The sequence below is a fragment of the Molossus molossus genome, unplaced genomic scaffold, assembly GCF_014108415.1.
Source record: "Molossus molossus isolate mMolMol1 unplaced genomic scaffold, mMolMol1.p scaffold_m16_p_16, whole genome shotgun sequence".
In the NCBI taxonomy this organism is placed as follows: Eukaryota; Metazoa; Chordata; class Mammalia; order Chiroptera; family Molossidae; genus Molossus; species Molossus molossus.
In genome coordinates, this window is record NW_023425351.1 from 10,667,517 (window position 1) to 10,739,605 (window position 72,089).

At 36.2% G+C, this 72,089-nt stretch overlaps 1 non-coding gene across 1 annotated transcript; it reads left to right on the forward strand.

Moving 5' to 3' along the window:
- The first annotated feature begins 28,317 nt into the window (after positions 1 to 28,317).
- Positions 28,318 to 28,424, forward strand: LOC118631958. Its single transcript, XR_004959943.1, has one exon. It is a non-coding gene; the product is annotated as a U6 spliceosomal RNA (small nuclear RNA).
- Positions 28,425 to 72,089: the final 43,665 nt, after the last annotated feature.

Consider the following 72,089-nt stretch of genomic DNA (forward strand, 5'->3'; position numbering starts at 1 on the left):
AGCAGTGGACTGTCCTGGATGTTCTCTGTCTGGCCTTACTCTATTTACTGACCACCACTCTTCGTCCTTCTCTGTTCTTCAAGAGGCTATCTGAGCTACATCACATGGGATCCATGCCTTCTGGCTTGTGCTTGGGTTTCATCAATAGGAGTCACTGTAGTTTGGAGGACAGAAATGGAGAAATGTCAGGGAATTTTTTTTTCTCTCCAGCTCCTTCTGGTGGATCTTTTGGTTTGGCAGTGGCTGCCTCCTCTGCTGAAGGCCAGAGCTCCCCTCAGTGGGACCAGTGCTGCAGCTCTCTCTTCATGCCCGGCTTGCTCCACCTCACTGATGAAGATTTCCCACTGACGACAACCTTGAATGCTTCAGGTTGTCTGTGTGCTTTCCTCAAGCCTGCTCACACCTCTTCAAAAAGCCCCGTCAATAATCATGTTTGTCTACTATTTATTTCCAACTAACACATTCCCATTTCTATAGATTCCTTTTGTGGGAAAGCAAACATTCAAGAGTAAAATAAACCTAATTCATAGGTCTGTCAATGGACTTTATCCAATATAAAAGAAAAAATTTAACTAGATTTATAATGAGAGAGATACTTGTGAACTCTCTATAAAAATTTCAAACTCCTATTCCCAAAATATGATGTTTCCCACCCACAAACTCCTCATGTTTGGACTTCCTCCATGTGCCATGGAATCATATTACAGAAATCAATCTGTGTTTCAAGAGCTCACATATACAAGTAAGTGTAGAATATAATAGTAATTTTCATCTAAATGAGTGGTGACCAAGATTGAGGTCCCTGAAATTCATCATAGATCAATTAGAAATTTTGTAAAGTTTTATATAAACCATTCATTTGCCACAATGTCTGTGCGAATATAATGTGGCAACACACAGAGAACATTTTAAAACACAAATTTAACTTCTAAATTTTTAAATGATGTGATTTATAATACTTTAGGAATAAATAAAATTATGAAAACACTTCAGTACATATTATTATAATACCTTATGACTACTATCTTGCATTCATTTCTGCTTTACATTCCTTTCAAAATAAGCAATTCTGATAAAATTTACTTTTAAGTAGATTGTTATTATCAAGACAAAAGCTTATGAAATCTTATTGTTAGGTATAGACATTGTCTGTACAGCATAGAATAAAGCAATTTGATGAAATTATTCAGAAAATTAAGGCTGGGTTGACCAGAACACCTGTTTTTCTTAGGTTTCTAAAATATTGTAATGAAATGTAAATTAGATGCTTTAATCAAAGTGGTTAACTCATTTTTACAACCAAGACTACACCTTTTCCAACTTCTAAGAAAAATTAGCCTTACCCTAGAATCTCACCCATCCCAGCAGCTTTTCCCACCTGCTTGCATTCTCAACACCTGTTTGGCATATCAGAGCTCACTTCCTCTAAGACAGTCTATCCTTCTTGGGGTCTTCCTGCACATTCATAACCCCTCTTATTACTCTTCCTGTTTGACACTTAGCATGAGTCACTAATTTTCTTAGAGATCTTGTATGGTGGACTTTTTTTTTTAACTTTTTACCAGCCTAAAGAACAAATTCTTTAGAAGCAGAAGGCCTCTTATGATTCAAATGTAGGATCTGATATGCACTCACACACAGAGAATGCTCAATAAATGTTTGTGGTGATCTTAATTGAGTAAATGGCTTTGTTTCCTAGTCTTCTGCTTCATTTTGTTCTCTAAGCCAACCCAAGAACATGCTGCACTGGGCTGTTATAGCACTTGTAGTGAGTGTATCTTTAATATTGATATGTGGAAAGAAACCTAAGCCAAAATGGAAGGGCCCTAAAATCTAGTCCTGGCGTAATTGCTAGTCTAAGGTGAAAGTTAGCTATTTTCTATCTCAGTTTTCCTTGTCTATGTCATAGGAATTGAGACAACTTCCCAACCACAGAAAATTGTATTGAGATTTAAATTATATGATAACTAACCTGGAAAAACAAAACAAATAACTATCATTAATCAGAGTTGGATACAGGCCTCTCCTCAGCATAGCTACACTTCCAAGCTATTGTGCTACTGTAACTACATTCAGAAAGATGAATTTTTTTATACAGCAACCTGTTTCCAAAACAACTGCTCTTCCCTTACTTCCAAATGTGAATCTAAAACTTTCTTCAAATGCTGTTCACCGATTAGATGTACTGATTGCAGTACGTCAAATTCAACCTGGCTTTCGTGTGAAATAGAATGATTGGTAATTAATCAAGAGGCTAAAGATTCATGGAGGTTGTGTTTTCTTTTCATCTGAGGCTAATAAGGTATTTTGCTACAGCAGCAGTGAGGTGTTTAAGCCTTCATCGTCAGACAGCTTGTGTCTTGTCATTAGAAAAGAACGGATGTCAGTCTTCTCTAATCACACACTGACTAACACTCACAACAATAAGAAATCATTTGCTTTTGGTTTTATTTTTTTCTGTAAGGGCTGGGATGCAGTTCATACACCAACTACTTAACGCAGTGAACTTTATACAAAAAGCGCAGAAAGAAAAGGAACTAGGGCTGTGTTCCTTACCAGCTCTGGTGTCTGAATTTAGCTTGGCTTTAGCCTGTGCTGTATAAACATGTCCATGCCTCTGTACTCCTGAAATGTTATTCATTTGCCTTTGCTTACATTACAAAGGTTCCTTCTGGAAGAATGCTAATCTCATGGGAACAATGGTGCTAGAGAAATGTAAGAAACCGGGGAACACACAGAGATAAACAGAGGAGTGGCTCCCAAGAGGGTAAAGATATTCTCCCTGCTCGCCCCTCCCCCACCCCCAGGCTGCTCTCTAAACCAGAGAGAAAGAATTTCTGAGAGATGCATGGTCTGGGCAGCCCTGGCTATAGCCTGTGTGATTTCACAGTCTAATCTTCTCAGCAAAAGCAGCTGAGCAATACCTAAGTATCTGCTTTCATGTTTATGTCTCCATAGATGTTTCTAAACACATTGAGAAAAAATTATTTTGTCATATCATATCTCCAAAAATTTTGTGATCTTTAATCTCCTCACCCTCTCACTGTGAACTAGGCTGCATCCCTGCAACAAGGCTTTTTGAAATAATGATGTTGATGTTGATGGGGATGGTGATGATGATGTCACAATGCAAGAACGTGATGACAACTTACTCTGAAGGAAATTTAAAGTCCTAGGTATGAACTGGAGTCTGTTTTGATATGACGTTATAGTCTCCTGATGCCAACCTTGATTTCTACTCTGAAAGATATTCACAAAGTTACTGTATTGCTTCATTTTACTTTTTCTTTAGCAATTTATTTTCAGAAGCATTGGTCAGAAAGATTATTTTGCTGTTATGATGATATGAGCAAAAGAAGGCCAGAGCCCGAAGAAAAGTTGGAAGACAGACCTGAGTTTCTATTCCTCTGAGGCTAAGCCTTGAGTGTGTTTGTCGTGGTAAGCTTTTGTCTCTGGTTTTGTTTTGTGTTTACATTTGCACATGTTCCGTGCTCAATAATTGGCTTCGTTACTTAGGATACATGAAAAGAGACCTTGGCCACTGGTTCTATCCCTGTTACAGCTGCAATAGTAAACTGCATGGACTGTGACTCATGCTCACACTATGCGTCGCTTGCCTCCTGCCTGGGATCTCTCTCACATGAAGTTTTTATTGTTCTAGGACCTGTTTGGTGCCCACACATATGCAACCTCGAAGTCTAAGTAGGTTAACATTCCTTAGAGTAAACATTTGACTAATGAGAGGTGAAGGTTTGCAGAGAATTTCTTTTCCCCCTTCCCGAATGGACTATGTGAATATAGTCGTTAATGTGGCTTTACGGAAGGAGATTCTGTGAGTTCCAGCTCAGGTGCACTTGAGACCGAGCGATGCTAGCTCAGTCCCTTAACTTCTTGTGTTTGCTCTCTCCTTTTCCTGCCTCACTTTTGTCCTCACTCCTACTTTTCTGGATTTGCATACCCTACTTACATGTTAGCATATATGGCTTTTTTGTTTTTTAAGAACTTTGAGCTAAGACAACAATGGGAGTGAAAATAAATATAAAATGAAATGCAAGAAGTTAATAAGACAGAAAAACTTTGAGGTCAGGGTCATGGAGAGGTCTCCATATCATCACTGAAATTGATTATGAAGATGAAAAGATTGTGATAAATAGGACAGTTTTAAATCATATTTTTAATTAGTCTTTGAGGATATGTTGCTGTAACCTCAAAATTGGCAATGAAAGCAGTGGAAAGGATGGCTTTACTTAATAGTAAAGGGAGGCAGTAATGAGCCAGAGTGGCAATGAGCTCTGAGAGAGCTCAGGTGCACTGGCGTCGCCTGTGGTGGGTGAGAAAACACTTCCGCCAGGGAGGGATGTTATCATCTATGGGGGCATACACATAATATAAAGTTTAATTTGAATTTTATGAACAAGTTCAAGTTTTTCTTCTTTGTCTTTATATCTGGGAATCCCATCAAGAATGGTCTAGAAAAGACACATAAAAGCAGCATATTTGTATCTTTTGTGAGTACAGTGAACTGAAATGATATTGCCAGATATGTAAGTAAAAGGAAGGAGGTAGGGTTTGGTTGGAGCCATTTCTCACCATGGAAAGCCAAAATCATTCGAATTAGTGCCACTATCCTTCCGTGGTCCTAGGATGAGCAGTGGTTATTTGCAGCAGCAGCAGCAATACTGTGAACAGTCGCTGAATGTAACAGCGATGGGCCTGCTTTGTGTCCAGGCACAGAGGGAGCTGAGCAGGGATGGGGCAAACAGAGAGATCTGCTGTGGCCACAGTAACGTGTTAGGCTCAGTGCTCCAAGGGGCTCAGTGGATTGCGGTGACTGTAGTGATGTCCAGTGTTGATGACTGGCATGTCCGTTTCCCTCAGCAGCCCATACAACACACAGCAATCTGGCATTCCATGTAGCGGGCTCATGGAATACAAGCCACTAAGCTCGCGAGGGCTTACAATAGAGACTTTCTTACTATTTCTGTGTTAGTCTCTATCTCAATTGCTTGTGGTCTAGCAAACTGTCACAACCATGGCTTCTGTTCTGTCATAGTACATTGATTTGGAAATATTTGACCCCAGTCCCATGAACTAGAATTTTATTATATTGCTGTTCCCTAATATTAACTGAATTTATCTTGTTCTCCACCCCTCCTTCGCCTAGCTTCTAAGCTATACCTTATTGTGTTTGGCAGCTATAAAATTATTCTTATTACATAGGCCCAAAATATGCGGCCATTATCTTTATCTCCTATATCCAGGTAGTCAGAAAGTTCTCCCCATAGCTGTTCAGTCTTATCCATTTCCAGTATTGTCACTTACAATAAAATAAATTCTTGATTGAATAAGTAAACAATGAATAACCATAATTTAAAAATTAAAATAATTACATTATAACCTTATATTGAAAATATCACTTATTCTAATCTGACCACACATCAAGCATCTCTTTTGTCATGGAATTCACCCATTTGGAAACCTTTTTGGGTCTCTGTTTCTCAACTTAGTCTCTTTGCTTAGTCTCTTTAATCTACCTCAATCTTTCTAAGGAGACAGATTCAAATCCTGGCTTTACCACTGGCGATTTGTGTTGCCTTGGACTAGTTTCTTAATCTTTTGTGGTCTCCATATAGCTTTGTCCATAAAGGTGGACAGTCCTTACCCTGTAATATCATAATGATGTGAATACCTAGTATTTATCTTGCTAAATACTTTTCCAAGTACTTTATGAGGTTATCTAGCCTATATAGGCAAGTAGAAATTATTATTCCCACTTTACAGATAAAAAGTAAATTGGGACATGGAAGATTTCTAAAGTTCCTTGATATTCTAACCTTCTGTATATTTAAGACAATTTAAATCATTTTTATAAAAAGAAAGAAAGAAAAAACCTTGAAGAATTTGTGATGCTTAATTTGAGCACTTTTTTTTGTGGAAAAAACTTTTCTTTTTATATATTATCTTATTTAAATCAGTCAGAAAACCTGGCTGGTAGGTGTTTTTTAACAACGCTACAGATTTAAGAATGCTTTATTTTTAACAAAGCTATAGTGAAGCTTGGAAAGTTTAAGTAAGTTTTCCAAAGTCCTGTAGGAGATCTAGAATTCCATTTCAGATTCAATTTAAAGTGCTGTTGTTTTCACTAAGTTAGTTTACTTGCTTCCTAAATCATTTTGTGTATGTACCAGACACACATTGATGATGTCTGAAACTCCAGGAACTTGGAATGTTTGTGGTAGACAGATTAGTAAACAGACAATTAAAAAATAAAATTTTGATTGAGGTATAGACCAAGCAGAGGTGTGGTACCTTGAAGTCAATAAAATTTAAACTTCCAAAGTGCTGAGAAGGGTTCTAATATAGTGTTCAAGATTGTTTGTTTGTTTGTTTGTTTGTTTAATTTGCTAAAATGAGATATTTTAACTGCAGTTGATGACGATAGCTGCGCTTATACTCTGACTTCTCTTTATCACATTTCCCCTTTTGCCAGAGAGTGTTGAAATACCTGCAGGCATTTTGGGGAGTCCAGCAAAGGAGAAGATAAGGTGAGATGGCATTAGCTTGAACTTACTGAGATATATTTATCTGGTTTGCAGTTATTTTCATGCAACATAAAGTAATTTCTGAGAATCTCAGGAAAGGAGAGTGTGGTAGGATAAATAACAATCCCAAAGATCCTAATTCTTGGGACTTGTGAATGTGACCTTACATGGAAAAACAGAATCTGCAAATGTGATGATAAGCATCTTGAGAAAGGGATCTTGGATTATCCAAGTGGGCTTTAATTGCAATAACAAGGAGATTTGACATGAAACATGAAGGCAATATGACCACTGAAGCAAGATGCTGTGCTGCTGGCTTTGAGACTGGAAGGGGGAGCCATAAGCCACAGGATGCAAGGGTGGAATGAAAGTGAGAAACAGACATCCTTAGGACCTCTGGGAAGTAGATGGGTTCGCTGACTCCTTGACATGGCTTAGTGAAACCAATTTCAGATTTATGACTTCCAGAACTGTCAAAGAATAAATGTTTGTTTTTCAAAACATCAAATTTGTGACAGCAGCCATAGGAAACTAATATAGGGTAAGATATTCCAGTAATATTCCCACTGCCCACTGGCTGGCACAGTTTGGTGTAGGAGAAGAGGATGAAGGCTATAGGTCAGTATGACAGTAGAATGCACCCTGCCATGCCCAACACTGGAAGCTGCAATATAAGGGAAGCTACTCTCTGGAAAACTCTTTAAATAATCAAAATTTTTTTTTTGATGCACATCTCCCAGCCTTTAATTTGCTATTTAAAAAGTAAATGATTTCAGAGAAAGACAAATATCATATGTGGAATATAAGGAAGAAAATAAACAAAAAACAAAAGTGAAACACCCTTATAGACACAATAAGCAGACTGGTGGTTACAAGAAAAAAATCAGATTGTAAAATTGTAATCAAAGAAGAGTTGATGTAAATGGATCATGAGTTATTTTTTTATCTGAATTATATGAAATCAGATTGGTCAGGATTCCTGTGTTTGAGGACATAAATCGATGGCAGTACTATATCTGCATGTGATGTTTCACGTTTTATGCAGTCAACTGTCAAACATAAAAACAAGTTTTGATCAAATATATTGGTGGAAGAATGGTACTATCTTTCCGCTCTTTAGATATCATTATTATAAAAATGCTAGGTATTAAAGAGGCAAGCAACAAACTTCAGTTAAAATTGTAGGTAAAATGTATTTTGGCAGAGTATCAGGCAGCCAATAAAATTGTTATGCTATTTTTCTGGATTTTGCGATATTTGTGGTATTGAGATTTATTATCCTGTTCTAAAACTGTATTCATTCTTACACATGATTTTATATTTGTACTTTCAGTTATTTTTAAAAATAAGACCCCCATGATTCATAAGATCTGGGCCCCATAAAACCTGATCTGTCCATGACACCAAGTGATTAGAAATCCTGCAGAGGAACTTAACCCAGCGCTGTAGAAGTCGGGATGATATTCCAGGGTGGGGAACAGTATCTGAGGCTACTTCCTAAGGCTGACAGAGAACATTCAGACATACAGAAAGGGGGTTAGAGAGGAGATAGTAGTCAAATTACCAACTTTTATCCACTTCCCTTTATTAAGAAACAGTAGAATTTATATAAGTGAGAGATTTCACAAGCAGGTAGGTTTTCAATATATGTTGCCTCTTTCAATTTTACAGAATTATCATTCAGATTTATTTTATAAGCAGTCATGTAGCTACATAATAACACTGAAGGCTACAACCCACACTGGGAACAACACAGCCCTCAGGTATTGGTGTGGAAGATCTCTGGTGTTTACGAGCCTTCAGGAAAGAAAGCAATAACCACAACAGGAAAAGCTTTTTATACCAACAAGAAAAAATGAGAGGGAGTTAGAGAGTATGAAGCCTTTCCCATAACCTATTGATTAGCCTTAGAAATGCTTCAGCGAAGTCCTGAACTACACTGTCTGAGAGGTCAGCTTGGTCAATAAAAGGATAAGGTGTGAGGCAGGGCCTGAGTTCATTCAGCAGTGGTCTAGTACAGTTCCCTTCGATCACAGGCATGCACATGAGGCTTTCCCAGAGTATAGTTATCACTCACCGTAGAAAGAATTCTGGGATTTCAGTAGCATTTATTTCCTTTTTTTTTTTTTTTTTTTTTTTAAAGAGGGACAGGGACCGAACCTACCATTAGAGGTAACACTGAGGGACAGAAAGACAAGAGGAGGCTGAAAAGAGGTAGCCATGGTGTCAGGAGAAACAAGGGAGAAGCATCACAGAAGCAAAAGGAACAGGTGAGGTGTGGCCGGTAACATTAAATGTTAAAAGGGTGTGATTCATAAGATTGGAAACGAGTTCCCTGATTTGCTAATTTGTAGTCACTGATGACCTTTGGCAGTTACAATTTTAGAGGTGGTGGTGGTGGTGCACAACCTTGATAGAAGTGGGTTGAAGAGAAGTGGAGGGACGAGACAGATCTAGTTTGTCCAGGTTCTCTAAGACTAGGTGATCCAGTGCACATTAAATTTTTCTTTTTTAAACCTGGATAAGCCAGGATCTTTCTGTCCAGAATGTATAAAATTGACTATTTTTTTGAAAAAACTAATGCAAGTCTTTGACATTTCAATAAACACCTTGTAAGTTTAAGTCAAATTTCCTAAAATCATTCTGAAACCTCATTTCATCACTATTTAATTTATAGTCCTGCCCAGACCCTCCTTTTTGAGTTTCCTGACCTCTCTTAGGAACCAGAAACGGAGGGTTCCTATTATAAACTGTGCACATGAAAGGAAAGGATTGAGCTGAATTTCATTCCAAGGGTGAAAACAACTAAAAATAAAGCAACACTAGCTCTGGCTGGTTTGGTTCAGCAGTTGGAGTGTTGGTCCTTGGACCAAAAAGTCCTGGGTTTGATTTTGGTCAAGGGCATGTACCTCAGTTGCGGTTCATCCCTGGCCCTGTTTGGGGTCGTGCGGGGGGCAGTCAATCAATATATCTCTCTCATATCGATGTTTCTCTCTCTCAGTAGCATTTATTTCTAAATAAATTATTGATATTTGTACATTTAAGAACTTTTCTAAAATTCTATAGGAAAATATGTTATCCATAGCCCACCTTATAGATAACTATCATAAGCAGTTTTCTTCTAGTAAATTTTTATTTAAAAATTTTATAGATTTTTAAAGAGAGAGGTAGGGAGAGAGAGAGAGACAGAGACTCTTAGTTCCACTTATTTATGCATTCATTGGTTGATTACTGTATGTGCCTTGGCTGGGATTCCAACCTGCAACATGGGTGTATCAGGAAGCAGCACAAACAAACTGAGCTACCAGGCCAGGGTCTGTATTAATTTATTTTTTAAAATTAATTTATTTCTGTTACAAATGTTTCTCCTTTTTCCACCCAGACACACTCCTCCCAATCCCAACCCCTCTCCCCCCAAGAATTGTTGCCTATGTTGCATACATGCATATAAATTCTTTGGTTTATCTCATCCCTCCCATCGCCCCACCTCCTCTGAGGTTTGTCAGTCTGAACTGTACCCCTTTGTATGTCTCTGGGTCTATTTTGTTCATCAGCTTATATTGTTCATTATATTCCACAAATAAGTGAGATCATGTGGTATTTGTCTTACTCTTACTGGCTCATTTTGCTTAGCATAATACTCTCCAGGACCCTCCATGTCATCTTAAAGGAAAAGAGATCTTCCTTGCTTACAGCTGCACAGTGTTCCATTTGGTATAGGTACCACAGCTTTTTAAACCACTCACCGATTGATGGACAATTGGGCTGTTTCCAGATCTTAGCAATTGTAAATAGTGCTGCTATGAACATAGGAGTACATGTATTTTTTCTGATTGATGTTTCAGGCGTCTTAGGATATATTCCTAGTAGTAGGATCACTGAGTCAAATGGCAGTTTCATTTTTAATTTTTTGAGGAAACACCGTATTGTTTTCTACAGTGGCGGCTCCAGTCTGCATTCCCACCAGCAGTGTACTAGAGTTCCCTTTCCTCCACACCCTCACCAGCACTTGTTGTTTGAGAATTTGTTGATGGCAGCGATTCTGACAGGTGTGAGGTGATACCTCATTGTTGCTTTAATTTGCATCTCTCTGATGATTAGTGACGTTGAGCATTTCTTCATGTTTCTTGGCCGTTTGTATGTCCCAAATTCCTCTGCCCATTTTTTAACTGGGTTCTTTGTCTTCCTTTTGTGGAGTTGTATGAGTACTCTATACATTTTGGAGATTAACCCCTTAACTAATGTATCAGTGGCAATTGGTAGGTTCTCTTTCCATTTTGATGGTTGTTTCTTTTACTGTGCAGAAGCCTTTTAGTTTGATTTAGTCCCATGTGTTCATTTTTTCCTTTGTTTCTTTTGTGTTAGGTGACATGTCAGTGAACATTCTGCTGCGTATAATGTCTGAAATTTTGTTACCTACATTTTCTTCTAGGATTTTTAAGGATTCATGAGTCACATTTAACTCTTTTATTTATTTTGAGTTTATTCTTGTGTGTGGTGTAAGTTGATGGTCTAGTTTTATTGTTTTGCCTGTAGCTGTCCAATTTTTCCAACATCATTTATTAAAGAAACTGTCTTTACTCCACTATATGCTCTTGCCACCTTTGTCTAATATTAATTGAGCATAATGACTTGGGTCCATTTCTGGGTTCTCTGTTCTGTTCCATTAATCTATCTGCCTGTTCTTGTGCCAGTACCAGGTCGTTTGATTACAGTGGCTATGTAGTATAACCTGATATTTGGTATTGTGGTCCCTCCTACTTTGTTCTTCTTTTTCAAGATGGCTGTGGCTATTCAGGGTCTTTTTTGGTCCCATATAAACTTTTGAAGTATTTGTTCTAGTTCTGTGAAATAGTCATTGGTATTTTGATGCAGATCGCATTTAATCTATTGATTCTATGAGTAGTATGGAGATTTTAATGATATTAATTCTTCCAATCCATGAACAAGGTTGGCTTTTCTATGTACAATATCATGTCATCAGTGAAAAACGACAGTTTCACTTCCTCCTTTCCAATTTGGATCACTTTTATTTTTTTCTTCATATCTAATTGCTGTAGCTAAGACTTCCAGTACTATGTAAAATAAGAGTGGCGAGAGTGGGCATCCCTGTCTTGTTCCCGTTCTTAAGGGAAATGGTTGTAGTTTTTGCCCATTGAGTATGATGTTGGCTATAGGTTTTTCATATATGGCCTTTATTATGTCAAGATAGGATCCCTTTATTCCCATACTGCTGAGGGTTTTTGTCAGAAATGGGTGCTGGATTTTGTCCAATGCTTTTTCAGTATCTAGTGATATGATCATATGGTTTTTATTTGTTTATGAAGTGTATGACATTTATTGATCTGCGAATACTATATCAGCCATGAATTCCTGGATGAATCCCTCTTGGTCATGGTGAATAATTTTTTTGATGTATTGCTAGATTCAATTTGCTGATATTTTGTTAAGGATTTTGGCATCTATGTTTATCAGAAATATTGGCCTGTAGTTTTCTTTCTTTGTAGTGTCTTTTTCTGGTTTTGGAATTAGAATTATGTTGGCCTCATAAAATGAGTTTGGAAGTCTTTCTTCCTCTTAAACTTTTTGAAATAGTTTGAGGAGAAAGGGTATTAGTTCTTCTTTGAATGTTCAGTAAAACTCCCCCCCGTGAAGCCATCCGGGCCTGGGCCTTTGTTTGCTGGGATATTCATGATTACATCTTCAATATCCTTAATTGTTATTAGTCTGTTCAAGTTTTCTGTCTCTTCCAGGTTCAGTTTTGGGAAACTATGTGTTTCTAGTAATTTGTCCATTTTGCTTACATTGTCCAATTGGTTGCCGTATAATTGTTCATAGTATTTGTTAACAATCCTTTGCGTTTCTGTGGTATCAGTTGTTACTTCTCCCCTTTTATTTCATCTGTGTATTTAGTTTCTCTTTTTTTCTGGGTGAGTCTAGCTAAGGGTCTATTCATCTTATTTCTCTATTCAAATAACCAGCTCTTTGTTTCATTGATCTTTTGAATTGTTTTTATTTATTTATTTATTTATTGTCTCTATGTCATTTATTTCTGCTCTAATCTTTACTATTTATTGCCTTCTATTTGCTCTGGGGTTTTCTTTTTGTTTGCTTTCTAGTTCTTTAAGTTGTGAGGTAAGGTAGTCAATTAGATTGTTTCTTGAGGTAGGCCTGTAGTGCTATAAACTTCCCTCTCAGGACTGCTTGACCTTTGTCCCACAGATGTTGTGTTGTATGTTCATTTTCATTGGTTTCTCAGAATTTTTTAATTTCTTCCTTGATCTCCTTGGTAACCCATTCATTGTTCAATAATAAGCTATTTAGCCTCCCTGTGTTCAAATGTCTTTGCATACTTTTGTTGTAACTGATTTCTAGTTTTATGCCATTTTGATCTGAGAAGATGCTTGATATGATTTCAGTCTACTTGAACTTGTAGAGACTTAGTTTGTGTCCTAACATGTGGTCTATCTTTGAGAATGTCCCATGTGAACTTGAGAAGAATGTGACTTCTGCAGTTTTGGTGTGTAATTCTCTGTAGATGTCTATTAAATCCATTTGGTCTAGTGCTTCATTTAGAGTCTTTGTTTCCTTGTTAACTTTTTGCTAGAGGATCTATCCAGTGATGTCAGTAGGGTATTGAAGTCCCCTGCTATGATTGTAGTGCTGTCAATTTCTCCTTTGAAGTCCTCCAGAAGATTTTTAATATATTTGATGCCCCTATATTGAGTGCATATATGTTTACCAAGGTTGTATCTTTCTGTTGGATAGATCCTTTCAATATTGTGTAGTGGCCTTCTTTGTCTCTAGTTATGGCCTTCATTTTGAAATCTATTTTATCAGATATGAGTATTGCTACCACAGCTTTTTTTTTCACTTTTTGTTTGCTTGCAAGAGTTTTTTTTTTCATCCCTTCACTTTCAACCTATGTGAGTCTTTTGTTGTGAGGTGGGTCTCTTGTAAATGACAAAAATATGAGTCATGCTTTCTTATCCAATCATCTACTCTGTATCTTTTGATCAGAGTGTTCAGTTTATTTACATTTAAGGTTATTATTGGTATGTACTTATTTATTGCCATTTTTATTTAGTGTGGTTATATTTTTCTTCCTATTTCTTCTGCTGATTATAGCTGTCCTGTTAAGATTTCTTGCAGTGCTGGTTTGGTGCTAATATATTCCCTTAACCTTTTTTTTTGTCTGGGAAACTTTTTTTTTTTTTTATCCTCACCTGAGGACATTTTTCCTTTTTTTGTTCAGATAGAGTGGGAGGGACAGAGAGGAAGACACAGAGAGAGAAACATCGACGTGAAAGGGAGACATTGAGTGGCTGCCACCTGCACGACCAACCAGGGCCAGGGACAAACTGCAACCGCGGTATGTGCCCTTAGCAGGAACTGAACCTGGGTCTCTCTGGACCACAGGCCGATGCTCTAACCGCTGAGCAAAACTGGCCAGGGCTGGAAAACTATTTATTTCACCTTCTACTTTGAATGATTGCTCTTGCTGGACAGAGTAATCTTGGATTCAGATTCTTGTTTTTCATGGTCTTGATTAGTTCATGCCATTCCCTTCTAGCCGATAGTGTTTCTGTTGAGAAGTCAACAGAAGTTGACTGGGAGTTCCTTTGTTGGTGACCTGTTGCTTTTCTATTGCTGCCTTTAAAATTCTCTCTTTGATTGTAATTTTTGGCATTTCAATTATTATGTGTTTTGTTGTGGGCCTGTCGGGTTTTTATTTGTGGCTCTCTGTGCTTCTTGAACTTGAATGACTTCTTTCTTCACCAACTTGGGAAAGATTTCTGTCACTATTTTGTGAAATATATTCTCGAACCATTGCTCATTTTCTTCTTCTTTTGGAACTCCTATGATGTGGATGTTGTTACATTTTCAGTTGTGTCACAGTTCTCTTAAGCTGTCTTCCTGTTTTTTAATTGTTTTTTTCTTTTTGGTTTTCTGATTGGGTGATTTTTTTATACCTTGTCTTCTAATTCACTGATTGGGTCCTCAGTTTCTTGTACTCTGCTGGTTATTCCTTCCAATGTGTTCTTTATTTCTGTTATGTCATTTTTTATTTCCACTTGATTGTTTTTCAATGTTTCTATTTCTTTATTCATGGTGTTGAGCTCCTTACTCATTCTTTTGAGCTTCCTCAAGATCATTGCTCTGAACTCTACCTCTTATAACTTGCTTAACTGCATTTCATTTATCTCATCTTCAGTAGAGTTCTCTTGTTTTTTCCTTTAGGATTTGTTTATGTGGGAGGACCCACATTAAACACCACTGTTAAGTTTTCTTTCTTGGGTAGATTTGCAAGCCCAGTAAACATTTAGTTGTCCTCTAGCTTTTTTCTTGGAGGCTAATATTCTCAGTTACTTGATCAGCCTTGGGTTTTATCCCTCAACTGAATGAAATAAATTCCTAAGGTGTTTTGGGCAAGAGGATTTTTAGAGGGTGGGTCAGATTCTTGCTGGCTTTTAATGGGCCTCAATTTACATTTCTCTGGCCTTGTTGTGCGGTATTAAATTTCTGAGTTAGGGGCTGTCATTTCTCCCCGGAGCTCTGGGAAGAGGCTCTTTGAGTAACATATCTACTGTCCTGTGTGGGATTGATTCGACACACAACTCCAATTGCTCTCTCAGGTCTCCAAATCCCAAGTCTCTCTACACAGTTTCAGTCCAGTCTGCCCTCCTGTTGCCGTAGCCCAACATGAGTTGCTGTAGCTAATTTAGTGCTCTGTTCCAGTCTTCCACACTGTGGAGCTGGCTTGGTTTTTTAACCCCTTAGGGAGCTGCTCACAGCTCAAACAGCTGCTGTCTGTGGGCTCCCAGCCTACCTTTTTGTGCCTCTGCAGTTCCTACCAGGTGCAATTTAATGTCCTCTTTCTTTCTGTGGTTACACAGGTCCTCTCCAGCTGCCTCTCCATTGTTTTTTTCCTAACAATTTGTCTTTATTTTAGTTGTAATTTTAGTTTGGTGCTGGGAGGTGGTCTGTATAGCTTTCATTCCCTCCCTAGAACACTTAAGTCTTTTCTGTATTAATTTCTTCAGCATCTAACTTTTCAATTTGATTTATGCTATGTAATTTTTTTTGAAAAATTATATTCTATTCTTTATTGAGTTTTTGTATCAAGAAAAATATTTGTTTTCCAATATTTTGTTGAGTATTTTGGTCCATATTTAGAAAGAGTATTGATTGTTAGTTTACTTTCTTGTATTACATTTGTCTGGTTTTATTATTACAATAATCTGATCTCATAGCATAAATTGGGAAGTGTTGTCTTCCCTTTTTTGGAATTGTTTGGAAGTATTGAGATTAATTCTGCTCTAAACATTTGTTAGAGTTCACCAGTGAAGCCATCTATTCCTGGCTTTACTTAGTAAATGTGTTTTGGTTGCTAATTAATTTTCTTTACTTGTTCTGATTTTTTATTTTTCTTAAGTCAGTTTCAATAAATTATATTTTTTCTAGAAATTTATCTATTTCATGTAACTTATCTAATTTCTTGGCATACAATTTTTATAGTATTTCCTTATATTGTATATGATCTGTTTTGTCTCCTCCCTAATTCTAATTTTAACAATTTGAATATTTTCTCTTTCTTCCTGGCCAGTCTAGCTAAGGTTTTGTCAAGATTTACTTTTTAAGAAACTACCTTTTCTCCCCTGTGTTGATTTTCTCTTGCATTGTTTATTGGGTGACCCCACTGTGCAGCCAAAGTTAAAAGGTTGATAAGTGTTAGTGAGGGAAGAGGTCAGAGCATGATTTGAAGTCATTGAGAAAACACAACACACACACCAGGCTCAAGTGGTAGACTGTTTACTTACAGCAAGAGAGGAGAGACAGTGCATAAGATCCTGCCTTTTGCAGTGTGTCAGTCCTTCCATGGCCAGTGGATTCACTTTGCAGTCAATGTGGGCAGTGTAGCTGCACACAGGCTACTTTATAATGGAGTGGAAGGATTCCAACTCTCTCATGTGGGGTTTGAAATGTAGAAAGCAAGAAACATGCTTGAATGGATGCATTAATTTAAACAGAATAAAGGAGTATGTATTAAATCTGAAATGGGAAAATATATTTCTTTTTAAATTTATTTTTACTTTATTTTTTTTCATTGCCATTATCACCTCTATGCCCTCTTTCACATCCACCCACCACCCTTCCTTCCCTGCAATCACCACACTGTCATTCATGTCCATGATCTTTTTTTGCTCAGTCCCTCTATTTGCTCAATAACCACCACCACCAGAGCTGCTTGCCTGTTTTCTCTCTATAAGTCTGTCTCTATTTTTCTTGGTAGTTCAGTTTGTTCATTAAATTCCAAACATGAATGAAATTATATGGTAAATTCCAAATATGAATGAAATTATATGGTACTTGTTTTTCTCTGACTAGCTTTCACTTAGCATAATACTCTCTGGATTCATCCATGCTTTCAAATAAGTAAAAATTTCTTCCTTTTTACAGCTCAGTAGTATTCCAGTGTGTAAATGTACGACAGCTTTTTTATCCACTCTTCTACTGATGGACACATGTGCTGCTTCCAAATCTTGGATATTGCACATAATTCTGCAATAAACATTGTGTTTTGGGTTGCTTCAGATATATTCCCAAAAGTGGAATTGTAAATTTTCTGAGGTAACTCCATACTGCTTTCCATAGTGGCTGCACCAATTTGCATTGCCACCAACAGTGCGTGAGGGTTCCCTTTTTTCCACATCTTCACCAATACTTGTTATTTATTGATTTATTAATGATAGCCATTCTTACAGATGTGATGTGATATCACATTATGGTTTTAACTAACATTTCTCTGATGATTAGTGAAATAAAGCATCTTTTCAAATGTTCATTGGCCATCTGTACATCCTTTTTGGATAAGTGTCTATTCAAGTTCTTTGCCCATTTTAAAATTGTATTGTTTATTTTATTTTTTGTGTGTGTTGAGTTTTGTAAGTTCTTTATAAATTTTGGATATTAACCCCTTATCAGATGTATCATTGACAAATATGTTCTCCCCTTCAGTGGATTTTCTTTTCATTTTATTGATGGTTTTCTTTGCTGTGCAAAAACTGTTTAGTTAGATGTAGTCCCATTTGTTTATTTTTTATTTTTGTTCCCCTTGCTCAAAGAGATATATTAGAGAAAATATTGCTATGAGAAATGTCCGAGATTTTACTGCCAATGTTTTCTTTTAGAAATTTTATGTTTTCAGGTCTAACGTTTAATTCTTTAATCCATTGAGTTTATTTTTTATATGTATCTATCCAATTTTTCCAACACCATTTTTGAGTAGACTATCTTTAGTCCATCATATGTTTTTGTCTCTGTTGTCAAATATAAATTGACTATAAAGGCATGGATTTATTTCTGGGCTCTGTATTCTGTTCCATTGTTCTATATGCCTGTTTTTATGTAAGTGCCATGCTGTTTTGATAACTACGACCTTGTAGTACAGTGTGATTCCTGTGACTTTGTTCTTTCTCAAGATCACTGTTGCTTTTTGGGTTAATTTGTAGTTCCATATAACATTCAAAACATTTGTTGTAGTTCTGTGAAATATGCCATTGGTACCTTGCCAGGAATTACATTGAATCTGTAGATTTTGGGGGGTAGCGTGGACATTTTAATGATGTTTATTCTTTCTATTTATGAACATATTATATGATTCTACTTATTTATATCTTCTTCCTTTTTTTTCTTCAGTGTCTTATAATTTTCTGAGTACAGGTCTTTTACATCCTTGGTTAAATTTATTCCTAGTTGTTTTATCATTTTTTTAATCTCTTGTGAGTAGATTTTTTTTTAAATTTCCCTTTATGATATTTTATTAGTTATGTATAAAAATGCAACTGATTTCTGCATATTTATTTTTTATCCTGTTACTTTACTGAATTCATTGATCAGTTCTTGTAGTTTTTTGGTGGAATCTTTAAGGTTCTGAATATACAATATCATGTCATCTGCAAATAATGACAGGTTTACTTTTTCCTTTCCAATTTGGATGCCTTTATTTATCTTCTTCTTGTCATATTGCTGTGACTAGGACATTCAGTATTATGTTAAATAAGAGTGGTGAATGCAGACATTCCTGTCTTGTTCCCAATCTTAAGAGGGAAACTTGTAGTTTTTGCCTATTGAGAATGATGTTGGCTGTGGGTTTGTCATATGTGGCCTTTATTACCTTGAGGTATGTTTCCTCTATTCCCACTTTTCTGTGAGTTTTTATGGTAAATAGGTGCTGGATTTTATCAAATGTTTTTCTATTGATATGATTATATAGTTTTTATTCTTCATTTTGTTATTGTGGTATGTAACATTTATTTATTTGCAGATATTGTACCAACGTTGCATCCCCAGAATAAATCCCAATTGATTATGGTGTATGATCATTTTAGTGTATTACTGGATCTGGCTTGCTAATATTTTGTTGAGGATTTTAACATTTATGTTCATCAGAGGAATTGACCTATAATTTTATTTCTTTGTCATGTCTTTATCTGGTTTTGGAATTAGGATAATGCTGGCCTTGTAAAATAAATTTGGAAGTCTTCTTGCCTCTTGAATTTTTTGGAATAGTTTGCGAAGGATAGGTGTTAATTCTTTGAATGTTTGGTAGAATTCTCCTATATAGTTATTGGGTCCAGAGCTATTGCTTGTTGGGAGTGTATTGATTACTGCTTCAATTTCACTAGTTATAATCTCTCTATGTTCTGATTTTTTTCTGATTTAATTTTGGAAGATTTTGTGTTTCTAGGAATTTATCCATTTCTTCCAGATTGTCCAATTTGTTGGCATATAGTTGTTACTTATATTTTCTTATACCCCTTTGTATTTCTGTGGTATTAGTTGTTACTTCTCCTTCTTCATTTATGATTTTATTTATTTGGTACTATCTCTGCTTTTCTTGATGACAATAAAGGTTTCTTAATCTTGTGTAACTTTTCAAAGAATTAGCTTTTGGTTTCATTGATCCTTTGTATTTTTTTTTTTTTGGCTTTTTCATTAATTTCTACTCTGATCTTTATTATTTCCTTTCTTGTACTCACTCTGGGCATTGTTTGTTGTTCCTTTTCAAGTCCTTTTAAGTGTAAAGTTAGATTGTTTATTTTAGCTTTTTCTTGTTTCTTGAAACAGGCTTGTATTGCTATAATTTTTTCTTAGGACTGCTCCCCTATTTCTCACAGATTTGGGGTTGTGTTTCTATTTTCATTCATCTCAAGGTATCTTTTGATGTCTACCTTGATCTAACCTATTCATTACTTACTAACATTTCATTTGGTGCCCATGTACTTGTGTGTTTCTCAGTTTTCTTCATTTGATTGATTTCAAGTTTCATAGCATTATGGTTAGAGAAGATACTGGATATGATTTTACTCTTCTTAAACTAATTGAGGCTTGTTTTGGTTTCTAACACGTGGTCTATCCTAGAAAGCATTACATGTGCACTTGAAAATAATGTATATTCTGCTGCTTTGGGGTGGAATGCTCTGAAGATATCTATTTCATAAGGCCACTGTCTCCTTGTTGATTTTCTGTCTGGAAGTTTTATTCATTGGTGTCAATGGGGTGTTAAAATCTTCTACAATAAGGGGTATTCCTGTCAATCTCTCCCTTTATGTCCATTTAGATTTGCATTACATATTTAGGTGCTCCTATGTTGGGTGCATAAATATTTATAAGAGTTATATCCTCTTGTTGAAATGCTCCCTTTATCATTATGTGGTATCTTTCTATGTATCTTACTATAGCCTTGGTTTCAAAGTCTATTTTGTCAGATATAATTATTGCTACCCCAGCTTTTTTGCCCTTTCCATTTGAATTAAATACCTTTTTACACTTCTTTTCTTTTAGTCTGCGTGTGTCTTTCATTTTGAGGTGGGTTTCTTGAAGAAAGCTTATACATGGGTCTTTTTTTCGTATCCATTCAGTTGCCTATGTCTTTTGATTGGAGTATTTAAGTCATTACATTTAAAGTGATTTCTGATAGGTACGTATTTATTGCCATTTTATATTTTTTAACTATCTTCTTCTATTTTTTATTTTTTTTAATTTTTCTATTTAAAGCAAACCCTTTAACATTTGTTGTAATACTTGTTTAGTGGCAACAGACTCCTTTACTTTTTCTGGTCTAGGAAGCTCTTTATTTTTCCTTCAGTTTTAAATGATAACCTTGGTAGGTAAAGTAGTCTTGGTTATTAAGTCTTTGCAATCTCTTTCTCTTTTTATTTTAAATCCTCATCCGAGGATATTTTTTTTACGTTTAACTTCAGACAGGGTGGGAGGGGGAGAGAGAGAGAGACATCGATGTGAGAGAGACACATTGATTGGTTGCCATCCACATGACCCCAACCAGGGCTGGGGATGATCCACAATTGAAGTACATGCCCTTGGCTGGAATTGAACTTTGAACTCCCTGGTCCGTAGGCTGATGCTCTATCCGCTGAGCCAAACTGACCAGGGCCCTTGCAGTCTTTTTTGACCTGAAATGTTTCTGTTGTAAAGTCAGATGACAGTCTTATGGGAACTCCCTTTAGGTAACTAACTGCTTTTCTCTTGTGGTTTTTAAGATTTTTCTTTTTGTCTTTAGCTTTGGGCATTTTTTTTTATTATTATTTACAGATAGAGTGGGAGGGAGAGAGAGGAAGAGACAGAGAGAGAGAAACATCGATGTGAAGGGACACATCGAGTGGCTGCCACCGCACGACCAACCAGGGCCGGGGACAAACTGCAACCGAAGTACATGCCCTTAGTGGGAACCGAACCTGGGTCTCTCCGGACCGCAGGCCAATGCTCTAACCGCTGAGCCAAACCGGCCAGGGCAGCTTTGGGCATTTTAATTATGATGTGTTTTGGTGTGGGCCTCTTTGGGTGACCTTATTTTGGACTCACTTTGCTTCCTAGGCTTGTATGTCTTTTCCTTCACCTGTTTAGGGATGTTTTCAGACATTATTTCTTCAAATAGGTCTTGACCCCTTGCTGTCTCTCTTCTCTTTCTGGTGCCCTAATCACATGGGTGTTGTTACACTTCATGTTGTCCCAAAGGTCCCTTAAATTATCCTAATTATTTTTAAGTATTTTTCTTTTTTCTTTTTGCTGCTCTGATTTGGTGTTTTTCTTACCTTGTCTTCCAGATCACTATTTCAGTCCTAAGCTTCATTGGGCTTGCTGTTTATTCCTTCTAGGGTACTTGTTATTTCAGATATGGCATTCTTTATTTCTGACTGGTCATTTTTTAATGGTTTCTATATAAATTCATGCTGTTGATCATCCTGATAATAATTACTCTGAACTGTATATCTAATAAATTTCTTACCTCCACTTAATTTAGCTCTTCTTTTGGAGAATTATATTGTTCCTTTATTTGGAGCGTGCCTCTTTGTCTCCCCATTTTGACATCCTGTTTGTATTTGTATTTATTGGGTAGATCTTCTCTGACTCCCAGACTTGGTAGTGTGGCCTTTTGTAGTTAGTGACCTGAGGGACCCAGTGGCACAGTCTCCCTGGTCACCAGAACTGGGTGCTCTAAGAATGTCCCTTGTGCATGCTGTGTGGGCTCTCCTATTGTAATTCAGTCTTGATTGGCATTGACCCATTCATGCATAGGCTTGACTTTCAGGCTGGCTGAGAGTGAGACTCAACCTCCAACACAGCATGCAGGCTTCTGTGCAGGTGATGATCATATGAAATGGAATTTACCTCAGTAGGTTTTGGTTTCCAGTAATATCTGCCTATGTGCTGCTTATGAAGCTTCTTAGATCCTGCTATGTTGTTGTCTGAAGCTGGCCACTGGGTATATTGGTTCTGGGCCTCTTTACAGGTACTTCAGTAAAGCCAATGTCAGATGTTGTTTGTGACTCTCCCTGAGAAACCTGTTTGAAGCTATGTGTGATCAACTGCCTGTGGTTCCCTCTGCTGGGCCTGGTTGCATGTGGAAATGACCAAATTGTGTACCAAGGTCTGCTTTTAATAGACCCAGGTCCAGGAGCAGAATAGGCAAAGACTCAAGTCACCCAGAGATCTGCCTTTGCCTGCAGGCTGTCTGTTAGTTTCAGTCACTTCATGAGCTTCCAGCTATAGTTTTCTGTAGGATGTAAGCTCCACTCAGTGGTACAAGGCTGATTCCAATGGTGCAAGGCTGATTCCAATGGGTGGGGCTCTTGCTCCCCCAGACTAATGCTGCATGGATTGGAAAGTTCTGCCTGAGAAAAATGGCTTCTCCAATATGAGGGAATGACTCAGCACAGTGATACTGGAAGCTGTCCTCTCAATTCTCTCCTTAGAGCCACCAACTTCAGGCTTTTCTCATGCAGATCTAGTGCACTCTACCCTCCCAAGGTAAGTGGCTGCAAATAAAATTTTGTGTTTTGGCCCTTTAAGAGGATGCCTGTGTTTCTAGCTATCTCTCCCTGGTGGACAGAAACCTTGTTGTTTTTCACAGCAGATGTTATGTGGGCACCTTTCCTGGTTCCAGTGCTCTGGGCAGGGGAGCCCAGCTTGAGGTTTAGACTTTATATTTCTCAGGAGGAAACCCAACCCCTGCAGGTGAGATATCCCTCTGGAACTTCAGCTGCTACTTGTAGGAGCCCAGACAGCCCTCTTGCACCTCTTCACTTCATACTGATCTTGATGTGGCCTCTTCTTTAAGTCCTTGGTTATAAGGTTTCTCTGCAGCTAGTCTTCAGTTGGTTATTCTGGATGAGTTTTCTATATTTTAGTTGTAATTCCAGTTTGGTCCTGGGAGAAAGTCAGCGTAGCTTCCACCTAATCTGTTGCCGTCTTGGAATCTGGAAAATATATTTCTGTACATAGCCATATGTCCAATACAGGCTGTGAGGAATCTTTCTCTCTTCATAAGGTAATATTCCAAGCCTAAGAATTCTCACATGCCTGAGCAGGGATTTAAAGACTGGGTATACAAGACTGCCTTTTCCAACATTTTCTATCTTGTGTTTTATTTATTTCTTTTCTAATCTTTATTAGTTCCTTATTTTTATATAATCCTCCTTCTTATTGGTCATCTACCAAATGACTTAAGGTGTTTCTTAACTTGGCATAGTTTTGTGTGAAGAAAATAATCATGAATCTTTGAACACAATATCATGTTATCATAGCTCAGTGAATCATCACAAGTAAATAGTAGTTTTAATTTTTGTCTTTGCTGCAAGTTGTTGTTCTTGTATTCTCTATAAGACCTTTGAGGACTTCCTAGGTGCTTTGCACAGAATTTCTCTAATTATAAGAACTTAATTACACTTCTTTATACAGTGCTCTGTAAATCTAGCTTCTTAACTATCTGATTGTTTTACTTTCTTTCTTTCTTTTTAATTTTTTTTTGCTTTTCTTTCTTTCATAGTTATCACTATAACTTGCCTGACTATTGACTTAAAAGCACAGCACTCCAGTGAGTCCTACCATATAATTTACTTAGTAATATTAATATAGTAGTCAAATAGTCAATTATATATATTTTTTATTTTCATAATCTCATTTAGCAAAGATCATTAAAACATTTTACATTGACCACATTTCTGCTATGCCTTTTTTGTATAATAATAATCCTGATTGAGGCTAATGTGGTTTGTTGGATTTTAAAAATTTATTATTATTTATATTACCTGTGATCATTTTACAAAATGCTACATTATTAGTCAGTTTGGAGAGTCTAAATCACATTAATAAGCTGAATTGTAGGTATTGGTTTTCCTGCCCTTTGAGCAGGCAGTCTGAAAACTGAAAAGTCCTTGTAATTGCTCTACTGTGCACTTTGCACTCAGTATTAGTCCAGAACTGGAGGGAAACATACAAAGGACTGCAGGCTGCTATGGTAATGAGAGAGAACCAGCTTTCTACTGGAAAATGCAGGGGAAAATCGGTCTTTATCTGGGTAACATACAGAGAAAAACACACTTTCAAAGTAACATTCTATAGGAACTGAAAGCCAAATCCTGGAGTTAACAGCAGGATTCCAGGCAATGTGGCAAAAGATAAGCTTTAAAACCAACTGCTGACTGATGAAATTGATGAAAGACAGGAATGTTCACCATTTAATCTTTCATACTTTGTATTTTTTGTAGCTCTTAGAAATGAGTAAAAATCTTAAGTGCTCACCATTAGTTATAAATAAATACTTTTTTATTATTTCTCCCACTTATTTCTGAAGAGGGTAAATAACCAGCACGGAAAACTAAGTAATCCTAATTGTAGCTGATTTGACCTCTCCAAATTGGTATGTACACCATCTAAGATTCCTAGCATATTGCCAGTTCTCTCTTTCAGTTTTTGATTATCTTAATGATTAGACATTAATTATAAAAGTTGAGGGTAGATACACACCAGCAAATAAAAACACCAAAAAAGGAGAAACCTGTTTTCCATCAACTATCAAAGTAGTTTGCATAAAATTGGTTTTGTTTTATTATAATTTTTATTTTTATAGAGTTGAGCTTTTCAAAAATGTGATTATAAATACATTTATATTTTATATGTCTACAAATCACTCTCTCTCTCTCTCACACACACACACACACACACACACACACACACACTGAAATTTTGAAAAAGCTGACTACTTTCTGCTAGCAATGACAAGGTGTCCTGGAAAAATTCAGGTGAAGGTATAACCAATGGAGACATCAGTGGGCATCTCTCTAATCCCAATGATACTGGGCAGCTCTGGAGATAAAACTGATTCCTGACTCATTGAGGATATGAAATTAAATTGGATTATTTTAAGGCAATTCTATTTTAAAGAAATAATATTTTGTTTATAGCCTTTCTCAAAGGTTCCAATCTCTCAGTTTTGGAAAAAATGTAAACTCAAATCTGAAAATTTTGCTTTATATTGTATTACTAAATTACCACTGATACTTGCCTTATTTTCTCAAAGTGGATGATGGTTGATTTGTTTATGATGATGGTTGATTTGTTTATGGAAGACAATAGTGTGAGGGCTTCTAAGGGTCTTCTCAGAAGGTCTGTAGGGACCACGTGAAGGAACTCAGGTAATGGCCATGAAGGACCATAGCCATTCAAGAATATCTCAGTAGAAGGATGACTATGTTTTGGGAGTAACTGAGAAACTAGAAATGTGAAGTGAGTTTTATTTGAGGTAGAGATGAGATTGATTTGAGTTAGGTATACATTTATTCATTTAGCATTGATTTTCAAACAAATACAGTGCACTAGACCTGGAATATTCAACAAATAAGAAGAGGAAGAAGCCCTGGCCCGTTTGGCTCAGAGGTTGGAGCGTCGGCCTGTGGTCCTGAGAGACCCGGGTTCAGTTCCCGCTAAGGGCATGTACCTCGGTTGCAGTTTGTCCCCGGCCCTGGTTGGTCGTGCGGGTGGCAGCCACTCGATGTGTCCCTTTCACATCGATGTTTCTCTCTCTCTTCCTCTCTCCCCCTCCCACTCTACCTGAACAACAACAACAAAAAAATAGAAAAATGTCCTCAGGTGAGGATAAAAAAATAAAAAAATAAAAAAAAGAAGAGGAAGAAGAAATAGACATTGACAGCATTTGAGGAGGGAGCAATGTCAGGAAAGAATTGTGAAAAATCTAAATTTGTCATAGAATTAAGGCACACTTTCTTTTCTTTCCATCGTTTTTTCCTACAGAGATGCACCAGAACTTGGATCCAACCCAGAGGAAGACAATCTTAAAAACTATAACTTCTTGGTTCTTCGATGCTACAATTCTCATAAATATCTTCCTTCTATATTCCAACCACAACAAATTTCTATAGATAGAATGCAGAGGGAAATATGAGATCCTAGATGCCTTCTGCTACACCAAGCATTTAAGAGATTTCAACATATGGTAAATAGTGCCATTCTATTTTTTTAAAGAGTAAGTTAATATATATATATATATATATATATATATATATATATATTTGTTATCATGTAATAAATTTATTATTATTTTAAAACAATTAAAAATATTTTAAGAGTCTTGTTTTTTTTCTTCCTAACATAGTAATTATGAATAGGTATAATCCACACACAACAAGATATTTTGGACAAAAATGTTTGAGAACCACTGGTGTAGTCAAAAGAATAGGGTTTGAATCCTTGTACCATCTACTAGGTACAAAGAATGTAGCTTTAAGCCAATTATTTAACATCCCAGAACCTCAATTTGCTCATTTGTAACATGGGAAATTGAACATAGGTACTGCACAGCCTAATTGTGAGGATTACAGAAAATATGTTTGTAATGCTTAATTACCTACAGGCAGAATCCATACCTGGGAAGCATGAAAATGCTGGACATAAATTTATGCTGAGATGAGATAAAGCATAATTCATTGTAATATTTTCATGTCCTTAGTGGACATATCATTAAGAAAATCTCTCTCTTGTTCTGTATTTTTGTTAATTTAGCAACTTTTAGAGAATACATTTAGTTTCCTAGCTATTCAAGAAAAGAAAGTATCTTAGCTACAATCATTAAAATGGAAAGGCAACCCACTGTATGGGAGAGCATCATGGCCAGTGATATATCAGATAAGGGGTTAAATTCTAAAATATATAGAGTGCTCACACAACTCAACAAGAGGAAGACAAAGAACCCAATGAAAAAATGGGCAGAGGAACTAAACAGACACCTCTCCAAACAGGATATACAAATGGCTCAAAGACATATGAAGAAATGCTCAACGTCACTAATCATCAGATAGATGCAAATTAAAACAACAATGAGGTATCACCTCACACCTATCAGAATCACTGCCATCAAGAAATCTTCAAACAACAAGTGTCGGTAAGGGTGTGGAGAAAAGGGGACTCTAGTACACTGCTGGTGGTAATGCAGACTGATGCAGCCACTATGGAAAACAATATGATGTGACCTCAAAAAATTAAAAATTGAACTTCCATTTGATCCAGTGATCCCACTTCTAGAAATATACCCTAAGAATCCTGAAATACTAATCAGAAAGAATATATGTACCCCATGTTCACAGCAGCACTATTTACAATAGCTAAGATCTGGAAGCAGCACCAATGTCCATCAGTAGACAAATGGAAAAAAAGCTTGGTACCGCCCTGGCCAGTTTGGCTCAGCAGTTAGAGCTTCGGCCTGCGGTCCACAGAGGTCCGGGTTCGGTTCCCGCTAAGGGCATGTACTTTGGTTGCAGTTGATCCCTGGCCCTGGTAGGGTCATAGGGGTGGCAGCGACTCCATGTGTCCCTTTCACGTCGATGTTTCTCTCTCTCTCCCTCTCTCTCCCTCCCGCTCTATCTGAATAAAAAAGTGGAAAAATGTCCTCGGATGAGGATAAAAAAAAAAAAAAGCTTGGTACATATACACAATGGAGTACTATGCAGCTGTAAGAAAGAAAGATCTCTTATCCTTTGAGATGACATGGGGGACCTAGAAAGTATTATCCTAAGCCAGAGAAAGACAAGTATCATATGATCTCACTTATTTGTGGAATATAATGAACGTAAAACTTTGAGGAATTGGATACACCGAGAGACGTGGAAGTAGGGTACAGACTGACAACCCTCAGAAGGGGTGGTGAGGTGAGGGAAGAGATAAACCACAGAACTTACACGCATACACACATAACCGATAGACATGGACAACAAAGCCAGGGACAGTGTGTGAGGGATGAGGAAGGTGTCAATGGGGAATAAAAGGAGAATCATCCATAAATAAAATAAATTAATATAAAGTAAATAAATAAATAAATAAAATAAAGAAAGAAAGAAATTGATAGATGGTCCTGGCCAGTTCGGCTCAGCAGTTAGAGCGTTGACCTGTGGACCAAAGAGTGCTCACTTCAGCAGCACATATACTAAAATTGGTATGTTACAGAGAATATTAGCATGGCCCCAGCACAAGGCTGACACACAAATTTGTGAAGTGTTCCATAATTTTAGATATGCTAAAAGGACTGCTGTAATTAGTAGAAGAAATAGGAAGAAAAATATAACCAAACTAAACAAAAATTGCAATAAATAAGTACATATCAATAATCACCTTAAATGTAAATGGACTGAATGCTCCAAAAAAAAGACACAGAGTAGCTGACTGGATATGAAAGCATGACTCACATATACGTTGTTTACAAGAGACCCACCTCACAAACAAAAGACTCATATAGGTTAAAAGTGAAGGGATGGAAAAAAATCTTCCAAGCAAACGGAAAGGAAAAAAAGCTGGGGTAGCAATACTCATATCTGATAAAATAGATTTCAAAATGAAGGCCATAACTAGAGACAAAGAAGATTACTACATAATATTGAAAGGATCTATCCAACAGGAAGATATAACCTTGATAAACATATATGCACCCAATATAGGAGCACCAAAATATATTAAAAATCTTCTGGAGGGCTTCAAAGGAGAAATAAACAGCAATACAATCATAGCAGGGGACTTCAACACCCCTGCTGACATCAATGGATAGATCCTCTAGACAAAAAGTTAGCAAGGAAACAGAGACTCTAAATGAAGCACTGGATCACACGGATTTAATAGATACTTACAGAGAATTACACACCAAAACTGCAGAAGTCACATTGTTCTCAAGTACACATGGGACATTCTCAAAGATAGACCACATTTTAGGACACAAACTAAGTCTCTACAAGTTGAAGAAGACTGTAATCATATAAAGCAGCTTCTCAGGTCACAATGGCATGCAACTAGAAATCAATTCCAACAAAAACATGCAAAAAAAATTTGAACACATGGACACTAAATACCATGTCATCAAATAATCAGTGGATTACCCAGAAGATCAAGGAAGAAATGAAAAACTTCCAGGAAACCAATGAAAATGAACACACAACAACCCCAAATCTATAACATGGAGCAAAAGCAGTTCTGAGAGGAAAGTTCATAGCATTACAGGCCACCTAAAGAAACAAAAAAATTTCTGATTGATTATCTAACCTCACAACGTAAAGAACTAGAGATCAAACAAAAAGAAAACCCCAGAGTAAGTAAAAGGAAGGAAATAGTAAAGATCAGAGCAGAAATAAATGACATAAAGAACAAAAAACAAATTCAAAGGATTAATAAAACAAAGAGCTGGTGTTTCAAAAAGATAAGCAAGATTGATGGACCCTTAGCTAGACTCACCAAGAAACAAAAAGAGAACTCAATACACAAAATCAGAAATGAAAGAGGAGAAGTAACAACAGACACCACAGAAACACAAAGGATCATTAACAAATACTATGAACAATAATATGGCGGCAAATTTGACAATCTTAGTGAAATGAACATATTTCTAGAAACACACAGTCTCCCAAAACTGAACTGGGACAAGATAGAAAACTTGAACAAACCAATAACAACTAAGGAAATTGAAGAAGTAATCAAGACTCTCCCAGCAAACAAAACCCCAGGCCTGGATGGCTTCATGGGGGTATTTTAACAAACAATCAAAGAAGAATTAATACCCATTCTCCTCAAACTGTTTCAAAATTTTTAAGAAGATTGAAGACTTTCAAATTTGTTTAATGAGACCAGCATAATTCTAATTACAAAACCAGAAATAGACACTACAAAAGAAGAAAACCACAGGCCAGTATCTCTGATGAACATAGATGCCAAAATCCTGAACAAATACTAGCAAATGGGATCCAGCTATACATCAAAAAAATTATTCACCATGACCAAGTGGGATTCATCCCTTGGATGCAAGCCTGGTACAATATTCAGAAATCAATAAATATGATACACCACATAAACAAAATGAAAGATAAAAATCACATGATCATATCAATAGATGCTGAAAAAGCATTCAACAAAATCCAGCATCCATTTCTTATACAAACGTTTAGCAATGTGGAAATAGAGGGATCACATCTTGACATAATAAAGGTCATATGTGAAAGACCTACAGCCAACATCATATTCAATGGGCAAAAACTAAAAATATTTTCCTTCACAACAGGAACAAGATGGGGATGCCCACTTTTGCCTCTCTTATATAAATAGTACTGGAAGTCTTAGCCACAGAAATCAGACATGAAGAAAAAGTAAAAGAGATCCAAATTGGAAAGGAGGAAGTAAAATTGTCATTATGCACAGATGGCATGATATTATACATAGAAAACCCTAAAGTCTCCGTCAAATATCCACTAGACTTAATATATGAATTTGGCAAAGTAGCAGGATACAAAATTAACATCAAGATATCGATGCCATTTGTATACACCAATGATGAACTCACAGAAAGAGAAACTGAAAAAACAATTATATTTACCATCATTGCAAAAAAAAATTAAGATACCTAGGAATAAACTTAAACAAAGAAGTAAAAGACTTATCTGCAGAAAACTACAGGACATTGAAAAAAGAAATAGAGGAAGATATAAAAACGTGGAAGTACATACCTTGTTCATGGATTGGAAGAATTAACATAATTAAAATGTCCATACTACCCAAAGCAATCTGCAGATTCAATGCAATCCCCATCAAAATTCCAATAGCATATTGCACAGAACTAGAACAAATACTTCAATAGTTCTTATGGAACCAAAGAAGACCCCAAATAACCACAGCAATAATGAAAAAGAAGAACACAGAAGGTAGGATCACAGTACCAGATATCAGGTTATACTACAAAGCTGCTGTAATCAAAACAGCTTTGTACTGGCACAAGAACAGGCATATAGATCAGTGGAACTGAACAGAGAACCCAGAAATTGACCTAAGACATTATGCTCAATTAATATTCGACAAAGGTGGCAAGAGCATGCAGTGGAGTAAAGACAGCCTTTTTAATAAATGGTGTTGGGAAAATTCGACAGCTATATGCAAAAAAATGAAACTAGATCATCTACTTACACCATACACAAGAATAAACTCAAAATGGATAAAAGATTTAAATATGATTCCTGAATCCATAAAAATCCTAGAAGAAAATGTAGGCAACAAAATTTCATATATCATATGCAACAGAATTTTCACTGATACATCACCTAAGGCAGCAGAAATAAAGGAGAAAATGAACACATGGGACTACATCAAACTCAAAAGCTTCTGCACAGCCAAAGAAACAACCATCAAAATGGAAAGGGAACCCACTGTATGGGAGAGCATAATTGCCAATGATACATCAGATAAGGGGTTAATTTCCAATACATATAGAGTACTCATATGACTCAACAAAACAAAGACAATGAACCCAATTGAAAAATGGTCAGAGGATCTAAATAGACACCTCAACTGGACATACAAATGGCTAAGAAACATATGAAGAAATGCTCAACATCACTAATCACAGAGAGATGCAAATTAAAACAACAATGAGGTATCACCTCACACCTGTCAGAATGGCTACCATCAACAAATCATCAAACAACAAGTGTTGGCGAGGGTGTGGAGAAAAGGGGACTCTAGTGCACTGCTGGTGGGAATGCAGACTGGTGCAACCACTATGGAAAACAATGTGGAGTTACCTCAAAAAATTAAAAATTGAACTTGCATTTGATCCAGTGATCCCACTTCTAGGAATATACCCTAAGAAGCCTGAAACACCAATCAGAAAGAATATATGTACCCCCATGTTTGTAGCAGCACTATTTACAATAGCTAAGATCTGGAAACAGCCCAAGTGTCCACCAGTAGACGAATGGATAAAAAAGCAGTGGTACATATACACAATGGAGTACTACGCAGCTGTAAGAAAGAAAGATCTCGTATCCTTTGAGACTACATGGAGGGACCTGGAAAGTATTATACTAAGTGAAACAAGCAAAGCAGAGAAAGACAAGTTTCATATGATCTCATTTTTTTGTGGAATATAATGAACATAACAGTCTGAGGAATGGGTTAGTCCCAGAGACGTGGAAGTGGGGTACAGACTGACAATCCCCAGAAGAGGGGGTGAGGGGGAGAGATAAACCACAGAACTTATATGCATGTATGCATGAACAGTGGATATGGACAACAAACTGGGGACAGGACAGGAGGGAGGGGGAGGGGAGAATCAGTGGGGGAAAAAGGAGAAACATCTGTAACAAAAATTAATGAATAAAAAGGAAAGAAATCTTCAAACAAGTGTTGGTGAGGATGTGAAGAAAAGTGGACACTGCTGGTGGAAATGCAGACTGGTGCAGCCACTATGGAAAACAATATGGTGTTACCCCAAAAAATTAATAATTGAATTACCATTTGACCCCATGATCCCACTTCTAGGGACATACACTACGAAGCCTGAAACATAAATCAGAAAATATATTTCCTCCCATGTTCGTAGTAGCACTATGTACAATAGCTAAGATCTGGAAATAGCTCAAGTTCAAGTGTCCATCAGTAAACGAATGGATAAAAAAGCTATAGTACATATACACAATGGAGTACTATTCAGCTGTAAGAAAGAAAGATCTCTTGTCCTCAGAGATGACATGGAGGTACCTGGAGAGTGTTATACTAAGCAAAACAAGCCAAGCAGAGAAAGGCAAATATCACATGGTCTCACTTATTTGTGGAATATAATGAACATAACAGTCTGAGGAACAGAGTAGATCCAGAGACGTGAAAGTAGGGTACAGACTGACAACCCTCTGAAGAGGGGGTGTGGGGGAGGGAAGAGATAAAACACAGAACTTGCCCTGGCTGGTTTGGCTCAGCGGTTAGAGTGTCTGCCTGTGGTCCAGAGAGACCCGGGTTCGGTTCCCGCTAAGGGCATGTACCTCGGTTGCAGTTTGTCCCCGACCCTGGATGGTCGTGCGGGTGGCAGCCACTTGATGTGTCCCTTTTGCATCGATGTTTCTCTCTCTCTCTCTCTCTCTCTCTCTCTCTCTCTCTCTCTCTCTCTCTCTCTCTCTCTTCCTCTCTCTCCCTCCCACTCTATCTGTACAAAAAATGGAAAAATGTCCTCGGGTGAGGATAAAAAACAAAACAAAAAAAACCCCACAGAACTTATATGCATGTACACATAACCAATGGACATGGACAACAAAGCTGGGGACGTGTTCAGGGGGGCGAGGAGAAGGGTGTTAATGGTGAAAAAGGAGAAACATCTGTAACAAAAATAAAAAAGAACGATCATGAGAAAAAAAATATATATATATATATAAAAGAAGAACAGATGACTACTGTAAGTTAATAAGAGTCATTCTTATTTATACATCAATCTTTCATAAATTTGAGTACCTTATAGTCATAATACACCTGCAACTGAGCACATATCTCTGGCAGGGCCTTTGTAAGGCTATGGACGTAAGTCCCTAAAGCGTTTTTAAACTGAACAAAATAAATCAGGAGCTGAGAATTTATGCTAAAAATGCATTGACCTCTCCCAAACAATCCTCAGGTGCAGCCACCATATGCAAAAGGACTCTTCCCTCTAGGATATGTCTACCTATTCTTCATTGCCTATTACAGAGACAAGAAATTGTTAAGAATGTTTCAAAAATTATTTTATTTAGCCCTGGCCAGGTGGCTCTGTTAGTTGGAGTGCCATCCCATGCACCAAAATGTTGCAGGTTTGATTCTTGTCAGGGCACATACCTAGGTTGTGGGTTTGATCCCTGGTCAGGGCACATACAAGAAGCAAGTTATGGATGTTTCTGTCTCACATCAATGTTTCTCTCTCTCTCAAATCAATAAACATATTTTCAGGTGAGGGTGAAAAAAATATTTTATTCAGTTAACATTTACTCTTATTAAAATTAAATTAAATGCAAGTCAAAAATTTTGCCTTAGTATTTTCAATATAATCACCATGCAATTCTATTTTTCCCAAACAGTATGCAAAGTAGCAACACAACTTTTTACTGTCAAAGTAATTGAGGCAATCAGTCCAATAAAACTTTAGGATGATTCCTTAATGGAATAAGTATATTTAAGAGGTGAATAATCTACTTTTAAAACAGGAGTAAATTTAAGCTTATCTTACATAAATAATTTAAGTTTTTGTAGCTCACCTGCAATGTATTCCTTGCATTCCTATCCCACTGAAAATTATAACATTTGTACGTACCATCCCATAATCTGCATTTTTTATTTAACATTTTTGGAGATTTATCCACATTGGTATACATAATTTGGGTTTGTTTACTTTTATTTTTATGTAGTATTTCAATTAATAAATATGCTATATATTACTAATTCATTCTTCTGTTCATTGGTGGTGTTTTGAAATATTACAAATAATGTTGCAATGCACACTTTGTACATATCTCCTTTGGACATGTGCCAGTTTCTCCTGAGTTTGTGCCTAGATTTAGAGTGACTGGGTCTTAGACATATAATCCTCTCTGGAACATGTCTAAGATCTGTCCTAAGTTTTGAGAGTTGCCATTCTTTTACACACTCCTCAATATTTTATATTATTGTAGTGTAATAAAATTTTTCAATATGATGTATGTGAATTATTTTATTGTGGCTTTTTAAATTTGTATTTTCCTATTAGATTGGTTGAACATTTTTTACACAAGTTTATTGGCTGTTTTAGTTTCTTCTTATGTTTATTTTTTTAGTTTATTTTTATACTGATTTTCAGAAGTTTGTCAAGATTTTCAAATCTTCTTCAGAAGATTTTCAGAAGTTCTTCAACAGTCAATGCAAAGACCTTTGTGTTTGTTGAAGATTTTCTCTATATGAGCTTTTCTTTTCACTTTTATTATAAAAGTCCTTTTACAGAAACTTAAAATTTTAATAATATAATTTATCAGTCTTCTCTTTTATTGTTTGTTCTTTTTGTGTCTTGCTAAAGAAACCCTTCCTGACTCTAACCTTATAAAGATATTCTCCTATCTTTTCTTCTAAAAATTTTAAAGTTTTATTTTTCACATATAGAACTTTAATACACCTACAATTATCTTACATATATGTGGTACATTGATTTGCAATTCCTCCTTCACTGTATATCAAGATTCTCAATACACATGGATCTCTTTTTGGTTCTGTGGTTTTCAACATTGATTATGTGTGTATCCCTGCACCAATATTGCACTATCCCAACAGCTCTTTACAACAACAATTTTAGTATAACCTCACTATCTGGCAAGTAACTTTACTTTCTGGTAAGGTTATACTAGCCTAGTGTCACTATTATTCTTGTTTTTTGATACTTGTTTGCCATTGCTTGACCCTTTGATCTATTTTGTTTTTCTAGTCAATTGTCACTTTCCACAAAAAATTCTGTTGAAATGTTTATATTATATGCATTTATATGTTAATTTTGGGAAAGACTGACCTCGTGGTTTTTGTGATTTATTTCTATGTTTATGTAGGTGTTTTAGATATATTAATATTGTTTTCCGACTTTCTAGTACATCTTTGTTAGATTTGTTTCTGTATGTTTTGTGATTTATATTACTTTTACGATTAATATTTTTATTTCATATATTCTGTCATTATCGATATATGGAAATAATTTTATATTAAATATCTAGTTAAAACATTTAATAATAATCTGTAGATGTCTCATAAAATGTTAATTCTGGATACCTCTTTCTAGTTCTATTTTTCTTGCCTTTTATATTCACAATATAGCAGCAATGACTCTTAATCTAGTTTTCAACTGTAATGATAATTAATCTAAAGATCCACTTCATTTATATGTTTTTACTATAGGTTGTTTCATAGATACACTACATGGGATTAAGGAAAATTCCCTTAATTTCTGTTTTGTTGTGAGAATTTATCACCAATAATTGTGATTTTATTAAATGCTTTTACTGCTTCCATTGGGCTAGTCATTTTCTCCTCTTTAATTTGTTAATGGGATAAATTATATGTTAAACCATTTTTACATGCCAGGTATAAACCCTACTGTGTCATGATGAGTTATATTTGAGTTTTTATTCAGTACTTTTCATCCATGTGTTCATAAGTGATCTATATTAATATTTTTCTTTTTCTGTAGTCCACTGTTTGAATTGAAGCTATGATCATTTAATTTTATTTAAAAATTGAATACCTTTTCCTATTTTTTAATCCTCTGTAATGCTTTCTCTAAAATAGGGAACAACTATATTTTGAATATAATAACATTTGCCTATAAAACAATCTAGGTTAGCATCTATTTTGTTCACATTTTTCCACCAAAGAACTAGGGTTTAATTTTCTTTTACATTGTTTTTTTTGTTTTCTATCTTAACTTTTTGCTATATTTTGTTCCTCTTAGTTTTGAAACTGTGAAGGTCTGAATTGCTACCTATTGGATGATATCATAAGGCCTCTGAATCAGAAAGATGTTTAATTATTTACAGAATATCTTCCATCCATCCCTCACACCTCAGTTCCCCATTGGGCTATCTAATGGGATATCACCTGAGTATCACCTGTGTATACAATAGAATTGGTGCCACAGGAGAGGAACTCCAAAACTGTGAAACCAAAAGTTTTATAGGATCACTCATATAGGACAATAGGCACAGCCGTTTTTCTTTCTTCTGGAGATAGATTAGATAGGTAATTCAATAGATAGGTACTTTATATTTCACTCAGGAAGATAAATAAATCTTCTCTCAAAAGAGGAAGGGACTGTCCCTACGTTTTTATAACCTACTTTCCAAGTTTTATTATTCTTTAATTGGGAGCAGATGGTGACTCTGAGGAAAGGAGATACTATCTTTCTAACATGTCAACTTTCATTGCTCAAAAAGCCTGGATTGCCAGGCCAGTGTGGCTCAGTGGATTGGGCAGCATCCCATGGACTGAGAGGTCCCGGTTCGATTCCCAGTTGGGGCACATGCCCAGGTTGCAGGCTCAATCCCCAGTTGGGGGCTTGCAGGAGGCAGCCAATTGATGTTTCTCTCTCACATCAATGTTTCTATCTCTCTCTCCCTGAAAAATCAACACACACACACACACATAAAAAGCCTGGATTGTTCAGAAACATGAAAATATTTATAAAGCATTGTTTCCTAAGAGCTGCACTGCTTGATTCTACAGGGTATGAGTTTTGGCAATTTTTTCATATATATATATATATATATATATAATGAAATCTCCATCAGCTATTCTGAATATTCTTATAGAGGCTGGGCTTATACCTGTATAGAATATTTTATGTAGTTTTTACCAGCAGGACTGAGTAGTAGGATGAGAACAACTTATAATATTATTAATCTTGGTCATTGTCTTCCCTCTATCCCCACCTCCCCAGAGTCCTGGATCTAGCCAGCTAAATAAATTCCAGTATACTCTATGCTGGAAAGCCAGGTGGCTTTTTCTTTAGGTTTCTGTATGGACCTTTCCACTTGGCCCAAGGCATTAATCTTGGTTTAACAGAATGTATTTATACTGTGTGCAGATTTTGCCTTGGCCTACCTGGAGAAAGTGTAAGGCAAATTTATCATAACAACCCTGTTCAGTGGGTTGAAGCTGACTTCACTTCCAGGCCAGTTGGTGTCATCGATCACTTCAGATAGAGTCAGGGACAAATTTCTTAAAACTTTTTCTATTTGAATGACTCTAGTAGGTAAAACTGTTCATATAGTGTTTGACTTAAGGCTTCCTGATTTACCAGGGACATTCCTTACACATTTGAAGTTTTCTCATAACCACCATAGCCACTCCAAGCTACAAACCACAGTGTTTCTCCAGGAAGCAAGTAAATACTTGACATTCAAACAAGAAAGCAGATGTGAAACCCTTGGAAATATAATGCTTTTACAATTGTCACCATCTTCCACACCCCCCAGTGAGACATGCAACAGTTATAGGCCACAAGTGGCCTCCCCTGGGCCCTCCTGCCTTACCATCTGGTAAGCCTTAGGTTCCCTAGTCAGTCTTTGAATACTAGACTCCAGACTTTGATTCTAGAGGGACTGCCTGAGTTCAATCTACCTGCATATCTGTTGCATTATCCATAGTTTTTGCATGGCTCATGCAGAAACTTCGGCTGTTCCTTGCTGCCTCATGGCCAGAGAACTCTACTGGGATATGGAAGACCAAGGATTTGTTAAATTCAAAGTACTTACAGCAGTACCAGCAAGGGCATTCTCTATCTGGAAGAAGGCTCCAGGGGCAGTTCAGAAATACTGACAGTATTCATGCATTCTCTCCTGCAACTCCTGAGTCTAAGGTGTTTCCTCCTCGGGGGTTGGGTGGTTGCTCTCCTTCTACTGCCACAAAATTTATATGGCATTTATAATTACATGTGTTTACTATGTTTTCTTATTTCCTATATTCTTGATGCTCTGGCATTTGGTACCTTGCTGATTCTGGAGGGACTGCACCTCCCAAGGTGAGTCAATTCTTAGAAATAACAAAAGACTACCTTGTAAGACTATAATGGTAACTATATGTCATTATACCATGGTCTCAATCCATAGAATATACACAAAGAGTGAACCCTAATGTAAACTATGGACTTTTGGTTACACTGTGTCCATGTAAGCCCATCAATTGTAACAAATGTGCCATTTTGATGCCAGCTGTTGATAGTGGGGGGGGGGGGGGCTGTGGTTGTGTAGGGGCAGGGATTGTATGGGCACTCTGTATTTTCCATTCAACTTTTTTTGTAAACCTAAAATTGCTCTAAAAACAGTCTGTTAAAAAGTAAAAAAAAAAAAAAAAAAGATCAAAAGTCAGTCCCTTTGCTGACAGGCTGTCACCCTGAGTGTATGCCAATTTGCCTAGCTTGGGATTGCTATTAGGAGAAAGAATGACATACTAGTAGTAGTCAGAGAGAATCCCGAATTTAAAAAAAAAATTCCAAATAATTTTATATTACCATCCTTGCCTTTCCTACTGACCATATCTCCTAGAGGAGATCATTTCTTTTTGGGGAGGGCAGCTGCATTTGATGATCAAAGTGTTTCACTAAGACATATGCACCAGGAGAAGGGGAGGTAAGTACTCAGACCACCAGCTCGTTTTTGAGTAGCTTCTGCCATAAAGGCTCATTGTTATCAAACTGTATCTTATTGGGAAAGCTGAGCACATTACACAGATGTGAAATTAAAACAAACCCGGATGTGGGTAAGGGGCACTTCATTCAATTAGGGAGGGAAGGGGAACTATAGCAATAGGGAGAATGCTCCAATAGTGAGCTCTGCAAGTGTCTCAGAGATCACAGGAGAGCTGAGCTTTTTAGGGAAGAGTAAGCAAGGTTAAAAAGGACTAGGGCATCAGCTAGGATGAGGGGGTGGCCTATGGGCAATTGTTGAGAGAATGTTTTCCCCTCAGGTCAGCCATCAAGGAGGAGTTGTTCTCTGTTCAGAACTGGAATCCTAGGGGAAGAAGGGAAACCTGACAATAATTGAGCAAATCAAGTTTGCGGGCATTTTGTCCATACAGATTGGTCAGGGGGGACAAACAGTTCGCGTCCTCATTTATGAGGCAATGAATGGGCACTTGGAGGAGCCGTGTCCATCCTGCTCATAGGGATGAAAGAGGATGTCGCGGGACTTACCTGGGTCTTTTGGGGAAGGGTGGCCCTTTGCTGTTTCCGGTACAACAAAAACTCCAGGGATTCATGATCATCACTGTTTTCCAGAAGCATAGGGCTCAGGTAAAATTCAATGTGGTCGCAGATTAGTTTGAAGAATTAGTTTAGAATGTGATTAACCTAGTGCTCATTCAGAGTCAAAGGTGGTAGAAAGGCACAGAAAGCCTGGGGGAGGAAACATGCTTCATGCCACGTGGCTTCCTCCAGTGAGAGGCAAACGGGCAGCCTTTGTCACAGCCTGGCCTGCAGCGGTGGCCGCTGTTAGGATCGAGTCCTTCCCTGCGTGCTCAGTCTGTGGCAGGGGGCTGTGGGGCCTGTTGCCTTGTCTGGTACAGGACAAATACAGACTACAGGCAGCAATGTGGAGACTCTTTCCAGGGCAAATCCAGTGTGTCTCCTCAACTGAGTTTTTCCCGTGGGCCCCTGTATGAGTGATCCAAACAGTTTGACCACAATCCACTTCCACATTTCACAGCCCAAACAGGCACTCCTGTAACAGGCAAGTCCAAGAGTCTGAGCAGCAAATATAACTGCCCCCAGCAACAACAGAAGCACCATGAAGGGCACCCACTGTGTGACTGAGCACTGCGATTCTGCCAAGGGTAGTCTCATTGGAGAGGATATCTGTGATTGTGAACAATCTCCCTTAAAATTTAGCCACAAAATGATGTCCAGATATTTAAAAAGAATGTTACGGATTACATAGTCCTTATCATAAAAATGTACTACAACAATCTGACCAAGAATAATCAATAAGTCTGCAGAAAAGACCTAATGATATCTTCTATATACACAGCTATCAAGAAAAGGGGAAGCTTAAGGACAACAATCTGATTTCACTCAGTTGAGATTGTTTATATGACAGATTTTTAAATGATCTTTCCTATTTATTATACTTTTAAATTTGTATGAAATAATCATGATATGAAGATGATGACTTAATTTTATGTTTTGAGTACTACTCATCAAAGTTTAATTCAAAATGTGATAATATACCTGAAAGAAGGCATCAGTTTGATTTTTCTATGAATACATTTGTAAGTATTAATAACCTTTATTTTAATTCATTTAATATTGTCTCATATGACAAGAGCATTTAGGCCAACAGTTTAATCTATACCAGAGATAATTAAAAAATGTAACTGTCTCCAGATAATAATTAACTAAGCCAATTCTAAATTATTATGTTTCTTTTAAAGACTTTAATAATTTGGTCAGACATCAGACATGAGTAAGCACGAGTATGAAGATGACAAATCAAATCACCTGAGCATAAAGGAAGCTTATTATTTTTGACAGCAGCTGACACATCAGTGTGTAAGTTTCTGACTCCAATCTATTTCACAGTGAAAGCTGAATATACTGGAGATATAGTAGTCATTAGAAAGCATCTTTTCTTGAACTACCAATTAATTTGATTTAAAAACATGTATAGCATGCCAAATCTGTAAATATTATAATTTTGCTGTTCCTGATATTTTATAAGTTTGGATGAATACAAAGCTTTGACTCCATGGCTTATGCTATCATAATGCTCATGGCCATGCCAATGGGTTTATAATGACACCCTGAAATCTAAATTTCCATGTAATGGTATATTTGGGGGAAAAGGTAAAATGGAATATGGTCCCCTGAACCCAGTTTATAAAATGCCACAATTATCACACAGATGCTGAGAAACCTTAAATAATTAGAAAAAACTATTACCGTACCGCCAAAGAACCATCAAGATGTCATATATTTAAAATAATAGTCATTGAATGGTGAGTTATTTAATTTCTATCTTTTTTATTGATTTTACTTTAGATTTGTGTAAGTATGTAATGTAATAGGTGGCATAATGACATGAGGAAAGATAGGAAGCGTGGAGATAAAACTACAGTTCTCTTGTCATTGTTATTCAATAAGGTTTATGTTATTTCATTTTATTTAAGAAACCCCCTCTTCTGCGCATTTCCCACAGTTAACACTTTTCATTATAGAACCTACCCCAGGTGTCGTTTCCTTCACTGGATAATAGTGCTTTGAAATCAGGGGCTATACGATCTTTGTGATAAAGCCACTGTGTGATGGTACAGTGACAACTTGTTCAGAATCACCTGGAGAGTATATATGTTAAAAAATTATGTAATCCCAGCCTCTAACCTGCTATGTAAGACAATATGGGGATTGTGACTAGATAAAAAATATATATTTGGAGTGATGTCACCAAGATAGTAAGAGTATGAGACCCTAAAGACTCCCTCCAAAAAAAAAAAAAAAAAACTGTTAGAACTGATAAATGAATTCAGTAAAGTTGCAGGATAGAAAATCAACGTACAACAATCAGTTGCATTTTTATATGCTAACAGTGAACTAACTAAAAAATAAATAAAACAAATCCTTTTATGATAACATAAATAAATAAAAGGATTAAATTTAAGAAGTGAGTGAAAAATCTCTATAACAAACTATTAGGCACTGATGAAAGAAATTAAAAAAAATGATACAAATGGAAAGATATCTCGTGTTTATGGCTCAGAAGAACTAATATTAAAATGTCTACTACCCAAAGTAACCTATAGATTTAATGCAATCTCTATAAATATTCCAAAGATATTTTTCACAGAAATAAAAAAGAACAACCACAAAATTTGTATGGAGCCACAAAAGACCCCAAAAAGCCGTAAGAATCCTGAGAAAGAACAAAGTTGGAGGCATTTCTGATTTTAAACTCTACTACTAATCTAGAGTAATTAAAACAGTATGGTATTAGCATAAAAACAGACACATAGACCAATGTAAGAGAAAGCCCAGGAATAAACCCATGCATTTATGGTCAGCTAATATTTGACAAGATAGCTAAGAATACTCAATGGGAAAATGACAATATCTTCAATAAATGGTCTTGGGAAAGATGGATATTCACATGCAAAGAGTGAAGTTAGATCTACTGACAAAAATTAACTTGAATTAAGAATGTAAGCATAAGACTGAAATTGTCAAACTTCTATAAAAAAAATAAAGAAAATTATCCTGGACATCAGTCTTGCATATAAACATTTAGATAGGACAACAGCAGCACAAAAACTAAAGCAAAAATTGCCAAGTGGGACTACATCAAACTAAAAAATTTTTTGCACAACAAAATAAAAAGGCAACTACAGAATACAAAAAAAAATTTTGCAAACCATATACCTAATAAGGGGTAACATCCAATAAATATAAGCAACATATACAACTCAATAGCAAACACAAAAACAATCTAATTTAAAAATGGGCAGAGCATGTAAACATTTTTCCAAAGAAAACATAAAAATGGCCAACAGGTACATGAAAAGGTGCTTAATATAATTAATCATCAGGGAAAATCAAATTAAAACCACAATGTAATGTCACCTCATACTTGATAAAATGGCTACTATCAAAAAGAAAGAGAAGAGGTAATAAATGCTGGTGAGAAAGTGGAGAAAAGGAAACAATAGTGTGATCAATAAATGAATAAAGAAAACGTGAGATCTATATGATTTAAATTCTTTGTATGACAAACTTTAAAATTCTATTTTCTGTTCATTATATTATATATGAGTATCATATATAAAAATATTATTCAGCCATAAAAGAAGGAAATCCTGCCATTTGTGACAACATAGATGGACCTTGAGGATATTATGCTGAGTGAAAAAAGTCAGAGAAACAAATACTGTGTGATCTCACTTTTAGTGGAATATAAGAACATCAAACTCATAGAAACAAAGAGAAGAAAGGTGGTTTACAAGGGACTAAGAGGTGGGGAAACAAGAAATCAACTAAAGGGAGAATACTGGGGAAAAAATACACCTCACAAATATGTGTAGATTAAACAACCTGCTACTAAACAGCTGATGGTCAAAGAGAAAATCAAACAGAAAATAAAAAATTACCTTGAGACAAATAAAAACACAACATTCCAAAGTTTATGGATACAGGAATAAACAAGATCAACAACAAAAAAAAAGTTCTAAGAGGGAATTTTATAGGTATACAAGCCTACCTCAAGAAACAAGAATAAAAAACAACAATTAATTTTACACCAAAATAATCTAGAAAAAGAACACACAAAAATCAAAGTAAGTAGAAGGAAGAAAATACTAAAGATCAGAGTAAAAATTAATAATATGGAAACCAAAATAATTAGAAAAGATAAATGAAACATTAACATATTGTTCTTAGAAAAGGTAAATAAAACTGACAAACCTCTAGCCGAACTCATCAAAGAGAGAGAGAGAGAAAGAGAGAGAGAGAGAACCTAAATTAATACAATCAAAAATAAAAGAGGAGAGATTATACTCAACCCCACAAAAATACAAAGGATCATTAAAGAATATACATAACTATATGCCAACAAATTGGACAATCTTGAAAAAATGGATACATTTCTAGAAACATACAACCTTCCAGGATGAACAGGAAGAAATGGAAAATCCAAACAGACCAAATGCTAACAATGAAACTAAAGCAGTAATAAAAAATAAAATAAAAATAAAAAACTCCCAGGACCAGAAGTCTTTACAGGTGAATTCTACCAAACATTTAAAGGAAAATTTATACATATCCTTCTCAAACAAGTTTTTAAAATATGAGGAGGAAGGCATGCTACAAAACTCACTCTATTAAGCCAGCATTACCCTGTCACCAAAACCAGAGAAAGACACTAAAAATAGAACTACAGGTCAATATTCCTGATAAACATAGATGCAGAAATTCTCAACAAAATACTAGCAAAAAAAAATCAACAATACATAAAAAAGATTATGCAACATGATTAAGTGGCATTTATACCAGGGAAAAAAGGATGGTTTAAAACCTGAAAAACAATTAATGTGATACATCACATCAACAAAACCAAGAATAAAAACCATATGATGAACTCAAGAGATGCAGGAAAAACATCCAACAGAATTCAACATCTATTTATGATAAAAATTCTCAAAAAATGTGTTTGGAGGGGACTTACCTCAAAATAAGAAAGGTTATATATGACAGACAGACACTTAACATCATACTCAAAGGTGAAAAGCAGAAAGCTTATCCTGTAAGATCAGGGGCAAGATAAAGATGCCCACTCTCACTACTATTATTCAATATTGTACTTGGAGTCCTAGCAACAGCAGACTGACAAGATAAAGAAATAAAATGCTTCCAAATTGGTGCATGGGACGACGCTCAGTCCACTGAGCCACACCTGGCAGTTAAAATGCTTCCAAATTGGAAAACAAGAAGTAAGATTCACAGTTGGCAGATGACATAATAGTTCATAGAGAAAACACCAATGAGTACACCAAAAATTAATAGAATTAATAAATAAATTCAGTAAAATAGCAAGATTCAAAATTAAAATACAAAAATAATGAATGATCAGGAGGAATTAAGAAAAAAATCCCATTTAAAATTGTATCAAAAAGGATAAAAAACATAGAAATAAATTTAACCAAGGAGATAAATGATTTGTACTCTGAAAACTACAAATCATTGAAGAAAGAAATTGTGGAGAATAAACAGGACATACCATTCTTATGAATTGGAAGAATTAAAATGATCATACTACCCATTTCACTCTATAGATTCAATGAAATCCATATCAAAATACCAAGAATATTTTTTTACAGAATAAAAACAAAGAGAATCACAAAAGAACATTAAGAGCCAAGGTAAACTTAAGAAAGAAAAACAAAGTTGGAGGTATCATGCTCCCTGATTTTAAATTATGTTAAGAAACTACAGTAATTTATCTTATTTATTTATTCACTCATACATTTATTTACTTTTATTGAATTTATTAGGGTGACATTGGTTAATAAAATTATATCGGTTTCAGGTGTACAATTCTGTAACACATCATCTGAATATTGTATTGTGTGTTCATCACCCCAAATCAAGTCTCCTTTCATCACAATTTATCCCCCATATATTATCTTATATCTCCTCCCTATCCCCTACCCTCCTTTTTCTCTGGTAATCACCATCCTTTTGTCTGTTTCCATGAGTTTTCTTTTCTTCTTCTTCTTTTTTTGCTTAATTCTTTGACCTTTTTCACCCAGTTCCACAAACGACCTCCCCTCTGAGACAGATTGTTCTCTATAAATGTGCTAATTTATTTTGTTCTTTAGATTCCATATATGAGTAAAATCATATGGTGCTGTACTTGTCTTTCTTTGAATGGCCTATTTCACTTAGCATAATGTCCATCCATACTGTTGAAAAGGGTAGGATTTCCTTCTTTTTACAGCCAAGTAGTATTCTATTGTTTAAATGTATCACAGTGTATATATCCACTCATCCAATGATGAAACAGGCTGCTTACAAATCTCATTATTGTAAATAACGCTGCAATGAACTTAGGGGTGCATATGTTCTTTCGAATCAGTGTTTTGGGTTTTTTGGATGTGGATTCTCTAGGTCATAAAGCAATTCTAATTCTAACTTTTTGAGGTAACTCCATACTGTTTTCCACAGTGGCTACACCAATCAGCATTCCCCTGCCCGCCCCCCACTCCTCCCAATGCAAAATTGTTCTCTTTTCTTTACATCCTTGCCAACACTTGTTGGCTTATTGATGATAGCATTCTGACAAGTGTGAGGTGGTACTCATTATGGTTTTAATTTCCATTTCTCCAGTGATTAGTTACATTGAGCATCTTTTCATATGTCTATTGACTACCTGTGTTTCTTTTTTGAAGAAGTATCTATTTTACAAAGGTCCTTGCCCATGTTTTAATTGAATATTTCTGGTGAGTTTTATAAGTTCTTTATACATTTTGGATATCAGTCCCTTATCTGATGTATCATTGGTGAATATGTTCTCCCATTTAGTGGGTTGTATTTTTGTTTTGTTGATGGTTTTCTTTGCTGTGCAAAAACTCTCTAGTTTGATGTAGTTCCATTTGTTTATTTTTTTCTTCTGTTTCCTTGCCTGAGGAGATATATCAGAAAAAATATTGCTGTGAGAAATGTCTGATATTTTACCACCTAAATTTTCTTCTAGGAGTGTTATGGTTTCAAGTCTGACATTTAAGTTTTTAATCTATTTTGAGTTTATTCTTGTATATGGTATAAGAGGGTGGTCATTTCATATTTTTGCACATATCTGTTCAACTGTCCGAACATCATTTATTGTGTAGAAACTCTTTACCCCAATGTATGTTTGTGCCTCCTTTGTCAAATATTGACTATGAACATGTGGGATTATTCTGGGCTCTCCATTCTGTTTCATTGATCTATATGTCTGTTTTTATGCCAGTACCATGCCATTTTGATTACTGTGGTTCTGTAGTATAGTTTGATATCAGGTAGCATAGTTCTTCCAACTTTGTTCTTCTTTCTCAAGATTGCTGTAGCTATTTGAGGTCTTGTGTCTTTCTATATAAATTTTTGTGATATTTGTTTTTGTCTGTGAAATATGCCAAAGTATCTAGATAGAAATTGCATTGAACCTATAGATTATTTTGGATAATATAGACATTTTAATAATGTTAATTCTTCCTATCCATGAAAACAATATATGCTTCCACTTATTTGTATCTTGTACAATTTCTTTATTCATAGTCTCATAATTTTTCAAGTACAAGTCTTTTACATCCCTGGTTAAATTTATTCCTAGGTATTATATTTTGTAGAAGCAATTGTGAATGGTATTGCTTTCTTAGTTTCTCTTTCTGATAGTTAACTATTGGAGTATAAAAATGCAACTAATGATTGTGTGTCTGGCTAATTTACTGAATTCATTTATCAGTTCTAATATTTTTTTGTTGTTGACTTTTTAAGGTTCTCTCTATATAGTGTCATGTCATCTGTAAGTAATAACAGCTTTACTTCTTCTTTTCCAATTTGGATGCCTTTACTTTATCTTCTTATCCTATTGCTGTTGCTAGGACTCCCAGTAATATGTTGAATAAGAGTGGTGAAAGCAGACACTCCTACTACCTTCCTGATCTTAAGAAAAATGCTTTTAGTTTTTACCCATTGAATATGATGTTGGTTGTGGATTTGTCATATATAGAATTTAATATGGTTAGGTATGTTCCTTCTATTTCCACTTTGTTGAGAGTTATCTTAAATGGGTACTGGATTTTATCAAGTGCTTTTCTTCATCAATTGATATGTCATGTGGTTTTCATGTTTCATTTTGTTTATGTGGTGTATCATGTTTATAGATTTGTGGATATTGTACCAACCTTACATCCCCCAAATAATCCCCACTTGATCGTAATCATGATATATACTCTTTTTAATGTATTGCTGAATCAAGTTTGCCAATATTTTGTTGAGAATTTAAAAAGAAATTTTTCCTCTTTATTGATTTTAAAGAGAAAAAGTGAGAGGGAGAAAGAGATAGAAACATCAATGAGAGAGAACATCGATTGGCTGCCTCTTGCATGCCCCCACCAGGGATCAGGCCCACAACCTGGGCATGTGTCCTGACCAGGAATAGAACCGACAACCTGTTGGTGATTGGATCGATGCTCAGCCACTGAGCCACGCTGGCCAGACGCTGTTGAGAATTTTAGCATCTATTTTCATCAGGAAAATGGACCTATAATTTTCTTCCTTTGTCATGTCTTTACCTGGTTTTGGAATTAAGATAATACTTGCCTTGTGAAATGAAATTTTTGGGGTAGTTTAAGAAGAACAGGTGTCAATTCTTCTATGTATGTTTGGCAAACTATACCTTTGAATCCATCTGGTACAGGACTTGTGTTTGTTGGAAGTTTTTTGAGTGCTGCTTCAATTTCACTAGCTGTAATGTATCTATTCAGATTATCTAATCCTTTTTTATTCAGTTTTGGAAGATTGTAAATTTCACAAAATTTATCAATTTCAGATTGTCCAATTTTTGGCATATATTTGTTCATGATATTTTCGTACAATTCTCCATATATTTTGGTGTCAGTTGTTATTTATCTTCCTTAATTTATGATTTTATTTATTTGTGTCCTCTCTGTTGCTTTCTTAATGATTCTTGTTAAAGATTGGTCAATCTTGTTTATCTTCTCAAAGAACCAGATCTTGGTTTTATGGATCTTTTGTATTGTTGTTTTAAACTCTATATCATTTATTTTTGCTCTGATGTTTATTATTTCATTTTGTCTATTCATTTTGGGTTTTGTTTATTGTTCTTTTTTAGTTCTTTTAAGTGTAAATTTAAATTATTTGTGATTTTTCTTGCTTCCTGAGCTATGCCTGTAATGCCATGGATTTTCCTCTTAGGATTGCTTTTGCTGTGTTTCATAGATTTTGGGTTGTTGTATTCGCATTTTCATTTGTTTCAAGATATCTCTTGCTTTCTTCCTTTATCTCATTTTTAGCCTATTAATTGTTTAGTAACATGTTATTTAGCTTCCATGTGTTTGTGCATTTTCAGTTATTTTTTTTTCTTGTGATTGATTTCTAGTTTCATAGCATTATGGTCAGAGAAGATACTTGATACAATTTCAATCTTTTAAAAAATTTTATCTTTATTGTTGAAAGTATTACAGATGTCCCTCCCTATTCCTCCCATTGACACTATTTTCCCCCTTCCCCCTCCTCCTTCCCTTTACCACTCTGTTGTCTGTGCACTGGTTATGCATATATGCATATAAATTCTTTGGTTAATCTCTTCCTGCCCCCTCCCCCCTCACTTTTCTCTGAGATTTGTCAATCTCTTCCCTACTTCCATGTCTCTGAATCTATTTTGTTAATCAGCTTATTTTGTTCATTAGATTCCACAAATAAGTGAGTTCAATCTTCTTAAATTTATTGAGACTTCTTTTGTGTCTTAAGATATAGTCTATCCTAAGAAATGTTCCATGTATACTTAAAAAGAATGTATATTCTGCTACTTTGAAGTAAAATGCTCTGAAGATATGTTATATCGATTTGATACAGTGTGTCATTTAAGGATTTTTTCTTGTTGATTTTCTGTCTGGAAGATCTATTTAAGGAGGTCAATGGGGTATTAAAATCTCCCACTATGACTGTATTACTGTCAATATCTCTTTTAATGTCCAACAATATTTCTTTTACATATTTAGGTGTTCCTATGTTGGATACATAAGGCTCTACAAGGGTTATATCTTCCTGTTGGACTTCTCCTTTTATCATTATATCATGTCCCTTCATGTCTCTTACTATACTCTTTGTTTTAAAGTTTGTGTTGCCAGATATAAATATTACTATCCCAGCTTTTGTTTTTTTTTATTCTCTATGCATGAAATATATTTCTCTATCCCTTTACTTCTAGTCTGCATGTACTTTTTGTTCTGGGGTTGGTCTCTTGCAGATAGCATATATATGGGTCTTGTTTCCTTATTCGTTTAGTTACCTATATCTTTTGAATGGAGCATTTATGCTATTTATACTTAAAGTTATGATTGATAAGTATATATTGCCATTTTATTCTTTTAACTATGTTTCTCTGTTTCTTCCTCCTCCTCCTCCTCCTCCTCCTCCTCCTCCTCCTCCTCCTCCTCTGCTTTTGCTGCTTCTTCTGGCAAGCCCTTTGACATTTCCTGTACTGCTGATTTGGTGCTAACAAAGTCCTTTAGCTTTTTTGTCTTGGAAGCTCTCTGTTTCTCCTTCAATTTAAAATAATAGTCTTTCTGGATAAAAATAATCTTGGTTGTAGGTCCTTGATTTTCATCAGGCTATACTACAAAATGACTGTAATCAAAACAGCCTGGTACTGGCACAAGAACAGGCATATAGACCAGCGGAACAGAACTGAGAACCCAGAAATGGACCCAAGGCAATACGCTCAATTAATATTTGACAAAGTTGGCAAGAGCATACAGTGGAGTAAAGACAGCCTCTTTAATAAATGGTATTGGGGAAATTGGACAGCTACATGCAAAAAAAAAAAAAATGAAAATATACCATCAACTTACACTCCACACAAAAATAAACTCAAAATGGATAAAAGACTTAAAGGTGACCAGTGAAGCAATAAAAATTCTAGAAGAAAATGTAGGCATCAAAATTTTGGACATTATACACAGCAGGATTTTCACTGATACATCACCTAAGGCAACAGAAACAAAGGAAAAAATGGACACATGGGACTACATCAAACTCAAAAGCTTCTGCACAGCAAAAGATACAATCATCAAAATGGAAAGGCACTGTGTGAGGCTCAAACCAAACTATGGCATGCAAGATGCTATGCAGGTGCTGATCACAAAAAGCAGAATTCACCTCAGCAGGGCTTGGTGCCTGGCAAGATCTCTCTTTGGATATGCTGCATGTGGAGTTTATTGGATCCTGCTCCAATGTTATCTGAAGCTGGATACTTGGTGTGTAGGTTCTGGGTCTCTTGGGGGCAACTCTGGTGCAGGCCAATGTCAAAAACTCCTTGTGACTAGTCCTGAGCAACCTGTTTGGAGCAGTCTCATTGTTGCTTCTCTTGTAAATCTTTTCTTATAAGACTTCTCTTCAGTTGGTTAGTCTTCAGTTGGTTATTCAGGGTTATTGTTCTATAACTTAGTCGTAATTCCAGTTTGGTCTTGGGAGGACATGAGTGTAGCTACCACCTACTCCACTACCATCTTGGATTCTAAGCTATAGTAATTTAAATAGTATGATACTGGTTAAAAAACAGATACATAAATCAGTGAAACAGAATATGGAACCCAGGAGAAAACCTTCAGTTATATGGTTAATTAATGTATTACAAAGGAGGCAAGAATGTACAATGGCAAAAGATACTCTCTTCAATATGTGTGGGGAAAATGGAGCAATACATCAAAATATTAAGCCAGAGCACTCTCTTACACTATATGCAAAAGTAAATTCAAAATGTATTAAAGACTTCATTTTAGGACATGAAACCATAAAACCCCTGAAAGTAAACATAGGTAGCAAATAAATTGGCATCAGTCTTAGCAATATGTTTTTGGATATGTTGCCTTGAACAAAGAAAACAAAAGCACATGTAAACAAAATAGAACTTTATCAAACTAAAGATATTCTGCACTGCAAAGGAAACCATCAACAAAACAAAAGGCAGCCTAATAAGTGGAAGAATATATTCTCTAATGATATAGCTGACAATCATATATCTTGATAACCAAATTGTAGAAGAAACTCATACATCTGAATAACAAAAAATAAACAATCTAATAAAAAAAAATGAGACAGAGCATAAAGAGATATTTCTCCAAGGAAGAGAAACAGACAGGCAATGGATACATGAAAAGATGCTCAATATTGCAAATAGTCAGGGAAATGCATATCAAAACCACAGTGAGATACTATTATTATCTCAATCAGAATGACTATTATTAAAAATTAAACAAATATCAAGTGTTGTTGAGGTTGTTAAGAAAAGGGGACCCTGTGCACTATTGATGGGAATGTAAATTGGTGCAGCTGCTGTGGAAAACAGTATGTTGATTCCTCAAAAAACTAAAAATAAAACTATCGTACAACCTAGCAAGTCCACTTATAGGTATTTATCTGCAGAAAAAAACACACAAATTCAAAAAGATATATGTACCCCTATCTTTATTGCAGCATTATTTACAATAGCCAACATCTGAAAACAACTTAGGGGTCCACTAATAGGATGCTTAGATTAAGAAGATGTGGAATATTACACAATAAAATATTATTACTCAGCAATAAAAAATAATAAAATGTTGCCAATTGCAACAACATGAATGCAAGTACAGATTATTATGCTAAATGAAATAAGTCAGACAGAGAAAGATAAATACTGTATCATTTCAGTTATATGTGGAATTAAAACAAAAAAAAGAAACAAAAAAAGTCATACTCATAAGAACAAAATACAGGTTACCAAATATTTGCTCTCTACAATCTAATATGTGAGAAATAGTATCACAATGTGATTTTTATGTACATGTATGATAATCAACGAAATTGAGCATATTTTCATATATTGAAGAGCCATTTCTAATGCCTTGTTTGTGACTGTCTATTACTTTTTCTTCTAGTGAGCTATTGATCTTGATTTTTGGGGATACTACATGGGTCTATTTTGATACATAGTTCTTTGCCTGAGATATATTCCTAAAATATTTCCCAGTTTCACCTCTCTCACTTAATTATTTTGTGTTACTGAAATCGTCTCAATATTTTTTTATGCTGTTTCTTCTCCAGCCAAACTGTTTTAATGTTTTCTGAGGTCAAATAAATTAATACTGTCTTTTATGGTTTCTGAGCTTTCAGTCATAGTTAGAAAGATCTTCACTTCAGCGTATGTGTTCCATATGCACTTCCTATCTCTGGTTACAGGAGCCACTCAGATAAGTTACGTTCTTCTTTTGGCTATGAGCTCAGATCTGGTTGCTGGGAAATCCTGAATGGTGGGAATTATACAGATTCTGACGAAGGAGTCTCTCCTTGTGTTTTTAGCTTCCTGAAGCACATGGGAACACTAGTTAACTAGCCTTCAGTGTAGGAAAGACTCAGCACCCCCATTTCCCTTCTTCCTGATCCTTTGAAAGTCATCTAAAATAAAAATTAAAATAAAAATTATTCACTTTACAGAGAATAAACACAAAGCTCTTTGGGATTTCTCAACATTACACCTTCACCTGTGGTATTCTTGCTACATCTCTCAACAGAGCTGGAGGACCCATCCTTGTCAGCTAGCTGGTATCAGTCGCTGCATCCATAGGAGAGGCAAGTGGCTGAAAGCTAGGAGTGGAGGAAACAGGGGTTAGATTCCATGCTAGATTCTAAACTAATCAAGGAGACTAACAGCCCTGTGAGTTGAATTTTTCTCTCCAAGAACATAGTCTGCCTCTTCATTTGGTTATTTTTTTTTGTGTACAGATAGAGTGGGAGGGAGAGAGAGGAAGGGAGAGAGAGACAGAAACATTGACGTGAAGGGACACATCGAGTGGCTGCCACCCGCACGACCAACCAGGGCCGGGGACAAACTGCAACCGAAGTACATGCCCTTAGCGGGAACCGAACCCGGGTCTCTCCGGACCGCAGGCCGACGCTCTAACCGCTGAGCCAAACCGGCCAGGGCTCATTGGTTATTTTTAAAAATTATTTATTTATAATGAAATTTATTAGGGTGGCATTGGTTAATGAAGTTTCAAGTGTACATTTGTATGATACATGATCTGTATATTTAATTGTGTGCTCACCACCCAAAGTAAAATCATCTTCTGTCACCATATATTTGGCACCCTTTACTCTTTGTGACCACCTACCCCCCTTCACACTGGTGACTACTACACTGTTGTCTGAGTGTATGAGTTTCAGTTTTATACTTCACATAGGACTAAAATCATATGGCTCTTAGCTTCCTCTGACTGACTTATCTAGCTTAGCATGATATTCTCAAGGTCCATCCATATTGTCACAAATGGCAGTAGTTCATCTTTTTTTTATGGCTGAGTAGTATTCCAATCATTGATTAAAGGACACATTTGTTGTTTCTATATATTGGCCACTGTGAATAAAGCTATACCAGCTTACATTCCCACCAATAGTGAATGAGGGTTCCCTTTTCTCCATTTTTCAATTGGATTGTATATTTGGTGTTGAGTTGTATGACTTCTTTATGTATTTGGATATTTAGCCCTTATTGGAGCTCTTGTTTGCAAATATCTTCTCCAATTCTGTTGGTTGTTTTTTGTGTTTTGTTGTTGATTTCTTTTGCTGTGCAGAAGATTTTTAGTTTTATATATATCCATTCATTTATTTTTGTCCTTACTTCTCTTGCCTTTGGGGTCAGATTCATAAAATCATTTCTAAGACCAAGGTCTATAAGTTTAGTACCTATGGTTTCTTGATTTAATTTATTGTTTCAGATCTTATAAAAAGGTCTTTGATCCATTTTGGGTTAATTTTTGTACATGAGGACAAACTGTAGTCAAGTTTCATTCTTTTGCATGTGACTTTTCAATTGTCCCAGCACTGTTTATTGAAGAGGCTTTCCTTTCTTCATTGTATGTTCTTGGCTTCTTTGTCAAAAATTATTTGACCATATACATTATTTCTGAGCTCTCAATTTTGTTTCAGTGGTCTGTGAGTTTGTTTTTCTGCCAAAACCATGCTGATTTGATTATTATCACTTTACAGTATAATTTTAGTATAGGTAGTGTGATGCCTTGAGCTTTGTTTTTTGTTTTTGTTTTTTCTGAGAATTGCTTTGACTATTCTGGCTTTCTTATGATTGCATTCAAATCTGATCATTATTTGTCTTATTTAAAAATATTATTGAGATTTTGATAGGGATTTCATTAAATCTGTATATTGCTTTGGGTCATATGGACATTTTAACTATGTTGATTCTTCCAACACATGTGTACAGAATGAATATTTTTCCATTTCACTGTGTCTTTTTCCATCTCTCTTAATAATGCTTTGTAGTTTTCCATATATAGGTCCTTTACATCCTTTGTGAAGTAGCTTAAGTCTACTAGCTATTTTATTTTTTGTTGCAACTGCAAAAATTTTTTTTTTCATTTCTTTTTCTGAAGTTTCATTATTGGTATATAGGAATGCAAAGGATTTGAATACATTTATGTTATATCCTGTAAATTTACTGTATTTGTTTTTAATTTTCTTTTTTTTTAGTGGAGACTTTAGGGTTATCTATATAAAGAATCATTTCATCTGCAAACAGTGACACTTCTTACCTTTTTATTATTATTTGAATGCATTTATTTCTTTTTATTTCTTGATCACTCTGGCTAGAACATCCAGGATTATATTGAAGAAGAGTGGTGAGAGTGGACATCCCTGTCTTGTTTCTGATTTTTATAAGAAAAGCTTTCAGTTTTCACTATTGATTATAATATTAGCAGAGGGTTTGTCATATATGGTTATTCTTATGTTGAGACTTTTTCCTTTTATACTCATTTTACTAGAGGTTTTACTCATGAATGGATGCTTTAACTTATCACATGATTTGTCTGCATCTATTGATATGATTATTACTCTTTTATTTGTCCATGTAATGTATTACATTGATCAATTTTCATATGTTTAACCATCCTTGTGACTCTGAAATGAACCTCACTTGATTATGATCTATTTTTTTTTTTTTATGCATTGTTGTATTCAATTTGTTGGTATTTTTTTTAGAATTTTTACATTTGTATTATTCTGTAATTCTCTCTTTTTTGTGTGTTATCCTTGCTAGGTTTTGATGTAAGGGTTATGTTAACTTCATAAAATTTGTTAGAAAGTATTGCCTCTTCTTTAATTTCTTGAAAAAGTTTGAGAAGGATGGGTATCAACCCTTCTTTGAATGTTTGGTAGGATTTATTAGTAAAGACATGATCCTTGACGTTTCCCCCTACCATATGTCCTACAAAGTTCAGATCAAACTTTATTTCCCCATGAAGGCCTTTTATTTCTTGGGAAGATTTTTTTTTTTTCCTCACCCAAGGACATTTTTTTATATTTTGTTCAGATAGAGTGGGAGGGAGGGAGGGGGAGAGAAAGAGAGAGAGAGAGAGAGAAAGAGAAAGAGAGAGAGAGAGAGAGAGAGAGAGAGAGAGAGAGAGAGAGAGAAACATCGACATGAAAGGGACACATCGAGTGGTTGCCACCCGCACAACCCAACCAGGGCCAGGGACAAACTGCAACCGAGGTACATGCCCTTAGTGGAACAGAACCCGGGTCTCTCCAGACCGCAGGCCAATGCTCTAACCACTGAGCAAAACTGGCCAGGGCCCTTGGGAAGATTTTGATGGCTGATTGGTCTATTTAGATTTTCTAATTCTTTATGATTCAATCTAGGAAGGATATACATTTCTAGGAACCTATTCATTTCTTCTAGGTTACTGAATTTAGTGGCATATAGTCTTTTATATTATTCTTGTATGATCCTTTGTATTTCTGTGATATCTATGATACCTTCTCTTTTATTTCTGATTTTGTTTACTTGAATCTTTGTCCTTTTTCTTAGTGAGTCTAACCAGGGGTTTGTCAATTTTATTAATCTTTTCGAAGAAACAGCTTTCATTATATTAATTTTTGTGAAGTCTTTTTGTTCTCTATTTTGTTCAATTCTGTTCTAATTTTTAGTATTTCCGCTTTTGTTGTTGTTTTGCTGACTTTCTGTTTCTTTTGTTCTTCAAGGTGTAATGTTAGGTTGTTTACTTGGGTATTCTCTTGTTTTTTTGAGATAGATCTGTAATGATATAAACTTTCCTTTTATTGCTACTTTTGCTGCATCCCAGAAGTTTTTATGTGTCATATTGTCATTCTCATTTGTCTCTATATATCTTTTAATCTCATGTTTTGTTTCTTTCTTGACATAGTAATTTTAGTAGTATGTTGTTTAATTTCCACATTTTTGTAAAAATTTTAATTTCTTTTTGCAGTTAATTTTTAATTTCAAAACATTGTGGTTAGAAAATATTCTTGATATAATTTCAATCTTCTTAAATTTGTTGAGGCTAATTTTGTGTCTCAACATATAGTCTATCCTTGAGAATCTTCTATGTGTACTAGAGAAGAATGTATAGTCTTATATTCTGGGATAAAGGCACTATAAATGTCAATTATATCCATTTGGCTTAATCTGTCATTTAGGCCAATATTTCTTTATTGATTTTCTGTTTGGATGATCTATCTAGAGCTGTCAATGGAGTATTTAGGTTTCCTACTATGATTTTTTTTTTTTTCAGTTTCTCTTTTTAGTTCTGTTAGTAGTTGCTTTATATATTTTGGTGCTCCCTGATTGGGTGCATATTTACTGAGAAGTGTTATGTATTTTTTATATAGTGTGCCCATTATTATTATAAAATGTTTATCTTTGTCTCTTGTTATCTTTGTTATCTTGAATCTATTTTGTGAGATATAAGTAGTACTATACCTGATTTTCTAATATTGAAAAGTCATATTTCACCCCTTCACTTAGAGTCTAACTTTGTCTTTGCAGCTTAGATGTGTCTCCTGAAAAGAGCAAATGGTTAGGTTTTAATTTTTTTATACAATTTGCTACTCTGTGACTTTTTATTGGTGAATTAAGGCCATTTACATTTAGGATAATTATCAATGTATGAGTTATCTTTTGTTTTCTTGTAGCTCTGTGCCTCTGTTGGTTCTGGTCATTTGTGTTTCTGTCTATTGTTTTTGTTTGGTGGTATTCCATACTTTTTCCTCTGTTCCTCTTTTTTGTAAAAGCTATGTGTCTTAGGTTGTTTGTTTGTTTTTGTTGTTTGTTTGGTTTGATTACCATTAGCTTTATGAAAAAGAAAGTTTCATATACACAGTAGTCCTTTTCCTTTTGATGCATTTAATCTTCATTCCCTTTTGCACATTTAGACTTTTATCCTCTTCTCTTTTATGTTTTTTGTTGTCAGAAATTATCCCTGTTTATGCTGTAAGATTGCTGGTGATCCTACTCATAGGTTTGTGACCTTTTGTTCTTTGTTTCAGGTAGAATAACCCCCTTAATTATCTCCTGCAATGGAGGTCTACTAGTGTTAAATTCCCTCAGTTTCTGTATGTATGAAAAAGCCTTTATTTCTCCTTCATATGTAAAGGATAACTTTGCTGGATATATTATTCTTGGATGGTAGTTTCTCTCTTTCAGTCATTTGAATATTTGGTTTCACACTCTTCTATCTTATACAGTTTCTGCTGTGAAGTCTGATGATAACCTAATGAGCTTTCCTTTCTAGGTTACATTCTTCTTTTCCCTGGCTGGCTTGATAATTCTTTGTTAGAAACTGTTGACCGTTAATACAATGTGCCTTTTTTTTTTTTCCAATTGAGCTTAATTAGGTGTTCTGTTTGCTTGTTGGGTTCAAAGATATAGCTCTTTCCATAGGTTTGGGAAACTCTTGTCAACTATTTGTTTGAATAGGCTCTTTGTTCCTTTTCCCCTCTCTTCTTCTTGTATGCCTATTATTCTTACATTGCTCTTTCTGATAGAGTCATATATTTCTTGTAGAGTTCTTTTATTTTTTTAATACTCTAATCTTTTTCTTCTTCCCTCTGCATCATTTGTAGATTTCTATTTTTGATGTCTGGATATCTTTAATGTTTTTCATTTTGATTATGATGTGTCTTGGAGTGGGTCTCTTTGGTTCATCTTGATTGGAATTCTCCATGCTCCCTGAATTTATATGACTGTTTCCTTCACCAGATTAGGGAAGTTTTCTGTAATATTTCTTTAAGCAGGTTCTCTATTCCTTGCTCACTTTCTATTCCTCTGGTATCCTACGATGCAGATGTTGTTGTGTTTCATGCTGTTCCAAAGTTACCTTAAACTATCTTACTGCTTTATAATTATTTTTGCTTTATGCTGCTCTGATTGGGTGTTTTGTATTTTTTTTTCTTTTCTAACTTGTCTTCCAAATCACTTATTTGTTCTTCTACCTCTTTTAATCTACTTATGGTTCCTTTCAGTGTATTCTTTTTTTTTTGTACAGATAGAGTGGGAGGGAGAGTGAGGAAGGGAGAGAGAGAGAGAAACATCGACGTGAAGGGACACATCGAGTGGCTGCCACCGCACGACCAACCAGGGCGGGGGACAAACTGCAACCGAAGTACGTGCCCTTAGCGGGAACCGAACCCGGGTCTCTCCGGACCGCAGGCCGATGCTCTAACCGCTGAGCCAAACCGGCCAGGGCCCTTTCAGTGTATTCTTGATGTCAGATATGTTGTTCTTCATTTCTGACTGATTCTTATTATGATTTCTAGTTCTTGTTTCATGCTGTCCCCACTAAGTAAGTTCTTTGAAATTCTCACTAAGTTCCTCAAGCATCCTCATAACCATTACTTTGACTTTATATCTGATAAATTGCTTACCTTCATTTTATCTCACACTTTTTCTGGTGTTTCCTCCTTTTCTTTCATTTGGGGGTTGTTTCTTTGGCTCCTCATTTTTTTGTTGTCCCTTTGTATTTGTTTCTATTATTATATCAAACTGCAATCCTTCCCAGTCTTTATAGGGTGGCCTTATGTAGTAAGTGTTTTGTGGGACCTAGTGGTGTAGACTCTAATATCTCCTGGGTTGGGTACTCTAAGTATAACCTTTGTGTGAATTTTATGGGTTTTTCTATTGTAATTGGGTTTTGAATGTTGTTGTCCTATTTGTGGGTGAGATTTCCTCTAAGGCTGGCTGATTGTGAGATCATGCAAGCTGTTGTGGACGTCCTGACAGAACAAAAACAAAACACCACAAACAAAAACAAGAAACAAAACAAAAACATGCAAAAGATCTTTAAAACAACAAAAGCAACCACCAAAAAAGATAATTAAGAAAAATAAAAGAGAACAAGAATAATAGAAGAAAAAATATATGGGAAGAAAAAGTAATACGAAAGGGTAGAAGTAAAGATAATAAAATAAGAACAAATAATAAAGGAAGAAAAACAGTAGAAATGAAAAGAGGAAGAAAAAATTATGAAATGGAAAACTGAGTAGAAAGTAGAGAGACAAAAAAATAAAAGGAATAAAGATTAAGCTGGATAAAAAAGAAAAAATTGAGTAACAAAAAGGGAATGAAAATTAGATATGAAAGAAAACAAAGAAATAATAATAAATTCATAAAGACAAAAGATGAAGATAATGCAAAAAGAAACAAGCAAAGTGAAATGGTGCTTGTCTCTGAAGAGTTTAGTGCCTCCTGGGAGCTAGCTCCCTTTGTGTCCTGGTCTTCTGATTCCAGAGGCTGGCTGCCAATCTGGGCCTCCTACGAGATACTTAGATTCTGACCACTGTCAGAGATTGTCCTCATTGACTCTTTAGCATCCTGTTAGAAGCTTCAAGCTATCCACAGTTTGTGTTTGCCTCCACAGAACTTGGTTATGTGGGAGGGGCCAAGCTGTACTCTAAGGCAAGTTTGTTAGCAGCAGGAGGCCCAGGGACAGGTCAGCAAACTTCCCCAGGTCTCACAGCCTTTGCCTCCACCTGCCGGCCTGCTGTCAATCTTGATCAATAAAAAGTCTGTTTCTAAAAGGGCTTTAGGCAGAATTGTGAGCCTAAGACCTCTGGAGCACCCATGAAGGGGAAATGCCATTCAGGTTTCAGGGAATATGATGGATGTGTTTCCCCATCCCAGAGCTGCCCCTCTGGGATGTGACCCAGAATATTTCCCTGCCCTTGGCTGGGCTGAGATCCTTGTATACCATCCAGTGGGATTAACTGGATATTGGAAATTTCTATCAACTCTCCCATGAGGGGAACCCCAGTTGGGTTCCTAGGACAGTGAGGTGGACAGCCCCACCCTCAAGTCACTCACTGATGCTCCCTGAGACTGTTCAAATCTGTAGGCTTGGCCCCTACTGCTGTCTGCTCTGCAAAGTTTGAGATGCAGGGTGTGGCAGTCAGGATTCCTGAGGGTGGGGTGACCTATATCCCCTGGAGCAGCATATTTCCTTTTCCTGAACTGTGGTTTCTGGGAGAGGCCAGTGCTTCTCAGGAAAAACGGCCACTTTGGTTTGGGGGAGGTGCAACTGTATTCAGGTCACCCAAATGCCACTTTTCTATGTTTCCCCGCAGTGCTTCCCACCCCAGCTTCTCCTCAGGCACCTCCAGACTTCACTGTCCTCCCTCTACTGATGGCTTGGGTGAGTAGCTGCAAATGAAAATTTTGTGCTGTGGGTTTAAAAATAATAATAATGATAGCCCACTGGTGTGGCTCAGTGGATTGAGCATCATCCCATGGACTGAAAGGTCCCAGTTTGATTCCCAGTCAAGGCACATGCCAGGGTTGCTGGCTCGAGCCCCATAGGGAGCCTGCAGGAGGCAGCCGACCAATGTTTCTCTCTCACATCAATGTTTCTCTCTCTCCCTAAAAAAAATCAATAAAAACATATTTAAAAGAATAATAATAAAAATAAAATATCCTGTCACTTTTTCTCTGACCGGCTCCAGTCTCCTCAGTGGCCAGAAGCCCTGCTGCTATTCATGGCTGGATGTTATGTGGGCCCCTGCTTTTAGCTCTGGTGCTCTGGACTGTGGAGCCTAGTCTGGGATCCAGGCCTCCATCCTCTCAGGGAAAGACCCTCCCTGCAGCCACGAGGGTCCTCAGTTCTCTTGGCCTGCCACCTGTGGAAGATGGGCCAGTCCCGTTCACCTTCTCACCTTTCCTACCCGTCTCCAAGTGGTTTCTGTCTGTCCTCGTATCCTCCTCTGCTGGACCTCAGATGGTAATTCCAGACGGGTGTTCCCCAGGGTAGTTTTTCCAGTCTGGCTCTGGGAGGAGGTGCAAAAAAGTTCTGCCTATTCGGCTTCCATCTTCTCCCCCTCTCAGCTACTCCAGTATGTTTTATTGTAGAACATTTTATATAATTTTTCCTAGAATATTTTCTTTAAATCTGTTCATTCATTTCTTTATTTCTTGTAAGTTCTATTGGATTACATATTGTAATAACTTTCTGTTTCATTATTTATGACTTATTTTGGGGGTGGGGAATTCAAGTATGTATATTTTTAGTCTCCTTTGCGTCTGTTGCTTCTGTATTATTTTTTCTCTGATTATTTAGCTTTTCACTTCTATTCTATTTTCTTCACTCTAATCATCCCCATATTTATTAACTGTGGTATTCATACTCTGTTGTTTATAGCTTTCAATTTTGTTTTCATTCCTGTGATCAATTTTGCTTCTAATTTTTCCCTGAGCTCTGCCAACTCCTATTTCATCTTTTTTTGTGCTTTTGACATTTGCTTTCTGACTTTTTGCATTTTATCATTTTCATATTCTTTAAAGGGAATTTTTTCAAAGTGTTTTTTTTTTTAATTTATTGAAATTTCATAATTAAATTCTTATCTGTCTTAATGGTATTTTTTTCATCTGGTGAGTGTTGTTAGTTGTCTTCATGCTCTAATTTCTCTTTCTCTCTCTCTCTCTTTTTTTGTTTTGTTAATTTTTGTTTTTTTTTATTATTAATCCTCACCGGAGAATATTTTTTTATTGCTTTTTAGACAGAGTGGAAGGGAGGGTAGTGGGGAGGAAGAGAGAGAAACATTGATGTGAGAGAGACACAGTGACTGGTTGCCTCCTTCATGACCCTGACCAAGGCCGGGATCGAACCTGTAACCCAAGTAAATGTCCTTGACTGGGAATCAAACCCACGACCCTTCAGTCTGCAGGTTGACGCGCTAATCTCTGAGCCAAACCAGTCACCAGCCAAGGCTCTTTCTCTCTTTTATTCTGGATCTTATGGTGGTCCTTTCTTTGATGATTCATCTTTGAATGAGGTAACTTTTTCATGGGCTATGGATGTGCTCCTTTAACCAATACTTCTCCATATTCCATAGCAATAGACAGCTATGTGTTGCTCATAGTGAATGTCTCTCTTTGCCTCTCTCATCAAGACAAATAGATGTTTTCTGCAAATATGACTTGACTATGTGATTTTTTTTTTTTTGTGGTATGTGCCCCTAGCGGGAACTGAACCCGAGACTCTCTGGTTTGCAGTCCAACGCTCCAACTGCTGAGCCAAACCAGTCAGGGCTGAATTTTTTTTATCCTCACCCCAGGACATTTTTTTTTTTTTTTGCATTCATTTTCAGATAAAGCAGGGGGGAGAGAGGGAGGAAGAGAGAGAGACATCGATGTGAGTGAGGCACAATGACTAGCCACCACCGGCACAACCCCAACCAGGGCCGGGGACAAGGTGCAACCGAGGTACTTGCCCTTAGCGGGAACTGAACCCGGGACTCTCTAACCGCTGAGCCAAATTGACTAAGGCGACTATGTGATTTTTCATGCATCCTAATCTTTCTTTATTTCTTGGTGCCAAAGTGTGTCCAAAAGAATACCCTATTCTCATTTTTGCAAGAAAAAGAAAAGATACTGGGTTTTCACTTTAGTGTATTACCCCTCCTTGTGGATGTACACTGCAAAATCTATGATACAGTTGTGCTATGGTCACATCTTTTTATACTTCTGAACTACTCCATACCTTTTCTTTTGTTTTTTAGTGCTTCATATATTTTCTATTTTTTTCCAAAGAAAGCTTCTTGCTTTATTATTTTTTAATTGTTTTCAAGAGAAGATGGCAATTCATGAGTACATCTTAAGCATCATTGAAATACATAATTAATTCCTTAGTAGAATAAGATTTTTAAAAATATGTGTTAAAAGTAAGCATAGGCTTCATTGCTATAAAGGACAGACGAATATATAATTAAGTCCCACAGTTGATACATAATCAAAATGTTATTTTGATACTAGGTATTTCAGATTTTTTTACCAGTCTCTCTTCTCAGCAAAACAGGATATTTCTGAGTAAATTCACTTTTCACAAAGCCCTCATTAAGGAAGCTGACTACTGGACACAAAGATAAGCTTTAAATATCTGGTTGTGGGATTCTGTACCTTGTCTAATAATATTAGAATTCTAAGGACACTGACCAATTTACTCTAAATTTCAAGAGATGTTGCCAAAGCAATTTTTCATTATTATACCTATGAAAATAGCTGATAGTTTTCAGGAAAAAGCGAGTGATTTTGAAACTGAATTTTGTTCTTGATTTACTAAATTCTTATCACTGGGACAAAGGCATTTAGGTAGTTTTAAATAAAACTACTCATAAGTCTAATCTTTGGTTTAGATGTTTGAAGGGGTAACGAGGAGAAAGACACGGATGTGAGATCAGGACACCTCACTGAGGTTGCACTGATTGTGAGGACAAGGTCTGTCCTCAATATAAATTACACTCCTGTTTTAGAGACAATAAAAATACTTATGATAGTGTTCTCTAAAACTTAAGCATTGCCATAAACTCATATGGAAATACGTTTTGGTTTTATTGACATATGGAATATATTACTAATATAGCAAAAGAGACTTTGCAGGTGTGATTAAGGATTTTGAGATGGCGACATTATCCTGGATTATGCGGGTGAGCAGGTAGGATCATAATGGTCCTTATAAGGAAAAGAGGGAGGCAGGGAGGTCAGAGTTATATAATGAGATGCCAGAAGCAAGGGTGAGAGAGGGAGAGACTAAAAGATGCTTTGTTGCTGACTTTGAAGATGGAGAGGGGGCCATGAACCAAGAAATGTAGGAGACCTCTAGAAACTAAAAAAGGCACAAACAAACAAACAGACAAAAAAGTCTCCCCTAGAGCCTCCGGAAGGACCTAGCCTTGGTGACCCATTTTGGGTTTCTGACCTCCAGAACTGTAAGACAATAAATTTGTTTTGTTTTAAGCCACTATATTTGTTTTATTACAGCAGTAATAGGAAACTGGGGCATTTCACTGTAGCTTTTTAATAAATGTCAATATGTGTTGGCATTAATGCTCTCATGCTCTTCTATTTCAGGAATTTCCTACTTCTTCTTGAATATTTATTTTCCCAGAAACACTTTAAAAATTGCTTATTGAGTTCCAGTTCCATTTTTATTACTATCATACTAAATTAGTTGATTGGCTTAAAAAGAATCATCACTTTTTACAATATCAAGTATCAAAATCCTAACCAACATTTGCATGAATTTGTTTATAATGAGCAGATCAGTCAGTACCAGGAAGTTATAAGGGCAACACTCAGTTATCAACATAGTTATAAAATGATGATGAATCCCCCAAAAAGGCATAAACAAGATTTATTAAAACAGAGAAAAAATAAAGGTTTGTGGATCCAGAAACAAGGTTTATGGAAGAAGGAATTCTGCTTCAAGACTGTTAAGTAGAAAAATTCTGCAAGCTTACCGGCCTGCCCTATCAATTTTAAACTTGTCAGCTCCAACAATCACTTGAACTGATTCCTTAAAATAAGTATCTCTCTCTCTCATATATTTATGAGATATGAAATATATGTATATATCTATTCATCCAAATAAAAATAGTCAATAGGATAGACCTGTCCTCCTATTGGTTTTATTTCTCTGTATAATGTTGACGGATACAACAAGTACTAATGCAAATTCAAATAAACAACAAAATTTATGCATTCAGAAAATTAGAAATGTACATACACAGTTGTAATTCATGTCTGTGAATAAACCAAGACAGGTAAGGAGAGTTCAAGTGGTCAATTTTTACATTTTTTGCAAGATAATCTTCAGAAATTTTTATCATCAAATTACAGACTACATGGTGACAGAGTAGCACACTCATTTCTGGTTTTATCAGGTAGTTGTCCTTTTTTTTCTTTGTTTCTTTTTCATTAATTTATTTTTGTTACAGAGGTTTCTTCTTTTTCTCCCATTGACACCTTCCTCCCTATCACTCCCCGCCCCATCCGCCGCTTTGTTGTCTGTGTCCCTTGTTCATGCATACATGCTTATAAGTTCTGTGGTTTATTGCCCCTCAACCCCTCTTCTGAGGACTGTCAGTCTGTACCCTACTTCCACATCTCTGGCTCTACTCTGTTCCTCAGACTGTTATGTTCATTATATTCCACAAAAAAGTGAGATCATGTGGTATTTGTCTTTCTCTGCTTGGCTTCTTTCGCTTAGGATAATACTCTCCAGGTCCCTCCATGTCGTCACAAAGGATAAAAGATCTTTCTTTCTTATAGCTGCAGCATACTCCAATGTGTATATACCACAGCCTTTTTATCTATTCATCTACTGATAGACACTTGGGCTGTTTCCAGATCTAAGCTATTGTAAATAGTGCTGCTATGAACAAGGGAGTACATATATTCTTTCTGATTGGTGTTTCATACTTCTTAGGGTATATTCCCAGAAGTGGGATTACTGGGTCCAATGGCAATTCAATTTTTAATTTATTGAGGTAATACCATATTGTTTTCCATAGTGGTTGCACCATTCTGCATTGCCACCAGCAGTGTACTAGAGTCTCCTTTTCTTCACAAACTCACCAACACTTGTCTTTTGATGCTTTGTTGATGGTGGCCATTCTGACAGGTGTGAGGTGATAGCTCATTGTTGTTTTAATTTGCATCTCTCTAATGATTACTGATGTTGAGCATTTTCTGCATTTGTCTCTTGGCCATTTGTTGTCCTGTTTGGAGAGGTGTCTATTTAGGTCCTCTGCCCATTTTTCAATTGGGTTATTTGTCTTCCTTTTGCTGAATTCTATGAGCACTATATTTTGGAAATTAACACCTTATCTAATGTATCATTGGTAATTATGCTCTCCCATAAAGTGGGTTCCCTTTCCATTTTGATGGTTGTTTCACTTGCCGTGCAGAAGCTTTTCAGTTTGATGTAGACTCATGGGTTCATTTCTTCCTGTGTTTCTGTTGCCTTAGGTGATATATCAGTAAAAATTCTGCTGTGTATGATGTCTGAAATTTTGTTGCCTACATTTTCTTCTAGGATTTTAATGAATTCACAGTCACATTGAAGTCTTTTATCCATTTTGAGTTTATTCTTGTGTATGGTGTAAGTTGATGATGTAGTTTCATTTTTTTTGCATGTAGTTATCCAATTTTCCCAATACCATTTATTAAAGAGGCTGTCTTTACTCCATTATATGCTCTTGCCATGTTTGTCAAATATTAATTGATCATAATGTTTTGCATCCATTTCTGGGTTTTCTGTTCTGTTCCACTGCTCCAACTGCCTGTTCTTGTGCCAGTACCAGGCTATTTTGATTACAGTAGCTTTGTAGTATAACCTAATATCCAGTAACGTGATCCCTCCAACTTTGTTCTTCTTTTTGAAGATGGCTGTGGCTGTTTGTGGTCTTTTTTGGTTCCATATGAACTTTTGAAGTATTTGTTCTAGTTCTGTGAAATATGTCATTGGTATTTTGATGGGGATTGCACTGAATCTATAGATTGCTTTGGGTAGAATGGACATTTTAATGATGTTAATTCTTCCAATCCATAAACAAGGTATGTGCTCCCACTTTATTATATCTTCTTCTTATTTCTTTTTTTAATGTCTTATAGTTTTCTGCAAATAGGTCCTTGACTTCTCTGGTTAGGTTTATACCTAGGTATCTGACGTTTTTTGCCATGGGATTGGCAAATGGGATTGTTTTTTTAGTTTCTCTTTCTGTGAGTTCATCACTGGTGTATAAGAATGCTGATAGAGTCTTGACATTAATTTTGTATCCTGCTACTTTGCCAAATTTTTTTGTTCTGCTAATTACAGCAGTCCTTTTAACATTTCTTGCAGTGCTGGTTTGGTGCTAATATATATTCTCTTAGCCATTTTTTTGTTTGTGAAGCTCTTTATTTGATCTTCTATTTTGAATGATAGCCTTGCTGGATGGAGTAGTCTTGCATTCAGATCCTTGTTCATGACCTTGATTTTTTTTATGCCATTCCCTTCTGGCCTGTAGTGTTTCTGCTGAGAAGTCAGCTGAGAGCCTTATGGAGGTTCCTTTGTATGTAACCTGTTGCTTATCTCTTGTTGCCTTTAGTATTCTCTCTTTGTCTTTAATTTTTGGCATTTTAATTACTATGTGTCTTGGTGTGGGCCTGTTTGGGTTCTTCTTACTTGGGGCTCTCTGTGCTTCTTGAACTTGAATGCCTTCTTCCTTCACCAAATTAGGGAAGTTTTCTGTCACTATTTCTTCAAATATATTCTCTAACCCTTGCTCATTTTCTTCTTCTTTGGGGACTCCTATGACATAAATGTTATTACGTTTCCAGTTGTCCAATAGTTCTCTCAAGCTGTCTTCCTGTTTTTTAATTGTTTTTTTCTGATTGGTTGATTTTTTTCTACTCTGTCTTCTAATTCACTGATCCGGTCCTCAGCTTCCTCTGCTTTGCTGGTTATTCTTTCCAATGTGTTCTTTATTTCTGCTATGTCATTCTTAATTTCCACTTGGTTGGTTTTCAATGTTTGTATATCTTTACTCATAGTGTTGATGTCCTTACTCAGGCTGTTGAGCTTCTTCAAGTACCTGTCTCTGAACTCTACCTCTGATAAGCTGCTTAACTGCACATCATTTATCTTATCTTTGGTGAAATTCTCTTGTTCTTTCCTTTGGGATTTTGTTGTTGTTGTTGTTGTTGTTGTTACCCTTTGGTCTATCTCAGTGGGTTTTGGAGCCTGCCAAATTTTCCCTGAGGGTTTTGGTGTTCTGCTGTTTGTGACTCCCTCAACTGGGTTTGGATGAGCCTGGGTGGGCCCATGTTAAACACCACTGTCAAGTCTTACTTTCCTGGGTAGATTTGCAAGCCCAGGAAAGGTTCAGTTATCCTCTAGTTTTTTGCCTGGAGACTATGATTCTCAGTTACTTAGGGTCTTTGGTTGTAGCTCTCAGCTGCCTGAAAAACTCCCTCAGGTGTTCAAAGAAGATTTCCAGAGGGTGGGGCAGATTCTGGTTGTTAATGAGCCTCAATTTGAATTTCTTTGGTCAAGCTGGATGGGGTGGAATCTCCTAGGGAGGGGCTTCTGCTTCTCTCTAGAGCTGTTGGAGATAGCAAGTTCACCACCGTCCTGTGTGGCTGTGACTCAGCAAAAACTCTGAGCACCCTCCAAATCCCAGGTGTCCCCGCACAGTTCCAGTCCAGTCCACCCTTCCTTTGCCAGAGCCCAAATTGAGTGGCTGTAGCCGATCTTGTGTTCTGTCTGGTCCTCTGTGCTATGGAGCCAGCTTGGGATTTTAATCCCAAGGACATTGCTCATAGCTAAGACTGCTGCTGTCAGTGAGCTCCCAGCCTGCTGTCCTCTCATGCCTCCACAGATTCTACCAGTGTCCCTGGTTATATGGTCCTCTCCAGGTGCTTATCTGTTGCTTTTTCCTGATGATTTGTCTTTATTTTAGTTGTAATTCCAGTTTGGTCCTTGGAGATTGTCTGTGTAGCTTCCATTCACTCCATCACCATTTTTCTGTCCCCCAGTTTTCATTTCATTTGGTGTTATTTTCTTAGATATTAGAGACTTTGCAATTATCTACTTTTCTTCTAAATTCTAATAATATATCATAGCATATCATTGTAGTTTAATATACTGCAAGTAGTGAGTTCAGTTTTGAGCTGAGGTCCTAGGTCTTTCTAGCATTCAACCTGTAATCACAAAAGATTTGTGGGCTAGAAGTTGGGTGATTCCATCCCCCTGTGTATTGGCAAATTAACAGGAAAACTGAAAGATAAATTGGTTGCTATTACCTTGAGATATGCCTTTGAAAAAACCTACAACAAGTCCTACACAAAGAATAATTACCATACTCTCAACAGATTATAATGAGATACACACTTTTCATTTGGAACAAATAAAAGAACAATTTTTTACATATACAAAGAGACCTGGCTGTGTTTAAATGATCTATGCAGGTTAGAAAAATTAACGTGATTACTTCATGGACCAAATACATGACACCAGTTATTCTTTTTATTTATTTTTTCTTTATTGATTTTAGAGAGAGAGGAAGGGAAAGGAAGAGAGAGATAGAAACATCAGCGAGAGAGAACATCAATTGGCCACCTCCTGCATGCCTCCCACTGGGGATTTGGCTTATAACCTGGGCATGTGCCATGACTGGGAATCAAACTGGTAACCTCTTGGTGCATGGGTTGATGCTCAACCACTGAGCCACACTGGTCAGGTGACAGCAGTTATTTTTTATGTATGCTGTTGGTGCTACTTCTCTGGAGAGAAGAATAAATTTGAGAGAAAAATAAATTTATTTTAAGAAATCAACTCATGTGAATGTGAGGGCTAGCATGGAGAAAATTGATAAGAGAAGCCAACCAGCTGGACACTCAGGAGAATTTTTTATATAACAGTCTTAAAGCAGTCTTCTGTCTTCTAAAGAGCTCAGTTTTTGCTATTAAGTCCTTCAGCTTATTAGATGAAAGCCACTGAAATCACAGCAGGCAATCTCCTTGTCTCAATGTCAAGTGATTGTACATGTTACCCAAATATACAAAATATTCCCACAGCAACTTTTAGACGAGTGTTTGACCAGACAACTGGTCTATATAGCCTAATTAAGTTGACTCAAAATTAACCATGACGTTACTGTTATACATCAAATGATTTTAATCACCATTGTTTTAGCATAGTGGTTTTCAACCTTTTTCATCTCATGGTACACATAAACTACTCACTAAAATTCTGCAGCATACCAAAACATATATATATATTTTTGCCAATCTGACAGAAAAAAACAGAGGTATAATTTTGATCACACCAGAGAGCTATTGTTGTCTTGGCTGTTGGCATTTTTTTAAATTTGGCAGTCTAAGGGAAAAGAGGTCAATGCCCCTGACTAAATAGTCAGGCATTGCATGTTTTAAAAGTTCTTGCAGCACACCAGTGTGCCACACTACACTAGTTGAAAATAGCTATTTTAGCATAATATAGTTGGAGTTCAACAACATGCAGTTATGAAAGTGCAAGTAAAACAGGATCAACTTTGGAGTCTGATTCTCCCTTGAAATCATTTATGTGAAAAAACATACTGAACAATGATGCAATTAGTCATATTTCTGTTATGTAATATGATCAATTTTGTGAAAATTGGTCATCAATATGCTATAAATCTTATTTAATTACAAAGTGAGCTTGAGCATAACTCATGACCCTGAGTGAAACAGAGCTGGTAATATCTAGGTAATGTAACAGAAGCTAGAAACACCTGATACCTTACTGAGCTGTGAATTAAATTATGTAAATGTAGTCTAATGTCAGTAAGTCAAAAAATGTCAACCAACACCAATAAAATAGTACATGACAGATAAGTTTGATGAAAATCTTTGCGGGCCACATAAGCAGACAAGTAGAACAGTGATTAAGATCGCATTCCCTGGAATCTAACTGCTTTGTTTGAATATTTGCCTCTAATAATTTATCTGACCCAAACCACCATTATACTTAAACAAGAGGGACTTTGATCCAGGCCTACCCCTATGCATGTCCCTCTCCTACTTTAGAGTGTTTTCATTTAAGTGTTTTAAGTTTGCCAGAACCTGGGATTGGTGTTCACTGATAGTACCAACTAAGCGAAGCTCAATAAGTCCAGACTAGGACCAGTGTTGGCCCATGTGTCCATTTCTCTCCTTTAGCAGGTTTTCTAATCCACTGTTCCAGAATTGACAGATTCCCAAGAAGCTTTGGGACTCAGACCCATGAAGACATCTGGAGCCCTGTTGCTAAGTCCTAGTTTCTAGAGGGTGCCCTGGCTGGTATGGTATTTCTTTTGCATATTAGTTCAAGATTGGGCCACCAGAATAGTATCATGTGTGTGGTGGGCCCAAGTATTATTTAATCCGTCTGTATTTCACCATAGGACCACCTCTGTTTGACAATACCTGGAAGGAGTGAGTATTCTTACACTTTGTGCTTCCTGCCCCAGGTACCCAAGGTACCTATCCACCCTCTCACAAGTCTCCATGTCAAGTGTGT